Consider the following 62,007-nt stretch of genomic DNA (forward strand, 5'->3'; position numbering starts at 1 on the left):
TCCCCTACAGCAACCTATTTGGCATCACCGTGCCGCACCGTGTCCTTAAGGACAAGTAAATGAGGATCATCATATTGCCTCTCTCTGATGCGCTCATATAAAGAAGACCGAGCGACCGTGCAAGCTAGAACCTGACTGGGTTCTGAAATATCTAACCTCATGAACTGGTTAGCCAAAGTCTGAACATCTACAGCTAATGGTCTCTTACCAACCGGAATATACGCAAGACTACCCATACTCACAGCCTTTCTACTCAAGGCATCGACCACCACATTGGCCTTTCCGGGGTGATACAAAATGGTGATATCATAGTCTTTCAACAACTTCATCCGTCTTCTCTACCTCAAATTAAGATCCTTTTGTTTGAACAGATATTGGAGGCTACGATGATCAGTAAATACCTCACACGAGACACCATAGAGGTAATGCCTCCAAATTTTCAGCGCATGAACAATTGCTGCCAATTCTAAGTCATTAACAGGATAATTTTTCTCGTGAACTTTCAACTGCCGCGACGCATATGTAATTACCTTGCCATCTTGCATTAATACTGCACCAAGCCCAATGTGAGATGAGTCACAATATACCGTATACGATCCTGAACCTATGGGTAATACCAATATTGGCGTCGTAGTCAAAGCGGTCTTGAGCTTCTGAAAGCTCAACTCACACTCGTCTGACCATCTGAATGGGACACCTTTCTGTGTCAATCTGGTCAATGGTCCTGCTATAGATAAAAACCCTTCCACGAAGCGACGATAATAACTTGCTAAACCTAGGAAACTCCGGATCTCTGTAACTGAAGTAGGTCTAGGCCAATTTTGAACAGACTCAATCTTCTTAGGATCCACCTTTATGCCTTCTGCTGATACAACATGCCCCCAAAAAGGCAACTTAGTCTATCCAAAACTCACATTTTGAAAACTTGGCATATAACTGATTATTCTTCAAGGTGTGAAGCACACTTCGAAGATGTTGCTCATGTTCCTCTCAACTGCTGGAGTAAATCAAGATATCATCAATGAATACAACCACAAAAGAATCCAAATAAGGCTTGAACACCCGATTCATCAAATCCATAAATGTTGCTAGAGCATTTGTCAACCCAAATGACATTACTAGGAACTCGTAATGCCCATACCGAGTCCGAAAAGCTGTCTTAGGGACATCAGATGCCCTAATCTTCAACTGATGGTAACCAGATCTCAAATCAATCTTCGAAAATACCTTGGCACCCTGAAGCTGATCAAATAAGTCATCAATTCTTGGCAGCGGGTATTTGTTTTTGATAGTGGCCTTGTTCAACTGCCGATAATCTATACACATCCGCATAGAGCCATCTTTCTTCTTTACAAATAATAATGGTGCACCATAGGGCAAGACACTGGATCTTATGAATCCTTGATCAAGCAAGTCTTGTAACTGCTCTTTCAATTCTTTCAACTCCGGCGGGGCCATACGGTATGGTGGAATAGAAATGGGCTGAGTGCCCGGAGCCAAATCAATACAGAAGCCAATATCCCTGTCGGGTGGCATCCCCGGCAAATCTGCAGGAAATACTTTTGGAAATTCACGAACAACTGGTACTGAGTCCATAGAAGGGACATCCACACTGGGATCGCGAATATAAGCCAAATAGGCTAGACACCCTTTCTCTACCATACGCTGAGCTTTCATATAAGAAATAACCCTACTGGCAGAATGGCCAGAAGTTCCTTTCCACTCTAACCGAGGTAACCCCAGCATAGCTAGGGTCACTGTCTTGGCATGACAGTCCAATATAACATGGTAAGGAGACAGCCAATCCATACCCAAGATGACATCAAAATCTACCATATCAAGAAGTAGAAGATCCACACTAGTCTCAATATTACCAATAGTAACCACACACGAACGATAGACATGATATACTACAACAGAGTCTTCCACCGGTGTAGATACATACACAGAAGCACTTAGAGAATCACAAGACACAACCAAATATGAAGCAAAATAGGAGAACACATAGGAATAAGTAGATCCTGGATCAAATAGAACTGAAGCATCTCTATGGCAAACTGGAATAATACTTGTGATCACAGTATCAGATGACTCGGCCTCAGGCCTAGCTGGAAAAGCATAAAATCGGGGTTGGGCCCCACCACTATGAACTGCGTCCCTGGGACGGCCTCTGACTAGCTGGCCTCCACCTCTAACGGTCTGACCTCCACCTCTAATGGCCTGACCTCCACCTCTAATGGCCTGACCTCTACCTCTAGCTGCTTGACCCCTGCCTCTAGCTGGCTGAGCAGGCAGTGAAGCAACCGGTGCCGGTATGATGGCACGAGAATCTTGTTGAGATCTGTTACTCGCCAATCTAGGTCAATACCTCCTGATGTGACCAATGTTCCCACACTCATAACACCAATCCTGATGCCGTGGCTGCTGAAGCTGAAGCTGACCCAGATGGGCCGGATAACCACTGTAGTAACTCTGGAGTGGTGGTGCACTGATAGAAGCTGAATGTGCACTGAATACTGGCTGCCCAGAGTAAGGCATAATAGGACCATGACTCCCCAAAGCACCGGGAGATACATGAAGTGCTGAATGAAACGGTCTGGGAGGGTGACCTCTACCAAAATTACCCCTACCTCCAGACGAGGCACCACTGTAACCACCGAACTGACGAGGCCTCTTATCAGACCTCTGCCCTCTTTTCTGTGCAAGAACCATCTCAATTCTCCTTGCGACATTAGCAGCCGCCTGAAAAGAAATCTCACTTCCGGTCTCCTTGGCCATCTGAAGTTTGATAGGGTGAGTGAGTCCGTCAATAAATCTTCTCAGTTTCTCTCCCTCAGTAGGTAGTAAAAGGAGAGCATGACGGGCCAAATCCACTAAACGATACTCATACTGAGTAGCAGTCATACTGCCCTGCTGTAGACGCTCAAATTGCTTTCGGTAATCCTCCCTCAGTGTGATAGGAAGGAACTTCTCCAGAAATAGCTGAGAGAACTGCTACCAGGTAAGTGCAGGCAATCCAACTGGTCTAGTCAATGTATAATCTCTCCACCACCTCTTGGCGGAACCCGTCATCTGGAATACAGCAAAATCAACCCCATTAGTCTCAACTATACCCATGTTCCGCAGCGTTCAAAATAATTCTGTGGGTCTTCAGAAGGTGCACCACTGAAGTGAACTGGAAAGAGCTTAGTGAACTTATCCAATCTCAATAAGGCCTCAAAAGACATGGCGGGCCTATCACCGATCTGTGCCACAACAACTGGCTGAACTACCCCAATTGGCGGGGCTGCTGGAGTGGCTATGAACCTTCCGGGACCTGAACTGGTCCAATTGTTACATTTTGAACTGCAACCTCCTCCTGAAGATCCACCTAAGGTTCTACAACAGGTGCGGATGCTCGAGCTCTGGACTGAGCTCTACCTCTGCTTCTACTTCGGCCTCGGCCTTTGCCCCTAATTGTAGTTGTCACTGGGGGCTCTGGCTCCTGTCCAGTTGTAGACGCAGTGCGTGTTCTCGCCATTTGCGAGAGGACAAGAATAGAAGAGTTCAATCGTCAATGATAGAAATAAATCGCACGACAGAGTAGAATAGAAGTGAAACTTGTTCCTAAACTTCATAGCCTCTGGAAGATAAGCACAGACATCTCTGTACCGATCCTCCAGACTCTACTAAGCTTGCTCGTGACTCGTGAGACCTATGTAACCTAGTGCTCTGATATCAACTGTCAAGACCCGAAATTCCCACCTTCGGACCGTGATGGCGCCTAACATTTCACTTGCAAGTCAACGTTAGAATAATATTATCCATTTTTAAAATAATTTTAAATTTATTAATAATAAGGAAACAAATGCGGAAGCAAAGTTTAAAATATAGTAAAATAATGCATCAAACAACGGTGTCTAAATACCATCCCAGAATTAGTGTCACAAGTGCACGAGCTTCTAGAATAAATACAAATAAAGGTCTGAATAAAATAAAGTTATCTGGAAATAAACACACAGCCAAAGTAAAATAGACGAGGACTTCAGAACTGCGGACTCCATGCAGTTATACCTCAAGTCTCCTCTGAATAACTGAAATCCGAGCAAAACTATGGTACGCCGCTGGGACCAACTCCAAAATCTGCACAAGTGCAGAGTGTAGTATCAGTACAACCGACCCCATGTACTGGTAAGTGCTGAGCCTAACCTCGACGAAGTAGTGACGAGGCTAAGGCGGGTCACTTACATTACCTGTATGCAATATTAGTAGCAACAACAATAATAGGAATAAATCAAGTAATTCATTTATAATAATTGAAGGCAACTCAGTAGTCATAACCAATTATCATTTCCATTATTTCTGTTGCAGCGTGCAACCCGCTCTCACAATATATCCACATTCAGTTCTGTTGCGGCGTGCAACCCGCTCCTCCAACATATTCATTTTAATCAAGTCTGTTGCGGCGTGTAACCCGATCCTCCAATATTAACTTTTTAACAAGTCTGTTGTGGCGTGCAACCCGATCCTCCAATATTGACTTTTAATAAGTCGGTTGCGGCGTGCAACCCGATCCTCCAATATTGACTTTTAATAAGTCTGTTGCGGCGCGCAACCCGATCCTCCAATATATTCATTATAATCAATCTTGTTGCGGCGTGCAACCCGCTCCTCCAACATTTTCATTTACCAATTCTTATAGAAGAAATTTTTTCAATAAATGTAAGAATTAATATAGAATTTCAAGACAACAAGCATACAATAATTATGATTTAATTCTGAAGCAAACAATGACAAATAGCAAATTATTATGGAAATCAGGGAGCAAATAGGCAGTTTAATATTTAATATGCTAAATGTCAAATAACAATTAAGGCACATAATTCAAATAGCATGTAACAATTAATGCAGGAATTCAAGAATTTATATTTGCAAAGAATAAGAGAGAAACAATTATTATAATAATTAATTTATGATTAAAAATAATTTATGATTTTTTAAGTAAGCAGGCAAACAATTAATTTGACGACGTATAGACACTCGTCACCTCGCCTATATGTCGTTTACATACAATTCACATAACAAACAATTTAAGGGTTCTATTCCCTCAAGTCAAGGTTAACCTCGACACTTACCTCGCTTTGCAAATTCCAATCAATTATTCAACCATAGCTTTTTCTTTTAAATTTGCCTCCGAAAGCTTCAAATCTATTCACAAACAATTCAATATATTCAATACTAATCATAGGAATTAATTCCATATGAATTTATAAATTTTTCGGATAAAAATTCGAAATTCATTAAAATATTCGACAGTGGGACCCACATCTTAAATTCCGGAAAAACTCGCGAAATCCGAACACCCGTTCCGATACGAGTTAAACCATACCAAATTTGTCCAATTCCGATATCAAATGGATCTTCAAATCTTAAATTTTTATTTTTGGAAAATTTTGCAAAAATTCCAATTTCTTCCATCTAAATCCGAAATAAATGATGAATATAGATATGGATTTGTGAAATATAATCACTTTATGATAAAGAACACTTACCCAGTTCAAAGTCGTGAAAATTCCCCTTGAAATCGCCCAAATCCGAGACTCAAAACTCAAAAATGAGTAAAAATGGCTAAGACCCAATTTTATGTATTCTGCCTAGCATTTTCGCATCTGCGGTGCCTGGGTTCGCATATGCGAGCTCGCATCTGCGAGAAAAATCTCGCATCTGCGAAAAGGGGCTATCAGGCGAGGTTCTGCATCTTCGGACAAAATCTCGCACCTGCGACGTCCGCTTCTGCGCACAAGGGCCGCACCTCCGAAGGCCGCATCTGCGATGGATGTCTCGCTTCTGCGAGCTCGCACCTTCGGTCAAAATTCTGTAGGTGCGATTATAGCAGAACCCAAATTTCAGATTTTTGCTTAAGTCCAATTCTTGTTCCGATTTCGATCCGTTTCACTTTCGGGGTATTCGGGACCCCATTCGAATATACCAACAAGTCCTGTAACATAATACGAACTGACTCGGGGTCTAAAATCACGTCAAACAACACTGAAATTATAATTCACACTCTGATTCGAACTTTGAGTTTTAAACTTTCAAATTGCAAATCTCGTGCCAAAACATATTAAATGAATCCGGAACGACTTCAAATTTGGCACACAAGTCATAAATGACATAACGGAGCTGTTCAAATTTTCAGAATTGGATACTGACTCCGATATCAAAAAGTCAACCCCGTGGTTAAACTTGAAATATTTAGCCTTTAAATTGTTAGTTCCGTTAAATGGTCATAACTTGAGCTAGGGACCTCCAAATTAAATTTCGGGCATACGCCCAAGTCCCAAATCACGATACGGAGCTACCGGAACTGTCAAAATACTGATCCGGGTCCGTTTACTAAAAACGTTGACCAAAGTCAACTCACTTGAATTTTAAAGCTCTATTTCACATTTTAATTCATTTTTCACATGAAAACTTTCCATAAAATTTTACAGACTGCGCATGCAAGTCGAGGAAGGATAAATGGTATTTTTTGAGGTCTTAAAATACAGAATTACTTATTAAATTTAAAAGATGACAATTTGGGTCATCACACTAGAGTTGAGTATAGAAAGCCCAAGACAAAATCTCAACCTGTTACAATATATATCTTTGTTGGTTACGTGCCATATTTTTCTTGTAGTTAAAGGCGGAGATCAAATTTGGTGAATTCAAGAACGGAATTAAATTTATAATCAGGGCGCCTAATCACAGAGAATCCCAAACCCTCCATGTCTCGGATATCGATATCTCTTTCATATTCACGGAGGAATTCGTCGAAAGTGAGAGAAGAAAAATATTTCGTTGGAACCACGTATTTCAACTAAGGGTGGCAATTGGGGCGGTCTAGGCCCGGGACCCGATTTTAGTGGGCCTGGGTCGATTTCGTGGGCCGATCCTATGGTTTGGGCCCGCCAGGCCCGGGACCATTTAGCCCGCCAGGGACCGGACCAGTCCCTTAGCAGGCCAAACGGTCCCAACGGCTATATTTTTAAAAGAAAAAAAAAATCTTTTTTTAAAAAAAAAATATAGCCGTTGGCTATTTATAAAAAAGTCATTTAACCCCCCAACTTTGTTTTAACCCCAAACTTTTTATACATTTAATATATATACTATACTATACTATACTATACTATATATACATCTTATATATAGTATATAAGATGTATATATAACTTATCGAATATAGCTTATTACTTATACATTTAATATATATACTATACTATACTATACTATATATACATCTTATATACTATATATAAGATGTATATATAACTTATCGAATATAACTTTATATATATATATATATATATATATATATATATATATATATATATATATTAAATATTAAATATTAAAATTTAGGTCACAATTCTATAATAAAATTTACAAAGCATTGTCTTAAATATTTTTTTTTTAACATACTTTTGTCTCTAATATCTATTTAATTTTTATTTTATTTTTAAAATATGTTGGGCCCACTTAGCTCGTTTAGCCCGCGGGCCGGGACTGTTTAGCCCGGGTCTAAACGATCCCGGGCCGATCCTTACAAAAAGCCCGTTTAGGCCCGGACCCGTTTAATTTGGGACCGGGCCCGGGACTATTTGGACCGGCCCACTTGACCCGTTTAGGCCCGGGACCGGCCCACTTGCCAGCCCTAATTTCAACTCACGTACGCCAATGTAGAATACAAAATTAGATGATTTCTTGCATGCCTTTTTTAATAACACTAGTGAATTGATCCGCGCTTCGCGCGGTTATAATTCTTTTTATTGAATTTATAAAATAATATTTTTAGTGCTCGAATATTGAAATGTATTTAAATCTTTTGCATCTTTAAATTCAAAAAGCTTAGAGTTTAAGTTAAAAACATTTTGAGAGGATGACTTGGCACCGCTCAAAAGCTAAGAATGACATGTGTCTTTTTTCTCCTTCTATTGAATTTTTCTCCTCTTTTTTACCCGCTAACTTTAATTGTTTACCTCATTACTTAACTACAAACGCCAAACGTCTTCATCAAACGTGAGTTAGGAGAAGTGACTGATTATTATCATTTATTACTTTTGCTTAAATGTTGCTAATCAAACAGTTATAACTTTTAGTATGTGTTTTAAGTGGACAAGCGGATTCGAACAATTACAACTTTAACATCTGTTGCAGGTCTCAAAGAGTGTTGCTACTCATCAATCTTCAAACACGGTATGTTTTCTCTTCTCATTTTGCTATTTAATAGTCTTGGTTATTTTTCCCTTCCCTATTTAAAGGCCCTATTAAATGTATGTAATTTCTCAACAACAAGAAATTTAATAAGGGTCAAAATATATATCTGTATATAATTTGTATCTTATCACAATCTCATATTCAGAATTTAAGATTGGTTTTTGCCCAGCATTAGCACAATAAGAAAATGTACAAACTCTTCTTTTATATTCAGTATGTAACTATTACCTATAAGTTATTCCTTAGAGGCAAGTTATTTTATGAAATAATAACAATGTTCTTTTCACAAAATAAAACTAAACCTCTAGTATGCAAAAAAAAATGAAAGGATCAACTCATTTCTATACTATAAGATCACAAGATGGTATAAGATATAAGTGCATGAACTAAATTTAACCTCTCTATCGCAATAGGAGCTGATTGTGTTCTTTTTTTCTTTCTTAAAAAAAGTAATACATTAATTACCAACATTCAATTACCGAATGTTTATACATACATAAGTTTTGGTTTAATAGGCAACATCCACAATATAATGATACGTTCATATCGGCAGATCAGTCAACCATCTAGATGAAATTTAAATCAAAAGGGAATTGAATATGAGAATGTAATTTAATGTTAGATGCTTGAAAAGTATTAGTTGGACTTCTTTTTACCTCTCTACTGACCTCTCTACTTTAGATGTTATTAATAGTATATTTTCTCCTAGAGAACTGGTAGTCAAATCAATACTTCAAAAAATAGAAGAAAAGCATGAAATATTGTGTAATTTTTAACGTTTCATAAGATTTCAAATGCATTTTTTACTTTTTTGTAATGAGCTACATGGGACATTAATAACTGATCCGATAATAGCATAATAGCCTGGGCAAGATAGACTCTCTTATCGTAAGGGTTACCTTCCTTCCCTACCAGTAAATTAGTAATGCCGGTAAGCTTCTTGGGAAATTTTATATCAGTCATGAACTTAATCTAGTATCTAATAGTTCTGATTTCAAACTAACCTCCGCAAAAACTGAAATAACTTTTGGAATGTACTGATAGCTGGGACCAATAAGTTCTCTATCTGACCTGCAAATGAGAAAAATTTCGATAACAATTCGACCCTAAAATCCTCAAATTTATCCAAGAGGGTTTTCAAATTTTTCCAACTTAATTCACCAATTAAATGATAAAAATAACCATGGATTAGGATAATTTAACCAATATTGAGTTAAGAACACTTAACCCGTTGTTTTTCTTGAAAAACTACCGAAAATCGCCTCTTCCCGAGTTCAAATCCGTCAAAAATGTCAGAACTTAAACTCACTGCCCAATCATTTGCTCTACGCGATCGCGAAGCATAGTTTTTCACTGCCCAGATTGAACCCTACGCGATCACGGACTTTTTCACGCGATCGCGAAGCTCACTCTCACATGCCTACGCGATCGCGAACTCGTCCACGCGATCGCGAAGCACAAAACGCGTGACCTCTATTTCTGCTCCACTTACTCTACGTGAACGCGACCTTCTTCACGCGTTCGCGGATAACAAACTCGCATAGCTACGCGATCGTGTCCAATTCACGCGATCGCGAAGCACAAAATCATCACTGCCTCAATTAAGCTTACGCGATAGCGAATGAATCCATGTGATCGCGTACAAAGAAACCATAACCTGCTGAAACGAGAACTTCAGCTATCAAGCCAAGTCCAAAAATGATCTGTTAAGCATCCGAAACTCACCTGAGCCACCCGGGACCTCAACCACACATACCATTAAGTCCCAAAACATCATACGAACTTATTCATCACCTCAAACAACGCTAAAAATACGAATCCCACGTAGATTCAAGCCTAATGAACTTTGAAACCTTCAATTTCTACAAACGACGCCGGAACATATCAAATCACGTCCGATTGACCTCAAATTTTGCACACAAGTCATAACAGACTTATTAATATTTTCAGAATCGGATTTCGACCCCAATATCAAAAAGTCAACCCCCGGTCAAACTTCCCAAAAAATTTAACTTTCGCCATTTTAAGCCTAATTCCACTACGGACCTCCAAATAATTTTCCGGACACGCTCCTAAATCCAAAATCACCATACGGAGCTATTGGAATTATCAGAATTCAATTCCGAGATCGTTTACGCCTAAGTCAATATCCGGTCAACTTTTCTAACTTAAATTTTCAATTATGAAACTAAGTATCTCGTTTCACTCCGAAATCCTTCCGGATCCGAACCAACTAACTCGGTAAATCATAAAACAACTGTAAAGTATAAATTGAGCAATAAATGGGAGAACATGGTTGTAATACTCAAAACGACCGGCCGGGTCGTTACATGAATATATTTGTGCGGCGTCTTCTTAATTTAGTAGTTCACAACTTATGTGATTCAATTGTGCCACCATGGCATCCTTTATATACTTGGTCAAATGCCGAGGCATTATGTGCAAGTGCAGTGTAAGAAACTATCGTGTCGAAACCTTCAATAGTTTACAACTATCTGCATTATGCATTTTTTCATAATAATGGTTGTATCTTTTCTCTACATGTTTGCAAAAGAAGTAAACTTTGTAGATAATAAGGTTTATGTGCAATTAAAATTTATTTCTACATGTATTTTTCTATATTAATGGTAATTTTCTGTTTTGTTTTTATAGGTTCAAGAAATGGCTAAATTTGTGCACAACCTTTCAGTGAAACATTGAAGACTAAAAATTCATTAAATACTACAATCAGAAAGGCTTGTAAATGCTACAAAGATCATATACTTTATATACATCAGAAGGAAATTGGGGATCTCTTATCACGAAAGCCTACACTTGGAATTGCACATCCTAATGAAATATTTCTAAAACATATAAAATAAACATTGTTGCAATTGCACTGTCATAAACTTCCCCCACTTGTTTGGGACTGAGGCTTAGTTATTGTTGTTGTTGTTGCACTGTTGCAAACTTGTAAACTAGTTACAATGCTAAATGATACTTCAAGAGTTTGTTTGGCTAGTGATGGGTTAGATTTCCCAAGATGTGAAATCAGGAAACATGCTAGCATAACACTTGGAATTATATTTTCAAAAAATAGTTCCAATCATATGTTGCCATTTTGTAATCTTTTCTTTTCTAGTTTTCCAAAATAAATACGTAAAACAGATAACAATGAAGATTTAAAATAGTAAAGCGAAGACCAGAAAAGGATGAAAACTAGAGCAAACTAATCCAGTACCTTTCAACCATCGAACATAGCTCGCCATGAACATATTTGGCTTCAGCCAGGTCACCCTTTATAGGCAGGCAATTCAACCAAATCGGAACAATCTACCAAAGGATTTGGAATTAGAATTGTGAAGAAATTATAGCAAGATTAAATAGTACAATGGAGGAACATCACTTTATCTGTGAAGATCAAAAGCAATATGCTTTACCATATTTCAACATTTGTGCGCATGCACAATGAAACAGACTCTTATCAGAAGGTATTAACAAAAGGCACAAACAATTGCACCAACGACCATGTTAGCAATTGTTTGCAGTCTTTTTAAAATGTAAAAAAGTACTGATAATGTAAAAGTGTCTTTTGAGTATTTTCTTCTCTTTCTTTTTTAAACACTTTTGAGCTTAGTAAAGTATCTTATGGTAAAGCTAAATCAAATGCTCTCTCCAACCCAATTTATCTGAAGGACATCTTAAAATGTTTGACGCCATTTGACTAATAATATTTACCATACAACTTTCACAATTTTGTAGATTTCAAATTCATTTAAAACTAAAATTTTAAACTTTGATACGCCATACCATGTTATATCAACCAAACTAGATTTTCGACTATTAGTTGGAGTAATATTCTCTTCCACTACCATAAGTCAAATGAACATTTCAAACTCTAGACAAGTCAATTAGTGTCATATAATATGAGATAAAAGGAGTAGGTGAAAAAAGGAAATAAACTCAAAGGGATCTCCATTAGCAAGTATAACTTAAAGGAAACAGAGGAATCTCAATATACATGTATAGCAATAAATACTTTTTTTCCTTTTCATGAAAGGAAGGAAAATACGAGTGTCTTAAATAGTCCGGAGAACAACAGAAAGAGAGAAAATAAAAAAGTCTTAATAACTAGGGAAATGGCAATAATTATGCAATTTGGAACTAACTTTTAGAAAGTGTAGAAAGTACAAGCATATCAATCAATCATTAGCTTATTAATCATATTAAGTTGCATAGTATAACAATATTCTTGTTGGGTTAACTAAGACACTTTTCAAATAAAGGATGAAATAAGTAAATGAATAAGACAGGAATTACTGGAACCTCTTTTAAATCTCTTTATGTTGAATAAGAAGGTCACACTACTATATCCCATTCTAGTGCAATTCAACTTATAGAACTGAATCAGCGGCTATGAGAAAGATTAAAATGAACCATAAAAAAATAATTGCAGCTCTCAAACTATTTGATGCATGCAAGGAAGTTTGCAATAAAGACCTAAATGTACACCTTAAATATCAGAATTCCAACTCAAGCATATATGACCTGTAGGCTTAAGAATGAATAGACAAATAAATAATAAGGATTTCAAGAAGGACAAACCTGGGCTGAATTGATACTTTCCCGATGGAACTGACATATCTTACCCAGTGCAGAAACAGCATTATCATATGCACATTCATTCTCAGGTTCACGAGCACATAAATGCATTATCACAACATTGATCCTTGAAATAGCCTCTGAATCATGTCATGAGATTTAGTAGTAAGTACAAAAATGTAGTATCATTTTTCGTCAAGTTCCCATGTTGAAAAGGATCTCAATATCACATTCAACGGTATTATACCTTTAACAACAGGTTTGAAAACAGAACTACCATATTCCGCATAAAGCCCAAGTCCATAAAGAGCATTCTGGACACGTCATCGATGGTGTTTGGTTAAATGATATCGTGAGCAACTTGAATAAAGAACCTGGCAGCAACCATTAAGATAGCCAAACCTGTCTAACTCTTGGGTTCTCGTCATTGCTTGCATCCAAAAACAAAGGTAGAAATATATCACAGTACCTAGTTGACAAAGGAAATAATTTTTATCAAAATGGTGATCCCAACCATTTAAGAAAATCTCATACACACAAACCCACTTTAGAGCCACTTCAGGGCACTCCCTCACTAGGCTAGCAAAGATAACAGTTGGTGTACATCTCTCTTGAGCTGTTTTATCTTTTCCCTTCATAGAAGCAAGAAAAATTTTAAAATTTTAAATTAAAAAAAAAATTAAGACATAGATATGAATAAATAAGTAGAGTGGTAGAATAGAAGTGGCTATCATGTCCTGAACTCACCCACATAGGAATCAGATATGATGCCAGCTCGTCAATGAAAGGAAAGAATGCTGCCTTCACCATTTTGATCAATGTTTTTAATATTCGACAAAGCTGATAATAAGAAAAAGCTCAGGTTATTCGATAAGTAAAAGTATAACCAAAGTGAGGCTTGCATAAAGAGTACAACAGTGTGTCATTTATATCTGAACTTCATTCTTAGAATGGAACATACCTGCCACAAAATATGATCTTCTTGCCATTTTTCCGTCCTCAGCAATTCATCTTCCTCAGCATCAAAGTCTTCTGATTTTGCTCTCTCCTTGAATTTTCGTTTTCTGTTTGAACTTTCTGTAATGACATGCCTTACCTCAGTCACTATTCTACGAAGCTGACCTTCATTGAGAAGTGGACTGATCTGAAAGAAGAAACATAAGGACAAGAATGACAATCCTATTTTGCCATTCTAACTCACTTTCTGCCACTCTTGCTATTTCTCGCTTTTATAGTACTAAATAGAACATTTCAAGCAATAGCTAGAAGCTGGATTAACAGGGGGTTTACTAGAAAGAAGTTTCCCAATGGAGCCAATCTAATACAAAGTTACTAAGCTGTTTGTCAGACTCACTAGTCAAGATAACTTTCGTAACTTCCGTATCTCTATCATAAATTTGATTCCACATTTCAATTTTTAAGAATTTTATTAAAGTTTGACCATGTCTTTGTAGGTATAAATGCACACTTAGTAAGAATTGAATAAGGAGATCCTACTTTACTTGATCCCCTGAACATATTAGCATGCAAGTCCTTGCGCGCTCTTTGTTCCCATGTCTTCCTCTTTATAAGAGATGTACCAAGTTTTCTTTGCTTCTGGTATAATATAACTGATATGAGTTTGGATGAGTGTTTTTGTAGATTTCTATTGAAGGAGAAGAAATTGGAGTTATTTACTGTGTGGTTACGTAAAAGCCAACTTATGATCAAGTGGGAACATAAAAATTAAAAAGAAACATACCACCTCACTAGGAAAAAATGCAAACTTGGATCAAGAATATTAAGGAAATTGTCTTCGACATAACCGAACCTGCAGGTAATTGTTCAATGTACTCAACATGACTGCAGATATATCTGTCATAGGCTCCTGCATGAGATAACAAATCAAGTGTCACTTCTCTTTATCCAAATAGAGCGAAGTTAAACAATCTCCGAACCCAAAAAAAAAACATAATTACTGAGGTTAAGAACAACCTCATGCAAAGCATCTAGCAAAGACTGCATTATATGGTCTGACAACTTTGTGAAATATGCCTCACTTGCACCTTGTGCGATCCCTTTCTCAACAGCCAGTTTAGCAGAACGCAACAAAATATACATGGCTTAAACAGCAAAAATTTAGAAAATTGCTTCAGCAATTGAAAAATTAGAAAATTAAAAACCACATGAAATCACGAGAATTCTCACAATTAACAGCACATTTCCTGAGACCATTGTGGGTATAGAATTTCAGAAGTGGAATAAAGACTGAAACAACCTGTTTAATGCATTAAGCCATTGATATGACCTGTTTAATTTGACATCACTCAACTGCACATGACAAAAAGGAAAACGTGCAGATGATCGTTCATGCCAACCTGGGAAACCCATGGGTAGAAGTCTCCCTTTAATGTCTCAGCGAAGCGGCATAGCATAAAACAGGCTGCAACTTGGTTCCGCTTCACAGAGATGGTTATAGCAGGTTCAAGTTGAGCATATTGAATAATAAAGGGCATGACTTTATGGATATAAGGAAGAAAATCCTGTCCTAGGCAATCGCAAATTGCAGCACATGCCTGCAATGAAATTAAGAAAATAAAAAGAGGCCAATCTAGAAAGAAATTTGATCTTAAAATTAAGTGATCTACACATACCCTTAGCAAGTATTCAGTTGGAGAATCATCCCCCTTCGCTTGTATTCCTTGTAATGATATCATAATCACTTTGATGACCTTTAATGACAACATAAAAAAGGAAACTAATAAAAAGTAAGCTCTATATTCTGAAATGACCAAAGGAAAATAAGCTCACACCAGCACAGGCCAAGACAAGAAAAAGAATGCCAAGAGATAGCGGAGAGATATCACCGTCATACGTTTTGTTGCACATAATTGTTGAAAGAAATAGTAACTTAAACAAGAGTAATCTATATTATGGTTCGACTACGGTAAAGCCATGAAACAAAGCATAACAAATGAAACAAGAACGAAGCAACCCCAATCGATCGCATCTATATACGTGTTCAGTATTCCATGAGTAAGGAACTAAAAGAGATGTGTCCTATGAGCATGGCATCAATATATATGTGTTCAATCAATGGCATCGAAGCTCAGTACTGGGCATAGTTGGAAGAAGACCTGCTCTGCGTCTTCTCTAAATTTCTCCCTGCCAACAGCAGACCCAACACAGCTCATGCACTCTATCGCTCTGGCAAGAAGAATGAAATCGGATTTAAGATCTGCATTTCTCAAGAAAGCTTTCAACTGTGGCATAACAGTGTCATAATAGGTCCGGAAGTACTCCTGTTTACGTATAATATATCAGCCTTCATGATGATAATTTAATCAAAAATAGAACTTAGTCAGGAACAAAAGCACCAGCTAATACCTTAACAGATTCAGTTATACGAGACAATGCATATAATGCTTCTTGTTGGACCATTTGTTTGCCATTCTGCATTTCAAGCAACAAAATGCCGAAAAAGACATCATTAGTCTCTTGCACTTGTCAGAAGTAACATACCTCCGAAATTTGGTGGCCTCTATAGTTGCACACCTGTACAAGTACAAGCAGTTTGTTAACTATTCCATCTAGGTAAGGTATCAAAAAATCTGGCTTGTTGGACACACAGAAGAAGGATAGAGCTCCAGCAGCAGATGCCTATAAAAATGCCAAAAAGGTAAAAGGACCAAATTAGTTGGCATCAGCAACTGAATGGATTCACATCTACCAAATCCTTAGGCTTATGCTTATTTCCAAACTTTATTTACGGGTTCACTTTAGTTACCTTCCCTGACATTTAGTAATAATTACTTCCTCTATAATCTCATAGTATATTACAATCACTCAACGTTCTTGTAAGTTAGAAGAGAGATCTTATTGCAAATAAAATAAAGTCACAAAATAGATTTTCCACTGCCGAAGCCAATACATGTTTGTATTACAAAATTCTAGAAGGGATGTTACACAATACATCCTTAATTTGCGTCATATTGCAGAAAAGCAAAAGTGATTGTTGAGGACCAACTGGGAACAAGTGTTGCGACTAAGCAAATGAAGCAATATATAGTGAAGAGACTTCTTTGAGTAATCTCAAAATTACATCAAGAAATCAAGCAGAATGCAATAAGATGAGTGGATCGATAAAGAGCCAACTCCGACAGTTGTGGAATATTTAGTTTTAAGCCCAAGATTCTTAGGAATCAGATATACTAGAATATAAAAGGTATATTAGTTCTCAATTATTATTTTTATGGATAAAAATAAAAATTAAAGGGGTATACCTAGGCAAGGTTAAAGAACTTCAACTGTATGGTACATAAGACCACCTTGTAGAGGTGCAGTAAGAATAAAAACTTTGTTGGTTGTTTCATGTAGTAATGATAATCTAATCTTCTCTTAGCTGGCAATTGTTGTAGGGGAAACTTGCAGCATCCCTGAATAGTACATATCACATAGGACAAACCTGCACTCGTGGATGAACATGATCCATAGTTGCAGCTAATGCAGGAACTACTTGGTTATGGTATTGTTCTTGAAAATCTGGATGGTAGACAGTTGATAGCATGTCAATTGCGCAGCAAGCAGCCCATCTGACTCGAGGATGAGGATCTTGGAGACAATTTAAAACCTTTTTCACCGGTTGATCCAGATCCTTAATCATCACCTATAATAGCAAAAAGAGCCATGATTCCGAGGTACGTATTTGCCTAAGAAAAAAATCAAAGAGATAACTTTAAATGATGAAACAGTGTAAAGCATTCTGACAAGTATTTGGGGGGGGGGGGGGGGGGGGGGGGGGAATCATATACATTTAATGCTACGAGTTGAAATAATATTATATCCGTTACAATCAAAACATATAGCCATAATAAGTAAGTGCTTTTTGGTGTACCTGCTTTGAGCAGCCTTTAGCAATCTGAGCAAGTGCAAAGGGAGCTGCATGGCGCTTCTCCCACTCTGGGGCATCCCAGTAAGCAGACAGCTGCTCTTTAGCAATATGAACAAAAGACTTACCTCCTAATGCACGAGAAAACCGTTCTATGAAGTGCACACTAAAGCCGTGGTTACTTGTTGCCCCTGTACTATCATACTTGGTCTTGGCACTATGCCAATCAGGGTCATCCTTTATACCGGCTAATAAATTCACTAACACTGTTAAACATCTGCTAATAAACGAGAGCAACCTCTTCATCATCCCAGGTGTCTTCTCCCAGCTTGCCTCAACCAAAGTTACCAAAAATTCAACCGCCCCATGCCTCGTCCCCTCTTGCAATTTCTCATACTCTGCTATATCCAATATTGAACCCACAACAACCACTAGTTGTCGCCTCAAGAACCTAGGCTCATTCTTCGCCAAGTCCTTTAAAAATGCCAGCACGTACCATGATGCATCCTCGTCCCCACCGCTGCTCAATGTGTCAGCCAACGTCCTCAGCACACCTGGCAATAGATCTTGAAATTGCTCCTTTTCATTTGAGCTCGATACGCACTGAATGAAGTTGATCACAGCTTTTGTGGCCGCAATCCTCACATTGAGATCGAGGGTATCATCATTCAGTGTATTTAGGAATACTGAGTGCAGATCTTTTACCCAAAGGACAATCTTTTCGCTTCTATGCTCAGCTAGTTGCGCAAGTATTAAGAAAACTGACTTTTTTAAAAAGTTGTTTGAACTAGAATTAGTGACGCATTGGTGCAAGAAGGGCAATAACTCAGGCCAGTTATTATCCGGAAGAGGTGAAGCAGCCAGCGTATAAACAGTGTAACGAAGCTCTCCGATGATGAATTCTGATTCTTCTTGGTTCATACAATCAAGGATCATACACTTGATGCTTGATTGAGTGGAGACACTTAATTTGTGCCAAGTGCATAAGTCATCATCTTTAAGCAACTTCTTTAAGAGGAGAGCACACTCTTGACGGGTATAAAAGTCGTGGGAAGGACCAAGATAGTCAACAAGCTTAAGTGCAAGGGATTCTGGATCCTTCTGCCTCATCATGTTAAATATGGACTTAGCCTCCGAATCATTTTCCTCGGAGCTGTCTATGTGATCAGAAATAAATGTTTCAAATGGCTCTGAGTCAGGCCCAAGAATAGCCTCCATATCGGCCTTCTGTAACTGAGTAACCTTGCTATCCATTACAGTATATATTAAGATAAGAGAGAGACAGAGAGATGACTACAGAGTTGTGACAAATGAAAGAGATTCAGAGACAACTATGGAGTTGTCAGAAAACTGTAATATATTAAGGTAAAAATTACAGATACCTCCTCCAACAATTGTACTATAAATATTAAGGTCAACTCCCCTTTTTTGTTTTAAAAGATAATAAAAAGGTCCCCCCGGGCAAACCTACAAGCCAATATTTTAATAAAATATCTTAATATCAGCCTATTGTATTGTATATTGTTACTTAAAATTAAAATTTTATTATTAAATTCATTGTTATGGAACAGAAAAGTGTTATCCTATGTAACAGCTAAACGACATCGTATGAATCACAAATTCCAGAAACTCTTCACAACGCTAAACGACATCGTCTTAGTACCAAATCAGCTAGCATGACTGACCTCTGACTTCATTCTAGAAACTCGAGTCGATTGAGCTCCATATTTGACCGGATCCGACCAGTGAAGAACTCGTCGGCGTCAAGCCTTGGCCTCATCACCGCCGTCGTCCACGGCGCCGTGAAAAGTAAAAATTATAGACTCCTCCTCCGAGCTATTATATATTATCGTTAACTCCCCTTATTATTTCCAAACTTATAAATTACCCAGAACCAATTTTCTAGTAACTGTCATTTCTCTTTAAATTATTTACTTTAACTTAATTTAATAGCCCTTCAAAAATTCTGTTATTTTTAATATAGAATTAACATTTAACACCCACACGCAAAATAAAAGAAAATTTTTATGGAAGTTTCAGGGGTTAAGCAAAACGCTGAAATAAGTGCTACTTAAAAACTTCAAATTATATGTATGGGACTTGAAGGGTTATAACTTATAATTACATCATCTAATAAAAGTTAGGGGCAAATTTGTCTCTTTGTATTTTCATTTCATAAATATGAAAGGAGGATGCCTATGTAAATAAGTCCAAATTTCACTTATTTATTATTCTCTTATAAGTAGTTTCACTAAGATATAACTCAGATCAAAATTTGAGATAACTCTCTTATATCTTCACCAAAATTTATCCATTTCTTGATGAACCCTCATAGTCCAATGAATATGTAAGAATTAAGTAGTCTAAACTATTTGTATAAAAAAAAAAAAAGACCATTTGTATCAAAAGAAAAGTATATAAAGGGGGCTATTCATTTGTAATTCACCAATCAAACAATTCAAGTACGCTCTAATACAAAGCTCCTTTAACAATTCTCTTGTATATTTCTCAAAGTGCCGCAAGAAATATTTCAACAATAAACACTTTCGCTTATGTTAAATTATCGACTTTGCATGAAACTGTATTATCTTTTTGAGATAAAACGAGGTGAATTGATACAAAATTATCAGCCCTATGTCTAATAGCGTTGCTATGAATTATTATTTTATTTTTTCGGAAAACTGAATTTGAAATCATTATTTTCCAGTTCCTGCCATATAAAAAGATAAAAGTTATACACTACTCCTCCGAGATTATATATATTTAGGTCAACTCCCTTTTTGTTTCAAAAATTATGAAGTTGTCCAAGCAAGTCTGTGAACCAACTTTCTATCTTAGGCAGTCGATAATGGAAAGGGATGTCAATGATCTAACGTGATGATAGTAACATTTGATCAATCATCTGACGTGCTTTATATTAGATACATATTCTTAAGTAATTGTCATTTCTCTTTTATTTATTTAGTTGAAAGTTTCATATTATTAAAAATAAGGATCTTTACACAAATAGCCGGTCATGTTTATTTTTTTTAGCCATATACATAGATTATACATTAACTATACACATATAATACATAAATTATGCATATATTATACCTTCACCGGTTATTTTTAATTTAAGTTATTAAGTGGGCGGCTATTTGTGTTAATACTTCTTAAAAATATGCTCTTTTTTATAAAATTTAAATATGTGATTATAGTAAAAACAATCTGAACTAATAAAAGGAATATCTTAAAACTGATTATAAAGTTCGTGTTGAAAGTGAGGTGTAATCAACACTTCTATGGATTTACTTTGAGTAACTATACCTACTATAGCTAGGCTACTACGCTTTCTTTCATATCCAAAGGCGCAATTAACGGAGTGTTGAACTTGAAATCTTGGATCAAATGAGCAATTGTAAGATGTTCCACTTACAAAGCATAGTTCATTGCTGGAAAAGATCGTCTCCTAAGGTAATCTATAACACTAGAGAATTAGGCTTTTTCTCCCGCCTCAGCTTTACGGATGGAAGAAGGGCGAGAGCGCAGCACACACACTCTATATTTTTTGCTAGTTTTCTCTTTAACCCGATCACGTGAATGTAGGTATATGATCTATCAAATGCAGAATTGGTTGCCATAACGATATTCATTGTCTACGGCCTCAATAATATGTGTTTATCAATCACCCGCTTACCACTAGGCGAATACGAAAAGGAATAAATATGTTCAGAGTTCTTCCTACATCAATTGGTAAAAAAGACAAAATCGCGTACTGCTACTGAGGTCTAAAACGATCAAACAATTTCTATTTATGGTCCTTGCAGATCAGATCTAATTATAATATATACACATAGCCAAATGGGAACAACTCATAGGGTTAACCACGCAAGTGAAATTATGTCGTAAAAACTCTCCCTAAATCGAATTTATCGGAATTTGACCATATGTTAGAATCTCGATTCATAGCATTAACAAATAGTCTAGTCCCCTTATCATCACGAGCTCCACGAGGTATTATAATTGGCCCAAGTAGGTATAATCCAAATGCTTCCTTAACAATGGTCAGGGGCTGAGATAGAAGTCTAGATACGGATTCAATAAAATTTAGTAGTTTTTGCTCAAATAATATATTTATATTAAAAATTTATTAAATACGTACAATATTAAATCTAAATTAATATTTGTGTTCAGTTATTAACATTTGAAGTTATCGTTCTAAAATTCAAAACCCACAAAGTAAAAATTATGCCTCTACCTTTAACAATAGCTCGGAGGTATACCAATTTTTTTTATATCGCTCTCTTCTACCCATTTATCTATACCAACGTCCATGTCTAGTTCTTGTACTTCCTCCATGACGTGCTTATCGTTTATCAATAATGCCATTGTCCAATTTATGTGAAGAACAAGGGTACCCGTTGCATCCAAGACCATATTCAAAGAACAATAATTAATTAAACCATAGCAAATTATTTGTCAAGTCATGAACAGAAAAGAATCCAATGTACCAATTTAACCGGACAAAATGCTCGAATATATTCAAGTGAAGTGATGGGAGTATTGTTTTTTATTTCAAGTGGAGCCATGCACATAAACGATAGATTTGGACAGCCTGCTACAGCCCACAAGCATCTGTGTCTGGTAAACTGGCTCACCAAGACTCAAGCAAATGGGCTCACAAGGGGTCGTTTGGTATGAGGTATAAGTAGATATAGTGCTGGTATAAAATTTTAATACCACATTAATACTTTGTTTGGTTAGCAAACCTGGTATAAGTTATCCCGGGATTAAAATTAGTACCGGAATAACTTATACCTTGTAGGGGGTGGGATAATTAGTGTCGGGATAACTTATACCTTCTTAGAAATTATGTAATTATCATTTTTAATACAACATACCAAACAGTAAATAAAAAATAATACCAGGATAACTAATCCCAGCATAACTAATCCCAGCATAAGCCGTATTCAAACCAAACGACCCTAGTGTTGTAGCTGGGATTTAAACCAAAGATGTCCAATTACTCATATGCCTCAACCACTCAACCATCTCTTTGGGGACCTAATTTAACCATAAAGAATGAGAATGCAGCAGAGAATTACAAAACTCGAAATTGCTAATGAGGAACAATTTTGATCTTGTCCCTCTCACAAATATCTTCTCTGCAAACCAATTCACATGACTCCAGCACCCAACTCGAACCACACTAAAGTTGACACCTTGAAAGCAAACTGCGTAGCTGTTGCGCGAAAAACCACATACTAGAACTACAGTAAATGTTATAACTCATCTAGAACTGTACCTCCAAGCAGTAGGCAGCTTCCACTTTAGTAACATCAAATATCACTGCTATATAAATTGAAAAAGATTGGTAATCTTCCCACTTAGAGGCACCATCATAAATTTCACTACCGACTAATTTAAGGTGGAGGAACAAATAAATTGGTAACCAACCAAAAGAAAGATAACATAGAAGAATAACCACAATGCAATACTGAATACATACAGGACCAATCGGATCGCTGATTTTGAAAGTAAAAAGTAAGTAGTAAACAGAAACCATCAGTCACCTCTTCCTCACAGTTCAGTAGCTGCAGATCAAGGGTATATGTTCTTCAATTTTGGACTCAGTTAGGTCATGACTCATGCCTCAGAATATTAAAGAAGCGTATGAAAGCTGGAGTTTGTGAAAAGTGGATAAAAATATCAAGAAAATCTGAAAAATGAAGCTCGCAAACATTTATTGGTGTGTATGGACAAAAAGAAACCGCAGATGATTTGATGGAATCTCAACTCCAAACCACTCCTAGAAGGCTAGATTTCTACTGTTTATTTGGTGGGAGCAACTCCAAATAATGCTGATCCTTTTTTGGACTTTATTAGCTCCCTGACTTTAGTGTAGTCTCATATTTGGCTAACCCCCCCTGATTTTTTGTTTTTGTTAGCTCCCCAGTATAGCATCGAATCATGTACCAGAGCTAGCACATCTTTTTTTTGTACTTATTGCACCTTCTTGATGCCAGTAATGAAACATCTTACTTCATCAAATAAAAGTAAAAAATAACTACATTAAAGGATGACATGTCAACATATAAGGCAATTAATCAACAAATATAATAGTCAACAATATGGTTAGCACACCAACTACTTTGTGGTAACAAGAAGACGACTAATAATGTAATTACTAGCAAAGCAATAACTTGCTATCAGATTGGGTCATTGGGATTACATTTGAATGATTAAGTAGTACCGTCACATGTCAGCACAAATGAGAAATTAGAACCACAGCATAAAGCTCGTAGGTCCAGCAAAATTTACACATGAACGGACTAGAGCAAAATGATACTACAGCCTAGGGTTAAGTAAAAGTTAATTAAGGTTCAATCAACATGTCTCAGTAGATTTTGACTTCAACAAAGAATATTAAGAAACATCTCCTATATCCTCACAAAGTGATGTCCAATGCATAGTTTGTTTGTTTTTTTTTCTTTTTTGACAAGGTAAAGTTGTGATGTTAATGCATAGGAATGGTGTAACAACATCTGACCTAATACTTTTGCCTTATGCGGTTAATCTGGTACAGACGGGTGGCTGAAACCAAGACACTATTCCAGGAGCTGTGTGAAGAGCCGACTGGTTCCCCATCTGCAGCAGAACTCATAACTACAGAAAATGCTTTGCCAAGGCATTTAGCTAGAGAACTTTAGCTCATTCAAAGCTCAATTAGAATCTGTTCCGCCCTATACGTGATATGTCTAATATGCTGCTGTTAGAATTTAGAAACAAAGTAGAAAGAAGATTTGTTAAATTACCTAATTCTAGACCCACAACCCAGAGTACTGTTTTAATAGTAGCTAGTGAGACCTACATAACCAAAACCACAAAACATAGTCTTTCATACGAGTACGGAGAAACCTACATAACCAAAACCACAAAACATAGTCTTTCATACGAGTACGGAGAATTGTTGGCATGTGTGAAAGCAGATCTAAGAAAGCATAACGAATTTCAGCAAGCTCAGATCTACTCTAATCACATTAAACTACAAACCAGTGAAACAGCATTTAGTAAAAACCAAACATTATCAGCTTACACAGAAGCAATTATAAAACTTTTATGTCTCCATTTTCTATTAAACAACCTAATTTCTACATGTAACAGCAGTAACACCAAAATTAAAGTAAAACAACATACAAAAGGATCAAGCATCAGCACCCTCTTCAGACTTCCCTCCAAACGGATCGTGAGATGGACCGGTATCCTGACCAATATGGCGTTGCACAAGGCGCTGCAAATCAGCCATAACCTTCTGTTCACGCTTAGCCTTCTCCTCATAGTTAAACATGGCCAAGGCTCGCTTGTCTTCAGCGCTGTAAACTTGGTTTTCTTTTCTAATACGAATAGCATTCATCCTTTGATGCCTACTACCACTCATCACATACCCAAGACCCTCAAATTTCGAAATCTCATCAGCTGAAAGACCCACTTCACCTCTACGCGGAATACGCTTCCCTTGCTGAACATATTGGGCAATAGCATCACCTTCACCAGGCCTAAGTGCCCCACCATAGCTTATATGCCCTTCAGCCCTGGGTAATGGCATTGGACCAACTTGCGGCTCATTATCCAAATTACTCTTTTTTCTTGCCTCAATCAGTTCTTTGAATTCAAGCAACTCACTATCAACTTCATCTATCGTTGTTTCATCGGCCTTCTCATTAATTCTAGCATCCCCATCCAATTCCAAGCTCTTTTCTGGTATGTCACTATCCCCATCATCCTTCTTTTTCTTACTCTTCAAATCGCGCTTTTGCTTCTTACTAGCATCAGAATCATCACTATCACTCTCTTGGCTTTGGCTCTTACTCTCACTCTCATCTGAATAGCTTTTTCTTTTGCTTCTTTTCTTCTTACCCCTTTTATCTCTCCTTCTACTACTTTGTTTTCTCCACGACTTCTTCCTTCGTATTCTCCTCTCTTCTTCTTCTGAATCATCGCTCGACTCTTCCTCCGATTCACTCTGACTCTCACTCTCCCTTCTCGATCTCCTACTTCTACGTCTAGACCTCAATTTCTTCCTCTTCCTAGATTTCCTGGATTCCAAATCCTCCGAGGATTCGGAATCTGAAGCCTCTGAATCAGAATCTGAGGCCTCCGATTCAGATTTGCTAAATTTCAAATCTTTTTTGGATTCATCAGTTTTCTTTACCTTCTCATCTACACTTTTTTCTACAATTTCATCAGGTTCATCGTACTCTGGTTCATTTTCATTCCTAGGTGGACTAGGTGTGCAATTCCAAATACAATTCTTCAACTGTTTCCTCAATTTCTGACGCTTTAGCCTTCGGTACTCTTCAAAATTCAAGCCTTTAGCTTTAAGCTCTTCATCCGAATCTGAATCTGCAATTTTTCCATTCCTATAATCTCTATCGAGGTCGGGTTTCTTACCACGTCCGAATCTTCTAGGCGGCTCATTTGTAGAACTCGGTCTACGGTACGAACGATCAGGAGAATATGATCGCCGACCATTTCGGCCGTTAGGTTGCTGGCCTCTATAGGGACTATATGCCGGACTACGACTGCGGCAACGGCTCCCTCTGAGACTTCGGCTTCGGCTACGATTTCGGTTTCTGATAGGGCTACGGCTACGGCTTCGATAGCGGTGGCGTTGAGGGGAGTAACGGCCGTCGTCACCGTTCCCGTAGCTGCGATGCCTTTCGTCGGAGATTTCAACGGCGGAGGCGAGTCTACCCATGGGAATTAGGGTTTCGAAAATTGCAAGTCGAAGAAGGTGACGCAGTTAACAAGCGTTCTAGCAAAAATAAAAGTTTTGACAAGTCGGTTTTTCTTGTAGCACAACCTATACTTTTTAGCTTTCGTTTTTAAAAAAAAACAAAAAACAAAATCCAACCAAACCGAAAAGTAGAAATTTAAATTTATTATATATATATATTTTATTTTTTTATATATATATAAAGTTTCTAAAATTTTATGATACATATTAGTCATTTGTATTTTTAATCTAATTTTTTTTGCTATTATAATAATCTAATTCACATTTATATTCTAGTTTGATTGGTAGTTTTCATTTGCTAAGTACAAGAATTTATTTCATATTAAAAATAATTAATTTTTAATTAAGTACTTAAATTATTCATCATTATCTGATTCAATTATTATCAATATATCTTGGTAAATAATAGATTTCTCAAAGAGCAATTGATTTGATAGTGTTACGTTGAAAATGTAGTCGCCGCAACATGCGTTTGGTAGTGTGTCTCATATTTAAGGGGAAAAAATCATAAATAACCGAAAAAACCGAAAATCCGATAAAACTGAATCGATAAAAAAATGACTTAATTGGTTTGGTTTCGTTCCAATATTTAAAAAATCAACTTACTTGGTTTGGTTTCTTTTTTGGGAAAAACCGACCCAAACCGAACCATGAACGCTCCTACTTACCTCCCCTTGAGCTCTAAAATTATCACAGATATTCATGGTTTTAAAATTTAACGAATATTGCTTAACTTTTTTTACTTATTTTAATGCTTTAGTGTTTTGTTTACCAAAATAATCCTTTAATTAAATCTTCTCTGGACATATTTTACACATCATACCTTAATTTTATTCTTTTGCATAACAAAAATATAGTATAAAATCTAATTTTTCCATTCAAATTATTCAAATAAAAATAAAGATTAAAAGTAAAGTAAAAGAAAGACAAGCTTAAAACAAATAGACAAATACACCTTATTTCTTTTGTAGTTCATGGCTTAGTTTCAGCAAAGAATCTATATCTATATATCTATCTATATCTATATCTATATTATATTAAAAAGCACGAAGGCCCTTACCAAAATGTCATTTGCCTTTTTTACCCTTTAAAAATTGTCACGACCCAAAATCCCACCACATGCGTCGTGATGGCACCTAGTCTCTAAGACTAAGTAAGCCAATTACAATTACATTTCAAGCCATTTTTTTATATATATACGGAAATAATTACAAATATAACAACCTCCCAAGACTGGTAGTACTGAGTCACGAACTCTAACTGAATACATGAAATGATCACGAGAACCGAATATACAATAATGTTTGATTAAAAATTAACAGTACGATGAAATGAAAAGACTCCAAGGGACTGTTACGACCAAACAGCTCTACCTTAAATCCTTACGGTCCCGCTTTAACTCTGCTCAAGTCCGATACCTCCAATACCTGGCTCTGCACAAAAATGTGCAGAAGTATAGTATGAGTACACCATGGTCGGTACCCAGTAAGTATCAAGACTAACCTTAGTGGAGTAGAGACGAGGTACAGTCAAGACACTCAGTAGTCTAATAATCAGTGCAATATAGTATAGAAAATAATACTGGAAAATAACTAGCAATGATAACAAGAACAACATAATTATTGCTCAGACGAATAATAAATACAAATACACCCAATTAAATCAAATTCTTCAAATAAATATCCTTCACATATAATTCTACCAAATAACTCTCTTTCAAATATAATTTTTCCTCAAATAAATATCTTTCAAATACAATTCTTTCATATAATACTTTCTAAATAAAAATCCTTCCAAATAAATATTTTGAATATAATGCTTCAATTTAAAAGTCACCATGTGACACCTTATCTCATAATCATAAAAATACGGGTCTCAACCCATTTTCATATTTTTCATAAACACGGGTCTCAGCCTATTTTTCATATCTCCACGGCACTTCATGCCCATAATTAAATCATCATATTTTTCCGGCACCTCGTGCCCTCATTTCATATCTCAACTGCACGGACAACTCACGTACCAATATCCTCAATGTATATAAGATCCACACGATCAATTTATTATTCAATAAAGTAAGGTTAAAATCTTAAATCAAGTAAGAAATTAATAAATGAATGAATTTATTTTAGGATCATTTGGGTGGAGAAAATAATATTTCACTTAAAATAAAATATCAGATAAACTACTGATTTGGATATAAAATTTATTAAATTAAAACATACTAGAATTTTTCTTTTATTTAAAACAACTCAATCATCAAAAACAAGTACAACCTAAAAATACAAATCCTCAAAGTCTCGTACGAAAAAGTCGAAGTCAACACAATACATCAAGAAATACAAAATACTTAATATTAAGTGAAATAATACATCACAGAAAATACAAGAATTTATAAATTTCGGAAAAATAAAATAACCAAAGGCAAGTGTAACCATAGAGAAATATCAACAAAAGGGCACTCCCTAGGTATCGCCTCATAGTCTCAACTCATAAATAAATTCACAATATCTCATTTCCTTATATCACCGCGGGAGCCTTCACATTTAATTTTAAAGAAATTATTTATTTTTTTTCAAAATAGCATCCCGCATTTTTAGCCACCTTTATCACACCGCATGACTTCTAGTAGTTACCCTACTAGCCACGCGTTTCAAGCCACCCTTTTCTCACCGCATGCGTTTCAACACCCTGATCTTATATCACTGCATGACTTCTAGTAGTTCCCCTACTAGCCACGCGTTTCAAGCTACCCTTATCTCACCGCATGCGTATCAATATCACAATATTTCACAAATCGCACCTCAAGTGCCCAAATATTATAACATATCATAAATTGCACATCAAGTACTCAAATATTATAACATATCACAAATTGCACATCAAATGTTCAAATCTTACAATATATCACAAATTGTACATCAAGTGCTCAAATCTTACAACATATCACAAATTACACATTAAGTGCTCAAATATTACAACATATCACAAATTGCAGATCAAATGCTCAAATCTTACAACATATCACAAATTGCACATCAAGTGCTCAAATATTATAACTTTCCACATAAATCAATAATACATTATTTTTCCACAATAAGGAACCCACGACTCGATCATAATGTGTACAACATCTTAACAAAATGTTCGGGAGTGAACAACTCAACCGAATAATATTTTACAATTTGGCACTTTGCCTCAATATGATTCGCGGCCTTTTTAATTCAATACCAAATTTTTAACAACGTGAATTGAAAAGTAATTCATCAAGGAACAATACCTCTTTTAAATCACAACTTCAAGAAATAAATAGATTTATTCATCTTATTAACTAAATTTTCTATTTAAATTATCTATACATAAAATTAATAATGAAAGTATTTTTCATAAAATTGGCAACTCAAACAAACACAGAGTTCACATAAAAGTCAAGTGACAATTCAAATTATTATATAAAAATAATCTCGGCAAACAAGGAATGAGGCATGACAAATAAGGGATTTAATAAGTTACAATAATTTTCCAATTTAATACTTAAGGGCGTCTATGAATTTCAACCGATATAATATGCACATATAAACCAAGTACGTACTCGTCACCTCGCGTACATGGTTTTCAATTATACAATTTTCACATAAGACTCAATGTCTAAGGGGTAATTTTTCCCACTCAAGGTTAGGCAAGATACCTACCCTTTTTAAGTTATGCCGATATTTCAAAATAGTCGTCTTGCTTTAATAAATCCTCCGGACAGCTCAAATCTATTCAAATTAATTCAATTTAGTCAATACTAATTATATGAATTAATTCCATATGAAAATACTAATTTTCCAACAAAATCCGAAATTTAACTCAAAAATCGCCTGTGGGGCCCACATCTCGGAATCCGGCGAAACTCACAAAATTCGATAACCCATTCAATTACGAGTCCACCATACCAATTTTATCAAAATTCGATAACAACTCGACCTCAAAATCTTAAATTTTTATTTTTGGATGATTTTACAAAAATCTTGATTTTTCTTCCATAAATCCATAGATTCATGATGTAAATGAGTATGGAATCATGAAATATAATCGATATAGGATAAGGAACAATTACCGCAATGTTTTCCCATGAAAATCATCCAAAAATCACCCAAGAACCGTGCTCCAAAAATTCAAAACGAAATGAAGGAAATGATCATTTTTGGTCCTTAAGTTTCTACCCATCCGTCACTAAAAGTCCATTTTCCGTCACTAAAAGTCCAGAACTTGCTTGTACTAGCCTTTATTCAATCGATCATAACTTTATGTACAAATATCCAAATGATGAATGGTTTAACTTTCTGGAAAATAGAATCATAAGACTACAACTTTCATGTTTTGATACTTTTCTGATTCCTTATGAATTGTGAGATATAAGCTTCTAAATTCGGCTCCACGCATCAGAAATTTCTGGCGAAACTGCCCTACCAGCCTTCATTCAATCTATCATAACTTTCTGTACAAATGTCCAATTGATGTGTGGTTTAAAATTCTGGAAACTAGAATCAAAGGTATACAACTTTCATGTTTTGGAAATTTTCATATTCCTTATACATTTCGAGATATAAGCTTCCAAAATCGTCTCCACGCATCAGAAATTTCTGGCGAAACTGCTCTACCAGCCTTCATTCAATCCATCATAACTTTCTTTATAAATGTCCAAGTGATGTGTGGTTTAATATTCTGGAAACTAGAATCAAAGGGCTACAACTTTCATGTTTTGAAAATTTTCATATTCCTTATACATTTCGAGATATAAGCTTCCAAATTTGACTTTGCGATTGTACCAGTTGCTGTCCAAAAACAGCTTCTGTAGCAGAAAAATTCCAGCAGCTCCTTTTTGTCCGAATCCATTCCGTTAACCTTCCGAAATCCACCCGAGGCCCTCGGGACCTTAACCAATTATACCAACATGTCTCAAAATATAATACGAACTTAGTCGAGGCTTCAAACCACATCAAACAATATCAAAACGAAGAATCGCACCTCAAATCAAAATCTATGAACTTTGAACTTTCAAATTCTATATCTTGTGCCGAAACACATCAAATCAATTCGGAATGACTTCAAATTTTGTACACAAGTCATAAATGACATAACGGACCTATTTAAATTTCCAGAATCGGATTCCGACCTCGATATCAAAAAATCAACCCCCCGATCAAACTTCCCAAAAATTCAACTTTCGGCATTTCAAGCCTAATTCCACTACGGACCTCCAAATAATTTTTCGGACACGCTCCTAAGTCCAAAATCACCATACAGATCTATTGACATCATCAAAATTCCATTCCGGAGTCGTTTGCTCAAAAGTCAACTCTCTGATCAACTCTTTCCATTTAAGCTTCTAATTAAGGATTGCTTATTTTAATAATTCCGAATCTTCCGAAAAATCAAACTCGACCATACCCGCGAGTCATAATACTTATTACGAAATTGCTCGAGACCTTAAGTCGCTGAACGAGGCATTAATTCTTAAAACGACAAGTCGGATCGTTACAAAAATAGAGTTTACATTAGATAAAATAGTAATTTGGTTATTTTTTAATATGCAGGAATACTCATTTAATTATTTTTCTAATATGTAGGAATACTCATTTAATTATTTTTCTAATATTAGGACTACAAAATAAACTAAATTTTATATATTACATTCTTCCTTATTTGGATTACGTATAAAAATTTAATATTTAGAACTTCAAAAATATTAACATTTTATTTTATATAAATTTTTATACTTAAATTATATGTAAATGGCAGGAAAAGGAAAGAATTAAAAATACTAACCAAATAGGACATAACCACTTGGTATTTAGAAGTTTATCCTTTGGACGGATACCAAGAAAAGAAAGAGGACGTACGACGTTCTTGGAAGATGACGGAGTAACTTTTTTATATTTTGATTTATGTGAAATTCTTTTATATACTTAAATACTTTAAAATATACAAAACTATTTCCCACTCATTTGATTTTCTTACAATTTGACAAAAGAATTTTTATTCGATAAAATATAATTAAAATCGAATATTTAAAATTTGGTATGAGCTAATATTAATAACTTAAATAAATAAATAAAATTTATATATTTTATTTCTGAAAATAAATAATTAAGTATTTGGAATAACTAATTAGCAAAAAAAAATTATTTTTATTATTTTTCAAATTCATCATACAAGTAAAACTATCTTCAAGTTGACAAAAGTCTTGGCTTAAATAGATATATTTCAATAAAAAAGACCACTGATGATGAAAGAAATAAGAAAATAAAGTCAAATCAATTATAATATAGTATTAAAAATTAACTTAGTTAAAATTCAAAATAGAAGAAATAAGAATGAAATAATAAGTATTCAAAATAAAGTTGACATTTATTATTATTTTTTATTTTTCATCTATTCCAATAAATGGCCCTCTATAGTTTTTTGGCGTAATAAGTTATTGGTTGTAAAATACACATTCAGTATTAGTCAGTTTTAGACCTTACATTGTTACTTAATCATTCATTTTTTTTTTCCTAGAAACTATATGACCTAACGGTTCATTCCAATAGCTCTAAAAGAAAGAATACAATTTTTTTAATTAGTGTTAATTTGATGAATGTTTGAAGAATTATACTAAAAATATATAACGATTTCGATCATGTTAGATTTATTATTATGCACAAAAATGACTACAATTTTTTTAAGCTTACCCCAAAGGATATGCCTTTCAAATTAATATAAAATATATGTGCTCAAATATTTTACGTGTGAACCAGTTTCTTCTAAAAACTATATGACGACCCTCTCTATTCCAAATCTCTAAAATATATAAAAAAAAATTATTGATGGCCTTTTGAAGAATCATAATAAAATTATATAATAAATATCGCTAATTACCAAAAAGCACATATATCAATCATTTTAGATTCAATATCATGTTACAAGAATTACTACAATTTCGTAAGATATTTTCCAAAGATATGCCCTTCAAATTAAGAAGAAATACGTTTTCTCCAATCGAAATGTGTATCAATCATTTTACTTTTTAAAAATAAATTTTAGAATTGTTATAAAACTAAATATTTTCAAATATAACGTCAAATGGGGTTAATGAATATTATAATTATTTAAATACTAATTCCACTTGAATAATGATATATCGAAACTAAATATACTCTTTGAAATATAATTCTGAGTCATTCTCCGTTGTATTTTACTAGCTTACTTTAATATTCTTTTTGAATGTCTTTTTCTCATTTTCAGGGTACTTAGATTTTGTGTTCATCTGAAATTCATGGATTATTAGTTGTTTTCTATGTGTGTGAAGTTTTATCCACTATTTATATTTTCAATGACTATGTGTACTACTGAAAATGAAAATGAAGCATGCTAACTTTATTTATTAAAAATGTGGCATAAATTTTAAGTTGATTTATTAACTAAATGATTGAGGATTTCTATGAGACGTTTTTTCTTAATTGAGTTAGTTATACGTACAATGTCAATATTAATGACTATTGTCATGAACTTATACTTTTATTTCATAACTCAAACACTCATTGAGATAGGATACATGCGCGATGCGTGTACCCTGAACAAATTTTTTATTATATTGAACGTAAAATTCTTATTGGATAAAAATTATAATTATAATTAAATATTTAAAACTTGGGATGAGTTATTAATAAGATTTGAATCAACAACAAAAATATCTTTAACGTTAAGAAAAATCCTAATTAACCAAAGAAGTCTTTGATTTAACAAATTTGCGAAAAATTCAAGTCATTCTTTTCAAAATTTATAATAAAATATATTATAATATAGTAGTAAGAGTCAAACTGTTAAAAATGCAAACGTTAAAAACAATACGAATGAAACATTAAAAGACAAAATATATTCTAAGTTAGTTGCCATTAATTAATTTTCTTTCTGGTATTCGTTCAAATAAATGACAACTCCCTATACTTTTCTCTGTACAAAGTTCTTATTTTAAAATATTAACTTAACGTAGACATTTTTAAAACTTATCGTTTGATAACTTGATTTACATGTTCTTCATTTACTCATATTTTACTGATTGACGCTAACCACACGTGCAACACATGTACACTAAAGCTAGTTTTAGAAAATGATGCATATGTGTTTTTTGTACTAAAATAGGACAAAATAAGATTTAATACATAAATAACAAACTTATTCATTTAAATATTGCAATATTGTTTAGCTACACAAAAGATGAAAGAAGCAAGATTTGAACTAGACAAAAAGAAATATCATGCTTGGCATTAGATAAAACAACAATAACAATAACAACACTCAATGTAATCCAACAAGTAGGGTGTCACGACCCAAATTCACCTATAGGTCGTGATAACGCCCAACATCCCAGCTAGGCAAACCAACTAATGATTTAAACATATATTCATTTCTTTAAAAATTATTTGAGTAATCAAACTCTTCGAAATTTCAAAAATTAAGAAAGATATGAGAAAATAAGATAAATTAAAACCCAAGTAAAAGAATTAAATCCAAAAATTCTACTAGAGTGTGCCAAGACCTGGTGTCACAAGTGTATGAGCATCTAGCAGATTATACAAAATTCTAAATATTGTCTAAAATAAAATAGACAGAATACAAATACAAAAAGAGGCACTAGTTGCTGCAGAACGACTCAGAAAAGCAGCTTACCACTAAGCCTCTAGATAACGTGGGTGTGCACCGATAAGTCCTCCGATAGTACATGTCTCAGGTCCTGCACAAAATGTGCAGCAAGTATAGCATGAGTACGTAAACAACGTGTACCCGGTAAGTATCAAGCCTAATCTCGAAGAAGTAGTGACGAGAGATCGACTTTGACACTCACTATGAGTCAATAATATTGCAATAGAAATATTTAATTAAACATGATTTTTAGGTGAACAACAATAATTTTCTTAACAAGCAGAAAAAATAATTACTTATCTTTCAACAATTTCTAATTTATCAATTAACTTCACAAGCAACAATTAAAATATCAAGGTATCGTGTAATTATTATTATTAGGCACGATTTCTGCCGAGGTCGTATGACCCGATCCAGAGTATCGTATACACTGGCGAGGGACGTGCGACGCGATCCATAGATGCATCTATACTGTCGAGGTATTCGGCCTACTCCACAAGAAAGGAGGACATTCTCTTATGAACCTCCGGAATGAGAAGTTATTATAATATTAACACATAGGATGTTCAAATTCTATTAACAATTAAATAATTTACACACAATTCAAGCATATGAAGTTTCAATCTTTTACTAATTCCTCTAACAATTTACAATATAATTTCAGTAATTTAATTAAATAAAGTATGCAATTATCACAAGTAATTTATGATTTGAATCCTAAACTACCCGAACATAGCATAATTAGTAGCTACGCACGGACTCTCGTCACCTCGTGCGTACGTAGCCCCTACAATTAGCAACAATTATTAATGTAAGTCACTGATGGGGTAAATTTCCTCTTACAAGGATAGACAAGAGACTTACCTTGTTTCAAAGCCCACTTTTCGATCACAATGTCGCGTAAAATCTCAATTTGGTGCCGAAAAATCCAAAACAATCCAAAAGTTATATAAAATAATTAATACATGCTCAATAATTCAAAATTAGACTATTAAATAAATTACTCTATCCAAAATGATAAATTTCTAAAATTCACCCCGGGCCCACGTACCATGATTCCAGAAATTTTCGGAGGAAATCGTTACCCATAATCTCAAGAACTCAAATATACAATTTTTATCCAATTCCATAACCATTTTCGTGGTTAAAATCTCATTTTTATAAAAAAAAAATCTAGGTTTTTCAACTAAACCCTTGATTTCCTAAATTTACAAGTTATAATCTACCCATAAGTTATGTATTTAACTCAAAGTGTGTAGAATTAACTTACCTTCAAGTTGCTAGTCGAAATCCCTTCTCAAAAAGCTCCTAAATCGCCCCAAAATGGAGGAATTAAGGGCTAAAATGGCTGAGTCTCGCCCCTTTAAAACGTTCTGCCCAGCAGTGTTCTCGCACATACGGACGAAGGGACCGCTTCTGCGCAACCGCAGATGCGCCCAAGCTTTCGCACCTGCGCATTTCTCGCTTCCACGCGCCTTGCCTCGTACCTGCGCGCTCGCAGGTGCGCCCCAAAATTTCGCATATGTGGTTGATGGCATGCCCTCCCCTTTTCGCTTCTGCGAGCACCATGTCGCATCTGCGATGGTCGCATCTACGATGGTCGCACCTGCGACTGTCCAAGCGCAGGTGCGATTGCAGTAGAATCTGGAAGCTTCAGCTGCTGTTCCAAATTCCAAAATTGGTCTGAGCGTCGTCCGGTTGACACCCGAAGCCCCTAAGGCCCCACCCGAACATACCAATAAGTTTGAAATCATAAAACGGACTCGCTCGAACCCTCGGAACGTGTAAAACAATATCAAAACTAAGAATCATACCTCAAACCAAATTGATTCAACTTAGAATTTTCAAATTCTACAAACTTACTTCGGACGTGTCGAAATATACTTATACTACTCGGAATGACACCAAATTTTGCGTGCAAGTTTTAAATCACCATACGGAGCTATTCTCAGGCTCGGAATTCCAAACGGACTTCAATTACTCTAAAACCTACTTCAAATCAAATTTAAAAACATTAAACCTTCAAATAGTTGATTTTCACTATTAAGCTCTGAAACGCTCTCGGGCTGTCCAAACCCCGATTCGAACATACGCCCAAGTCCAAAATCATCATACGAACCTATTGGAACCGTCAAATCCCGATTCCGGGGTCATTTACTAAAAATATTGACCAAAGTCAAGCTTGGCATTTTAAGGCCAACTTAAGGAACCAAGTGTTCTGATTTCAACCCGAACGCTTCCAAATCCCGAACCAACCATCCCCGCAAGTCATAAATTAATAAAGTACATACGGAGAGTTTTATTTAGGGGAATGGGGTTCTAAAAGTTAAAATGACCGGTTGGGTCATTACATGGGGTATGTGGGTAATATGTACGCATGCCTTACTCCTACCCCTTCAAGAAGACAGAGAGGTTATTTCGGAAGACCCTCGGTTTAGGAAATATAAAAGAAGGCAACAACAAACACACCAATTAAAAAACCGAAGCAAAAATACAAAGATACAAAACTAAAGCTGAGTATTGTAATCAAAAGGGCAGAACGAAAGCAACGACAAGTAAACCTAGAAGTCAAGAAATACATTAAAAAAAAAAACTTTCAAAATATTGGAAACAACATTTGGAGATTATTTCAAACAGAGAATTAACATATTGCAAAATGGGCCTGAGGAGTATTTCAAGTCCACTGACAAAACTTAAACCTTTTTCTAGTGAAATTTAATAAAAGAAGAGTATTTGAAGCTATAAAAAAAAGTTTATGATAAAAAATAAACGATGTTTTGAATGTCTTCAAAACCTTTTGTTTCATACTTTAGAACAAAAGAAGTTTGTAAACTTATTAAAAAGTATTTTTGGACCAAACACAATGGAGTTTAGTGAAAATAACGAAAAATTAATTTCTAATAATGACGGTTGGATGATTAACATTAAGTAGAGAACTCTATTTAACGACTATTTATCAAAACTGTCCTAACTCAAAATACTCAGCTAACGAAGTATATTATAAAGAAGGTGGTCTTAAGTATTGCTTGATACCTTTCTTTGAAAGAAAATTTGGTAACTTTTTTTTTTACCTATGCTTTTCGTTGGTCAAACCAACTAAAGTGCTATGTACTTTTCTATTACTCGTGCATGCAATTAAAAGAAACGAGACTAAAAGTTCAAATCGAGCCCGATAAAAGAATGATTATAGTTTCGCTCGTCATGGTACAACAAAATGTGAACTAACAGAAATTGAATGGTTTTTACCAAAAACTCTACTTTAACACCTCATAAAGAAGCAAGTCCTCCATTGATGAAGGATGAATGTGTTTATCCTTCATTAAATTATGAAACATTGTGAAATAATACTCAAAGTACAAATATTGAAATATGTAGACAAAAAAGGTAGATAGAAAGGACAAGAGCTTTCTTATTGTCTTCAAGTATGTCCTTCATAAACTAAGAAACATCCTATTTATAGATTTACAAATCTAAACTTAGAGTTACAAAAATTGAAGAGTTATAACAATTAATAATTAATTTAATAGATACATGTATAAAGAAAGGTCAACTGAATGGATATCCATATTAAGTGAATTTATAACATGAAAAAAAAAACATGGCTCTTGTTGGAAGGAATATTTGCTCAAAGACCTCAACCAAGAAACTCTCAGATTATCGAAACGCCGTCTGTGGGGATCGAACCCACGACCACGTGGTTAAAAGCCACGCGCTCTACCACTGAGCTAAGAAGGCTGTCTTGTCAACTGGTTGATTTATTACACTATAATTCAAAACTTATACTTGCCTTTAAGTTTTATATATTGATAATATTAAATAAATGTACACCATTAGTTTAATTGTTTTAACATATTAGTTACCTTTTATCATATTCTCAGTTAATATTTATTATAGAGTTTATTTACAAGTGACTTGATTATTTAGATGTTTAAAAATTGAACTTCTTTTCTTTATACGGGAAAGTACCACTTGTATTTCTTTACAACACCCTTACTCATGTCCAATACGAGTACAGTGTAAACAGTTAAATTTTATTGGATTTAAATCCAATAAAATAATTTGGACTATATATTAAGTATATTAGTTTCAATAAATAGTATGGGCTTATATAACCGGATTAATGATATAAGTCCAATATATATATTAAATAAATAAGTCTTAATCCATTAGGGTAGTCCATTTAATTGCCTAAAGTGATGAGTCAACTTCATTAGACCCAATATATCATCCTCCTAGAGGCCCAGTTTGGTGTTACGTGTCAAATGGAGTGGCACGCCAAGTCAAATGGAAGATCCAATAGGATCGTGTCACGTGTCAAATGACAAGGCATACCAAGTCAAATTAAATGGCCGATAAAATGGCGCCACATGTGCAAGTGACATGTTCTGGCCATCAAATGTGGCCTTGTCACTCTTCAATCTGATTGGTCGGAAAGAGTTTGTTCTCATCACAACTCTTCCCTTCCACAACTATAAATAGGAGTCTTCATAACTCATAAATGACAACAGAAGTTATAACAAGAAGCAAGAAAGAGCTTGTGGATCAAACACTGCAAATTCCTCCACAAATTTCAAGCTTCAAGCAATCAAGTTCAAGTTCAAGCTCAAGGACGAAGAACGAATCAACATTCAAAGAGTACGAGTTCAAATCAAAGTCCGTGCTAGCTGAATTCAAGATCATCATTCGTGGCAACAAATATAGATTCAAGATCAAGCTCAAAGACCTTTGAATTCATTTACTGTTGGAAAGAAGAATCAGAAGAATCATAGAGATTGTTCAAACTATTTGAAATAAAATACTACGATTGTTGCAATATTTTTCGGTCTCGATTATTTTTTTGACGCAATTTATTGTGTACACACTGTATTTAATGTTATTTAAGGTTTGTCTTACGTAAGTACTGATACCCAAATTATTCGAATATGCATCAAGAAACTAATTTGATAAGAGAATTATCATATTAATATTCTGTTAACATGTAGTAATAGAATATGTTACTCGATCTGCGTGATTGATCAAGGAAAAATATATAACCTGAGACATGGGAGGTTTGAAGGAGAAGGATATTCAAATGAAAGTTCTCTATAAATGATTGTCCACTTATAGAAACTCAATTTGTGCTGGATCGTCAATAGTAATCTTATAATTGTTAAACAATGACATGTAACTACAACATCTGGGATCAAAGATATACACACTTAGGTTTTAAAATAAATATGACTACTAATTCTACTGTCCCTGATCAAACTAATTTAATTAACAATTCTGTGATTACCAATTCAAATAACCCCAAAATGGATAATACCATCTCCACTAATAACCAACATCTAAACTCCTCACCACTTGTCCTTTAAAGATTATATTACTAAACATTTGCCCACTTCCAGTGACCTAGTGCCCACTACACCCATCCATGAACAATTATATGGGTCAACAATACTCTAAATCAACTGAGTCCAACAATAAATACCAACCCAACAGAAACCATGCAACGACAATGAAACCTTCCAATTCACTTCAACCCAATGCTACTAGGAATGGATCTACCGGTCTTTTCTCCGGAGAGGATCACCAATTTGAACCCTATCTTGATGCCATAGAATACTCAGAGGAACAATGCACAACCTCAGGCATAGAACAACTACCTAGCACCAAAGAATGCTTAATAACCTCCACCATGCAAAGTTCAAGAACCAGAAGGAAATCCAATGCGGGGGATAAAGAAAATAATTCCTCCAAACATGGGGTCGAAAACAGAGCTTTTAAATCTAAACGAGGTCATAATCTTACTCTTCAAGGAGAGGTAAGAAAAGAGGCATGTATTCAACTGTCCAATTACACTGTACAAGTTCAACATGGACATAAGGCCGCCACAAAATCTGACAGTAGGAAAGCCCACAATGATCCTAGTGATATCCCTAAGGAAGGACGTAGTTTTTCCTTCGGAGGAGAAGTGGAATGTGAATCACCAAATAACAAACATGATCATGAATAGAGCCACCAATTTCATCATCTGGAATACCGGGGGGCTAATAATGATAATTTTCGAAGGAACTTTAGGGAAATGGTTGTCACTCATAGGCCATGCATGGTAGCTCTTCTTGAAACTAAGATGGCTAATCACCACTCCTTCCTAAATGAGTTTAATTTTACGAAGTTGATAGAAGTGCCCGCAGAGGGAAGATCTGGTGGAATGGTGATCCTTTGGGACCATAACGTTATCGCAATTCATAACTTTATTAGGCGGGATCAGGAAATTCATGCAATGGTTGAGGTTCTTCCTAAACGATATTCTTGGCTCTTTATGACTATTTATGCTAGTAATAGTAAGTCTATTAGAAACACTCTTTGGAAAAAATTGGAGAATGTCTATGATAATTATAAAGGCTCTTAGCTAGTAGGAGGGGATTTCAATGATGTTATGATGGCAGATGATAAGTTTGGAGGAAAACCTGTTAATTTAAATAGGTCTTGCAAACTTTGGTCTAGCTTAAATTATTGTAATCTTTTTTATTTAGGTTTCAAAGGGTGTAAATTCACGTGGTCTAATCATAGAAAGAAGAACAAGGGCTTAATCATGGAAAGATTAGACAAGATTTTCTCAAATGAAGACCGTGTTACGATTATTTCCCGAAGCCTCAGTTACTCATCTTCCTAAAACCCACTCGGACCATAGACCTCTACTTGTGAAACTTAGTGTTATGCCTAATATTACTATAGAGAAGCCATTTAAGCTAGAATCTAATTGGTGCACGCATCCAGACTTCATTAATGTCGATAACTCTAGCTGGAAAGATAAAGATTTATGTGATGCTACTTGGTCTTTTAAGCGTAATATTAATGTTTGGAAAAGGAACACTTTTGGAGATCTCTTTAATTAAAAAAAAAGGAGACTGTTTGCTAGGCTTAATAGTATTCAAAATTCCCCTAGATACCCCACTAGTACTTTTCTTCAGCAACTTGAAGAATCCTTAAAACTAGACTACAACACCATTCTTAAGCTAGAAGAGGACTATTGGAAGCTTAGATCTAGAATCTCTTGGTTAGACGAGGGTGATGCGAATACTAGATTTTTTCATATTAATTACTGCAACCAACAGGAGACGAAGGAACCATATTACTTTGTTTACCCGAAAATCGAATAACGTTGAATTTGTGTATGGTTCTAAGGATAGGTAGATTCCTTTGACCTGAACATAACAATACACGTATTTGTTATACGAAATAGAAATGATGAACGAAAATACTTAGTGCGCTTAGAAAGGTAAACACAATAAATTCTTAATATGCCAGAACCTGACTTTTTATTACAATCTATCTTCCTTTTATAGCCAAAGATCACTACTTTATCTATAATAATATAGTAGAATAATATTACTAGTGGAGGACCCATGATGGTGTGTCTCCTCCTTAATTCCTGCTAAGATTCTCTCCCTTGGTACGGTTGTAACAGTTTTCTGTCTGTGAGCTCGATACTGACTCGAGCTCCGTGTCGGATCGGAACCTCGGCCTTGGTTTCGAGCTTGGTGATCACTTTCGGGCATCAATATTCGGGACCTGTGTTGGTCGATGTTTGCCCCGACGCTTGACGCCCCCATCTCAGAATTCGTTCGAGCCCTCCATATAGATACCTTTTGACTGAGATGCCATCGTCGATCGATCTTCATGATCGAGGACCTGTTCTAACCATATACAGATAGCCCTCTCGTTTCTTGGAAAGGTGATAACGAGAAACGATATAATTTTCCTAAGGCTCGACCGAATCAATGCTGACGTTTCTATCGACTTCGACTATGATGTATGTGATAGCTGTCCCATCGGTTTGGTTTTATCGAGGCATTTAATGTGTGTCAGTCGGTGGTCGGCCACCGCTAAAAACGAACCGCCATGCCTTATAAATAGTTTCCCATATAATGTTTTCCATTTTTGCGCTTCCTCTTTTCCCAGATTCTCTTTGATTATCTTCTCTATTTTGTTGCTTTAGTGTCGCTTATACCAGAGTTTTGGTGCTGTCCCCTCTTTCACCTTCCTTTGTGACTTTTTCTTCTTATATCGATGGCGAAAACTTCAAAAATCGAACCTCAGAAGGAGAAAGCTTCCTCCTCACGGCCGTTTGACGATAAGGCGCCGATGGAGCCGTCCGTTCATGATTATGTTCCCGGCCCGTGTATTTTAAAAACTGATTTTAGGGTGGAGAACCCTTCGTCCGTTCCGGGTCGGTGTGAGCACGTATCGATGTATACGTGCTCTATAATGGAGGATCACCTCGATGCCGTCAGAAAAGACTGTAGCTGGGGTTCTGAGGTTGTGTTACAAATCCCATCCTCCGATGAGAGCATCACTACCTATGTGGAGGGATTTTTGAGTGTTTACACCTATCCCTTCACGTTGGGAGCTGTCGATCCCATGATTTTTGATTTCTGCAAAAGATATCAGGTCACCCTCGGCCAAATTCATCCTTCCTTATCGCGTATAGTCATTTTATTGCGCTTCTTCTCTATCAAAGCCGGTGGGTTGGATTTTTCTCTGAACTACCTTATACGACTGTATCAGCCTCAGATTTTTTGTGGGCTAATTAGGCTACAACGTCGAGCATCGAAGGCTTTGATGTCGAGCATCGATGAAGATAAGGATCGATGTTGGATGAGTCGATATATTCGAGTGAGGACTCGTGATCTTATCCCGGAGGAGAAGATGCCGTTCCCTGAAAAATGGAATTTCGATCGTAAGTGATTCATGTTTGCTTTTCGTGTCCTTTTCTACTATTTTCTGATATTATTTTCTGATGTCCAGCTGCCCCTTGGATGCCACATGCGGTGCCTGACCTCGAGGATTGGGTTCGAAAGTTAGCCTCGACTTCATCATATGCCGAGCGCGCTTGGCGTGATTTGGCAAAAGGTAGATGGGAGGCCAAGAATCATGGTGAGGTTTGGTTCCTGTTTCCCTCGAGGTATATTCTGCGTTCTTTTCGTTATCGACTTTTCCTTTGTATATAGGTGTAACTAGGGATGCCGTTTTGAGGCCTTCGAGCGGTGATGAAGGAAACAAGTCCCTGGTCCTAGAACAGGGAAAAGAAAAGAAGCGGAGGGCTTCCTCTCGGCCGGAGGGCCCCAAGCCCAAAACTCGAAAGATGAGGAGAAAAATCATTGCCCTTTCGATCGACTCGGTCCAATGCCTAAGGGAGGAAGAAGAAGAAGATAGCTCCTCGGCTTTGGTAGTCCGACCAACGAAAGCAGTCGAGGTTGCTAGAGCTGGTGAGCCGATGGCGGCCGTGCCCGTCGGGGTTGGTTTCGAAGACCTAAGTCTCGATCGGAGTACTCCGAGTGATTTGCTCGGGGTAATGGCAATGGGTTATTCGCCTTCTCTTCCGTCTTTTTCTGAGGAGGCATTGAAAGAAGCTCGAGAGCTGAAAACTCCCGATAATTGTGCTGGCTCAGGTGCAGCAGATCCTTTTAAGGATTGTTTTACTGGTGTTGATGACAGTTCCGATATCGGTGATGCTTCTCTTTTGTTAGAGGAGGCTCAACGTTTTATTACTCGGGTAATGATTCTTCCATACTTGGTTTCTTTGTTCTTTTCCAAACATGACTCATGTTTCTAACTGTGCAGGCCATCGGTAGGTTTCGAGTTGATCTTAGCCAGTGTGAGGCCGAACTCCGGAAGGTCCTAGGTGAAAGAAATGCCCTTTGGCTTCTTTGCAGCAAAAAGGACGAGGCTATAAAGGATCTTCAAGCGAATTTGGCTAAGGTCCGTGAAGAAGAGGTCGAGCTCGATTAGCAGGTGAGCCTCGTTCTGTTAAAGTATGGATTCGACTCGACCGTGGAAGTTAACCCTTCGTTGTCTTAGTTGCAGCAAAAAATCGAGAAGATCGGGTTACTTCGAGAGGAGGTCGATCAAATCCGAGCCGAATGCAACCAGTGGAAGGAGACCATTGACCGCCTGGCCGCGGAGAAAGAAACCATCTTAACAAAGCTATTATCAGCTGACGTTCAACTTCGAAACGTCAAGCAAAAGGTGTCGGTTCAGGCTAAAAAAATCGATGAGCTTGAGACACGACTTGCTGAGGCTAAGGCAGAGGTTGAGTCGTCGAAAGTTTTGGCGGATAAGTCTATTGCTGTATATCGAACTGATGCTGAGGCCGCTCAGGTGGAGGCCCGAGAAACGGCGAAGACTGCCGATGCTCGAGCTCATTGGGTTGCCGAACTTACTAAGTGTAGATCTCGGAGGGAGACCCTCGAAGAGATACACGCTCGAGGTTTCGACATTACCGAAGAGGTAAGAAAGGTAAATTAGCTTGAAGCGGAAGCTGAAGCTTTGGCTTCTGATGATGATGACGATGATGATGATGATAACGATGATGGTAGCAAAAGCGGGTCCGAGGATGGGGAAGACCCCGACCCAGAAGCTTAGAATTTAATTATTCATATCTGTAAATTAATTACGTAGGCAATTTTGTATATATATAACAAGGTCGATTTTGATCGATCAGATTTGGAGTGACATTTTGCTTGTTGAGTTGATGATAATGTGATGGTTAACGTAAACTCTGAGTAAACGTAGCTTTTTCAACGTTTCAAACTCGATTGGGTCTTTTGTTCGAACTCGGCAGCCCATAGGCTTAATATTCGAGTGTTTATTTTGAACTTGAGATGATGTGGCCCGTAGGCTCAATGGTTGAGTGAGTGTTTCGAACTTGGCATAGAGGTAGCCCGTAGGCTTAATATTCGAGTGTTTATTTTGAACTCGAGATAATGTGGCCCGTAGGCTCAATGGTCGAGTGAGTGTTTCGAACTCGGCATAGAGGTAGCCCGTAGGCTTAATATTCGAGTGGTTATTTCAAACTCGAGATAATGTGGCCCGTAGGCTCAATGGTCGAGTGAGTGTTTCGAACTCGGCATAGAGGTAGCCCGTAGGCTTAATATTCGAGTGGTTATTTCAAACTCGAGATAATGTGGCCCGTAGGCTCAATGGTCGAGTGAGTGTTTCGAACTCGGCATAGAGGTAGCCCGTAGGCTTAATATTTGAGTGGTTATTTCGAACTCGAGATAATGTGGCCCGTAGGCTCAATGGTCGAGTGAGTATTTCGAACTCGGCATAGAGGTAGCCTGTAGGCTTAATATTCGAGTGGTTATTTTGAACTCGAGATAATGTGGCCCGTAGGCTCAATGGTCGAGTGAGTGTTTCGAACTCGGCATAGAGGTAGCCCGTAGGCTTAATATTCGAGTGATTATTTCGAACTCGAGATAATATGGCCCATAGGCTCAATGGTCGAGTGACTGTTAATCCCGGTTGCATAATAAATCTCAAGTCATTGTACATATGTTTTGGGCCAATTTATATGAGCATGGTTCATTTTGACTATTTTGGCTCTTACAATTTTTCCTCTATTGTTGTGAGAAGACTTTCATGCATTTGAACTCGATGTATTCGAGGGCCTGGTGCCCCCCCGGTATTCGAGGCTGATTGGGCTAAGGGTCGAAAGCCTCGGATACTGTTTAAAAGCACAGCACGATCGATGGTTGCCTCATTAAAAACCTTGCCGCAAAAACCCATTTGCTTAAAAAGATCTACTTCTGTTCTTTGTTCGAACTTCTGTACGGGACAGTTGAATAAATATGGGAAGGTCTGACCTTAGCAGTAGTATCGTTTTAGATGTGATACATTCCAACTGCTTGATAGCTGTTTGCCGTTTATGATGCCGAGCCTGTACGATCCTTTCCCAAAGTTCTCGAGCACCTGGTACAATCCTTCCCAATTTGGTCCTAGTTTTCCTTCGTTTGGATTCCGAGTATTGATGGTGACTTTCCTTAACACCAAGTCCCCTGGCTTGAAGTGGCGAAGTTTAGTTCTTCGATTATAATACCTTTCGATTCGTTGCTTTTGTGCGGCCAACCGAATGAGGGCGGCTTCTCGTCCTTCGTCCAATAACTCAAGGCTGGTGTTCATAGCCTCGTTATTTGATTCTTCTGTCATGAATCGAAATCTGGGACTAGGCTCTCCGACTTCGATTGGTATCAATGCCTCGGAGCCATACACTAAGGAGAATGGGGTCGCCCCTGTACTGGATTTTGATGTTGTTCGGTATGCCCAAAGGACTTCAGGCAATATTTCTCTCCATTTTCCCTTAGCATCATCCAATCTCTTCTTCAGGTTTTGAAGAATAGTTTTGTTTGTCGATTCGGCTTGTCCGTTTCCGCTGGGGTGGTACGGGATTGATAGTATCCTTCTTAATTTGTGGTCTTCGAAGAATTTTGTGATTTTGTTGCCAAGAATTGCTTCCCATTAGCACATACTATTTCGGATGGTATCCCGAATCGGCATATGATATGATCCCATACAAAGTCAATAACCTCTTTTTCTCTTACTTTCTCGAATGCCTGCGCTTCAACCCATTTAAAAAAATAGTCAGTCATAAACAAAATAAATCTGACTTTACCTGGGGTCGATGGTAGGGGGCCGACGATGTCCATTCCCCATTTCATGAATGGCCATAGGGATAGGACCGAGTGAAGTTGCTCTCCGGGTTGATGGATCATTGGCGCAAACCTTTGACATTTATCACATTTACGAATAAATTCTTTTGCGTCTTTGCCCATATCGATCCAATAATACCCTGCTCTGATCACTTTTCGAACTAACATGTCGGCACTGGAGTGATTGCCAGAAGTGCCCTCGTGTACTTCCCGGAGGATGTAATTGGGATCTCCCGGACCTATGCATACCGCCATCGGTCCATCGAATGTTCTTCGATATAATGTTCCGTCCGCAGTCAAAGTAAATCGAGCAGCTTTAGTCCGAAGGGTCCTGGATTCTTTGTGGTCTGAATGGAGCTTTCCGTTTTTTAAGTATTCAATATACTTGTTTCTCCAATCCCAGGTTAAGATAATAGAATTTATTTCGGCGTGCCCTTCTTCGATTACAGATCTTGAAAGTTGAACGACAGTTTCCGAGTTCAAATCATTCACCTCGACCGATGATCCCAAATTAGCAAGCACATCAGCCTCATTATTCTGTTCCCGTGGAACATGTCGTAGGCTCCATTGTTTGAAATGGTGCAAAGTGATAAGCAGTTTGTCCAAATACCTTTGCATTCTGCCTTCTCGGATTTCGAAGGTTTTGTTTACTTGACTCACCACCAGCAAAGAGTCGCAATTGGCCTCAACGACCTCCGCTCCCAAATTTCTAGCTAGCTCGAGACCTGCAATTATGGCTTCATACTCGGCCTCGTTGTTAGTTAACCTGATAGTTTTAATAGCTTGCCTAATAATGTTACCCGTGGGAGATTTCAAAACTATGCCTAGCCCGGACCCCTTTACGTTCTAAGCTCCGTCCGTAAAGAGGATCCATGCCCTCGTCGATATATTTGATTTTAACAGTAGTTCTTTTTCGACTTCGGGTACGAGGGTAGGCGTGAAATCGGCCACGAATTCTGCTAAAATTTGAGACTTGATGGCCGTTCGAGTTCGATATTCGATATCATACCCACTGAGTTCGATGGCCCATTTGGCCAATCGGCCTGATAGTTCGGGCCTATGTAAAATATTACGAAGTGGGCAGGTGGTTAATACGCTTATGGGGTGGCACTGAAAGTACGGTCGTAACTTTCTAGAGGCGCTAATCAGCGCAAGTGCCAATTTTTCCAAGTGCGGATATCTAGTTTCTGCTTTTCCTAAGGTCCGACTTACGTAGTAAACATGAAATTACGTACCTTCCTCTTCTCGAACCAGGACACTGCTTATGGCAACTTCTGATACTGCCAAGTACAGGTAAAGTTTTTCGTCGATTTTTGGAGTGTGCAGCAGTGGTGGGTTTGATAGATATCGTTTCAGTTCTTGTAACGCTAGTTGGCATTCCGGTGTCCAGGCAAAATCATTCTTCTTTTTTAGTAAAGAAAAAAATTTGTGGCTTCGATCTGATGATCTTGAAATGAATAGGCCTAAGGCTGCTATTCTTCCTGTTAACCTTTGTTCAGCTTTCACGCTGTCCACGATGGTGATGTCTTCAATGGCCTTGATTTTGTCGGGGTTAATCTCGATTCCCCGATTTGATACCATGAAGCCGAGGAACTTACCCGAGCTGACTCCGAAAGCACATTTTTCAGGGTTGAGCCTTATGTTGTATTTCCTCAGAATATCGAATGTTTCCTGCAAATGGGTCAAATGGTCCTCTGCGCGCAGGGACTTAACTAGCATGTCATCAATATAGACTTCCATTGATTTACCTATTTATTCTTCGAACATTCCATTTACTAGGCGTTGATAAGTAGCTCCTGTATTTTTTAGCCCGAAGGGCATTACATTATAACAATATGTTCCATATTTGGTTACAAATGAAGTTTTTTCCCAGTCTTCCGGGTTCATCTGGATTTGATTATACCCGAAATAGGCATCGAGAAAAGTAAGGATCTCGTGGCCGACCGTGGCATCGATTAAGTGATCGATGTTGGGCAGTGGATAAGAATCTTTGGGGCATGCTTTGTTCAAGTCCTTGTAGTCTATACACATTCTAAGTTTGTTTCCCTTTTTAGGCACTACGACCACATTGGACAACCATTCGGGGTATTTCACCTCTCGAATGGATCCTATTTTGAGCAGTTTAGTTACCTCATCCTTTATGAATGCGTGCTTCACCTCCGATTGGGGTCTTCTTTTTTGCTTCACCGATCTGAATCTAGGGGACACACTTAGTCGATGTGTTGTTATGTCCGGCGGGATTCCTGTTATATCTAAATGGGACCAGGCAAAGCAGTCGATGTTATCAATAAGAAATTGAATGAGTTTCTTCCTGAGTTCGGGGCTCAAACCCCTTCCCAGGTATACCTTTCGTTCGGGCCAATGTTCGATCAAAATGATTTGCTCCAATTCCTCAATCATTGACTTGGTGGCATCGGAGGCATCGGGGGTCACGAAGGATCGAGGGATCCGCTGATCATTGTCTTCTTCGATGTTCTGCTTACCTGGCTGGGTCGAGGCTGATGTCTTTGATTGCTATTTGGTATTCCGGTCTTCGACTGTGCCTCCTTTTGAACCCGATCCTTTCACCGGCGAAGACGAAGATGTTGGTTTTGCTTCCTCGACAGAGAACATTTCCTTTGCGGCTGGTTGTTCTCCGTACACTACTTTGACACCTGTTGGTGTTGGGAATTTGAGGACCTAGTGTAGGGTCGAAGGTACAGCTCTTATGTTGTGTATCCACGGCCTTCCGAAGAGGGCGTTATATCTCATATCGCCTTCGATCACGTGAAACTTTGTTTCCTGAATTGTTCCGGCAACGTTTAACGGTAGGGTTATCTCGCCTTTGGTGGTTTCGCATGCCATATTGAATCCGTTTAAAACTAAAGTTGCGGGTACGATCCGGTTTTGTAGGCCGAGCTGTTTTACGACCTTCGATCTGATGATATTGGCCGAGCTACCTGGATCAATTAACACACGCTTAATTTTAATTTTATTCATGAGTACGGATATTACCAGTGCATCGTTATGGGGTTGGATGATTCCCTCTGCATCTTCATCATTGAACGGTAAAATCTCTAAGGGAGTGTAATCTTGAATTTGAGATCGCTTTTCCCTCACAATCGACGTTTTAGTGCATTTAAGCATAGGTCCCTGAGGGGTATCGACGCCGCCGATGATCATGTGAATGATGTGCTGTGGTTCTTCTACTTCATTTTGCTTGCCGAAGTCCTTGTTTTTAAAATGGTTCTTCGCCCTATCACTCAAAAATTCCCTAAGGTGTCCTTTGTTAAACAAGCGGGCCACTTCCTCTCTTAACTGTCTGCATTCTTCCGTTTTGTGACCATGGGTGCCATGATATTCACATATTTGATTGAGGTTCCTTTGGGCCGGATCGGTCTGCATGGGTCGAGGCCATCTGGTATCTTTGATGCGTCCGATAGCCGATACAATGGCGGATGGATCGATGTTGAAGTTATATTCTAATAATCGAGGAACTTCTATAGGATCGACATATTTATCAAAGCCTCTCTTGCTCATAAGTCCCCGAGAATTTTGCCCCCGATCATACCTTCGGTTATTCCGAACTGTCTCATGTGCCGAACTGTGATTCATCTGATCTGCGACGTACGGCTGGTGTCGGTCTCTGTTTGGCCTTTGTTCTCTGTTGGTTTCCTTCAGAATTTTAGTGGTTGCGTGGTTCTGACGCGTGGGTTCATACGGAGATCCCAATTGATCATCTTCGACCCTGATTTTCGATTGATACCGATTGTGTACATCCGCCCAAGTTATTGCAGGGTATTCGATCAAGCTTTGTTTCAGCCGACGTGATGTTGTCGAACTCAGTCCGTCCAACCCTTGGGTGAAAGCTTGTACGGCCCAGTCGTCTGTGACTGGTGGCAAATCCATGCGTTCCATTTGAAACCGGGATACGAATTCCCTCAGTATTTCGTCACCCCTTTGTTTTACTTTGAATAGATCTGATTTCCTCGTTGCGACCTTTATGGCACCAGCATGTGCCTTTACGAACGAATCTGCTAACATGGCAAAAGAATCGATAGAATTTGGTGGCAAGTTGTGATACCAGATCATCGCTCCTTTTGCGAGGGTCTCTCCGAACTTTTTCAACAATACGGACTCGATCTCATCGTCTTCCAAATCGTTGCCTTTGATGGCACATGTATAGGAGGTGAGATGCTCGTTAGGATCGGTCGTACCGTTATATTTGGGAATTAGGGGCATACGGAATTTTTTTTGGGATTGGTTTTGGTGCCGCGCTCGATGGAAAAGGCTTTTGTATGAATTTCTTCGAATCCAGCCCTTTCATCATTGGCGGAGCCCCCGGGATCTGATCGATCCTAGCATCATATGTTTCGAATTTTTTGTCGTTGGCTTCGACTCATTTTGTGAGTTTCTCGATCAATTTAGCAATTTCAGGAGTGGTTCCTGATTCTCGCTCGTTTGATTTCACTGTTTCGGGCTCCGTTCTGGGGGTTACTTCTCGAAGAAGTGGATTGGAGTTTGGCTTACTTTGCATGTGAGTTTGGCTCTGCAACTGAGCTATCGCTACTTGTTGGGCTTGTAGCATTTCGAAAATCATATGCAAGCTGACCCCGATTTCCCCCGTGTTGTGGGTGTCTCGGGCTATGGGTCGAGCGCCGCCCTGAACGCTTCTCTCCTGCTCAGAATGCTGATTCGCTTCTAGAGCTATTCGTGAATTGATATCTACTGGTACTTCGGCTCGAATTTCGGGTTCCTCGATTCGAGCCTCGTTGCTGTTGTTGGGTAGCCTTTCGGCCCCGGACACTAAGTTGTTGGTTTCATCCTAAAGGCCGGCTTCGAGGTCGATTGGCTGAGCCATTGCTGGTATGAAGTTGTAAGCTGGAGTGTACTGTATATTTGTATTAAATAATCACTTATTATCCTTAGCCCCACGATGGGCGCCAAACTGTTTACCCAAAAATCGGATAACATTGAATTTGTGTATGGTTCTAAGGATAGGTAGATTCCTTTGACCTGAAGATAACAATACACGTATTTGTTATGCGAAATAGAAATGATGAACGAAGATACTTAGTGAGCTTAGAAAGGTAAACACAATGAATTCTTAATATGCTAGAACCTGACTTCTTATTACAATCTATCTTCCTTTTATAGCCAAAGATTACTACTTTATCTATAACAATATAGTAGAATAATATTACTAGTGGAGGACCCAAGATGGTGTGTCTCCTCCTTAATTTCTGCTAAGATTCTCTCCCTTGGTGCGGTTGTAACAGTTTTTTGTCTGTGAGCTCGATACTGACTCGAGCTCGGTGTCGGATCGGAACCTCGGCCTTGGTTTCGAGCTTGGTAATCACTTTCGGGCATCGATGTTCGGGACCAGTGTTGGTCGATGTTTGCCCCGACGCTTGACGCCCCCATCTCGGAATTCGTTCGATCCCTCCATGTAGATACCTTTTGACTGAGATGCCATCATCGATCGATCTTCATGATCGAAGACCTGTTCTAACCATATACATACTTGTTTAAAAGATGAGAATGGGAACTGGATTGATGATCATCAATCCATAATGGCTCATGCACAAAACATTTTCCAGGATATGTTCCGTACCTCACATCTTGATACCAACTGAAAAAGCATTTTAAATGATCCTACTCCGTTTAATAATATCGACCTCTCTTCACTAGATAGACCTCTACTAGGTAGTGAAGTTATAAGGGCGATTTTTTCATTTAAACCCTTTAAAGCCCCAGGACCGGACGTCACCCTTTTTTTCTTCCAAAAAAACTGGAAAGTGGTGGGTCAATTAGTTGTAGATTTTTGCCATAATGTATTTTCATCACAAACTATTCATTCAGCCACCAATAATACGTATTTATGCCTCATCCCCAAAATCCCAAATGCGAACAATCTTAATAACTTTAGACCGATAGGTCTATGTAATACTACTTATAAGATTATCACTAAGATCATTTCTAATCGACTCAAGCCTTTCCTGGATAATCTTATTAGTCCCTTTGAATCTAGTTTTCTTAAAAATAGAAGAGCTAGTGATAATGCTATTGTTATCCAAGAAATCCTTTCTAAGTTTAACTGTTTCAAATATTTTAATGCGTATATAATCCTCAAAATTGATCTAGAAAAAGCATTTGATAGACTAGAATAGTCCTTTATCTACCGAACCTTGAGATACTTCCACTTTCCTCCAAAAATTACTAAGCTTATTATGACTTGTATTTCCACCAGTAACATCTCGATCCTAGTAAATGGTTCTAGAACAAACTATTTTAGTCCTAGCCTAGGTATTAGACAAGGTGATCCTATGTCACCATATATATATTTATACTTTATATGAAAATTTTATCTAGGCTTATAAATCACTAGGTAGACATTAGAAATTGGGACCCTATTAAGCTTAATAACAGAAGCCCCCCGCTTTCTCATCTATTCTTTACCGACGACCTCACACTCATGGCAAAGGTTAAAGACAAATCTAGCAATACAATCCTTTATTGTCTGGATATGTTTTGTGTTTTATCAGGACATAAAATTAATCATATAAAATCTAAGATCATTTTCTCCAAGAACTGTCCAAAACCACACCCACTCATATTTCCACTCTGCTTAATATCAAAATCAGTAGCAACTTTGGAAAATATTTGAGCTTTCCAATTCTTCGTCACAAGCCTGTAACGAGCCGGCCAGTCGTTTTGAGTATTACAATCCCGTTTACTGCTCAATTTATATTTCACAGTTGTTATGTGAATTACCGGGGTAAATGGTTCACGTCCGGTGAGATTTTGGAATGAATCGGACCATTTAGTGTCAAGGTTTAAAGCTTAAATAAAAATAGTGACCGGATATTGACTTATGTGTAAATGACCCCGTAATAGAGTTTTGATAATTCCAATAGCTCTGTAAGGTAATTTTGGACATAGGAGCATGTCCGAAAAATTATTTGGAGGTCTGTAGTGGAATTGGGCTTGAAATGCCGAAAGATGAATTTTTGGAAAGTTTGATCGGGGGGTTGATTTTTTGATATCGAGGTCGGAATTCGATTCTGAAAATTCGAATAGGTCCATAATGTAAAATGTGACTTGTGTGCAAAATTTTAGGTCAATCGGACGTGATTTGATAGGTTTCAGCGTCGTTTGTAGAATTTAGAAATTTCAAAATTTATTAGGCTTGAATCCGTGTGTAGTTCGTATTTTTGAGGTTGTTTGATGTGATTTGAGGCCTTGAGTAGGTCAATGGTGTGTGTTAGGACTTGTTGGTGTATTTGGACTGGGTCTCGAGTGGCTCGGGTGAGTTTCGGATGATTAACGGATCAAATTTAACTTGAAATATTTCTGGAACTGCTGCCTACTGGTGTGATCGCACCTGCGAAGCTTTTGATCGCAGGTGCGAAGCCGCATGTGCGCGAAATCAGCCGCAGAAGTGGCCAAGTGTGGAACTGGGAAGTGCTCACAGGTGCGAGGAATTTGCCGCATCTGCAAGGCCACAGGTGCGAAGGTGTTGGCGCAGATGCGGACTGGGGCTGGCGTGGGGGCGAACGCAGGTGCGAAGGGGAATGCGCATCTGCGAGCCCACAGATGCGAGAAGGCGCCGCAGATGCGAGATTTGAGAAGGCCGGTTGTTTCCGCAGGCACGCAATTTTGTCCGCAGAAGCGAGGGTCACAGGTGTGACCCCTTTTCCGCAGATGCGGAAATCGCTGGGATAGAACCTTAAATTCGAGGGTTCGACATTTTCACCCATTTTCGAATTTTGGAGCTCGAGTTGGGCGAGTTTGGAGAGGAAATTTTTCACACAACTTGGGGTAAGTGTTCTTAACTCCCTTGCGATTATAATCCATGAATTAATCTTTATTTTTTGTATAAGATTATTGAATCTTCAAGAGAAATAGGAGGAAAATTCTATAATGTCACAAAATGAATTTTTCAAGTTTGAATACTGATTTAGAATCGGATTTGAGTGAAATTAGTATGGTTGAACTTGTAATTGGATGAGTTGTCGTATTTTGTGAGTTTCGTCGGATTTCGAGACGTGAGCTCCACGGATAATTTTTGGGGCGTCATTTCGGATTTTGTGGAAAATATTAGCATTTTGATATGGAATTAATTCCTATAAATTGTGTGGACTGAATCAAATTAATTATGGTAGATTCGAGCTGTTCGGGAGTTGATACGCGCATAATGGGATTTTTGGAGCATTGTTTAGCTTGCTCGACATTGGATTCGGCTTGTTCGAGGTAAGTAACTCTTATAATCTTGGAGTTGAGGGTATGAACCCTGAATATATGTATTTCGTGAATTATTGGGAGGTGATGCACATGCTAGGTGACGGACATAATTATTTCTGTGGAATTTTGTAGTTAAATGATCTTGGCATTTTTCATGCGGTTTTATGAGTTAAAGAAATTGAGCTGAAAAGCATATTAAAAATCATGTTGATGCTATGTGCCAGTATTATTAGGACCCACAGAGGTCATATTGCTGTGAATTATTTATTTTAAATTAAAAATTCATATTCAGTCATATTCATTTCATTGCATATCATATCTCAGTCTCTGTTGTTATTTATTGATACATCATATCATCATTTTTGGGCTATTTTCATGATATTGTGAGTCCGAGAGTCTGGAGAGATTGATGATCGAGTAAGGCTGAGGGCCTGATTGTGAGGATTATTATGTGGATCGGGGCTGCCTGCCTGCAGCATGCTTTATATACTTTATTATTAAAGCACGTGAGTTGTCCGTGCAGATTTTAGCGCTTGGGCTGAAGGAGCCCCTCCGGAATCTGTACACACTCATAGTGACCGCATGTACCTACTGAGTGTGAGTGCCGAGTGACTAGGAGGCATGAGTGATTGTGAGGTATGCCCGAGTGGCATGAGTGATGGTGAGGTATGCCCGAGAGGCATGAGTGACTGTGATGTTTGCCCGAGGGGCTGTATATGAGTGATGTTCTGCCCGAGGGGCTGTTTATGATTTTATCACTGAGTTGCATCTCATTGGCATGCACACATGACATACATGCATAGAAATGTATTTTTCTCATGCTGTACAATATCACACCATTCATGATTTCTCACACATTTTTACAGATGGGCATAGTGATGCATTTGTTTTACACGGGTTATCCGGAAGGAAAATGAAACATCTTATTTATTATTGAAAAGATTTTGGGAGAAATTATTATTTTCAAACTATTCATATTTTTGGCAACTTCGGCAAACGATTTGGGTTTTCACTGATGTATTTGAAAGGAAGAACTATTATTTTTGAAATCATGATTTGGCTGAGCATTTTATTTCTGAGTTACTTCTGGTATTATTTGCTTTATATTGTTATGGACTGTTGTGGACTATTGGTTATGGATCTGACCTTGGTAGAAGCTCGTCACTACTTTCAATCTATGACTAGGTTTGTTACTTACTCAGTACATGGGGTTGGTTGTACTGATACTACACTTCTGCACATTGTGTGCAGATGTTGGCTGCTGTTTTTGCTGTGCTCGATGGTTGCGGGACTTGAAGATGTACCTGTGTTCCTGTTGTAGCTGCCTCTTATTCAGGGTAGCCTTAGATTTATAAAAGCTCTGTTTATGTATTATTCAAACAGACTATGTATTTATTTTATTTCCGCTTTGTACACTCTATTCTTAGAAGCTCATGATTTGTACTAATAGTTCTTGGGGATTGTATAAGATTAAGATCTTTATTCACTTAAATTGCTTTAATAATTATTATTGAAATTGGATAATTGAAAGTTGGCTTACCTAACGGGTTGGGTTATGTGCCATCACTACTAGTTAGATTTTGGATCGTGACAAAGCCAAAGGCTACTGACTTCCAGTTCATTATTGACAACATGCATTCTATACTATCAAAGTGGAAAACAAACTGTCTGACTGTAGCTGGTAGAACTACCCTTGTTTCTTCTGCCCTCAATACTATTCCAAATCATGCAATGCAATTTACTCTTCTACCTCAAAAAATTCTAAAGGTTATTGATAAAATCTAAAGAAACTTTATTTGGGGCAGTACCGAGGATCATAAGAGATTGAACTTGCTAGGTTGGAATGATATTACTAGGAATAAGTCAGTGGGGGTCTTAGTATTAAAAAAGCTAAGTCTAAAAATCTGGCTCTACTCACAGGGCTCACTTGGAGATTGCTAAACAACTCGTATGCTCCTTGGTCTAATCTTCTTATTGCTAACTACGCCACACGTACCAGAAAAATTAATACTTCTTTTATTTTGAGTGCGATTATTAAGGGTTGGAATTACTGTAGCAAAGGAATTTTATGGTCCATTTGCTCTAAGTCAACACTAGACATATAGAACTCTCGATGGATCCCAAATAGCGAATCTCTTAGCTAGGAATTCAATCCATGGACCCCTTAATATCAGTGACTATAATCTAAAAATCAAAGACCTGTTACAGGATAAAACCTGAATTTTTTTCAAGTTATCCTTTGTGTTTCTAGTAGTATTACTGACCAAATTTATATTATCCCAACCCCTTTGTATGATACCAACCATGATGTCCCCATATGGTCTCTCAATAGTAGTGGTAAATTTAGTACTAGCTCATGCTATAAGCTTATTGATGATCAAAGCATTACCAATAAGGACTTCTCCAGGATCTGGGATATTCACACACCCACAAAGATCAAATTTCTTCTTTGGAAATGCTACCATGATCGACTCCCTTGCAGATCCTATATAAACCATATAGGAATAAATATCGATGAAATTTGTCCTATGTGTAGAAATGATCGCGAAACTATCTTCCATATGTTCATACTTTGTCCTATAGTTAAAGCTTTTTGGGAAAGCCTAGGTATCTCTAACCCTCTAGCTAGTGGAGACACTCATTGGTTGCTCGCAATTAAAGACCTTAAGATCAATCTCCATCACAAATATATCTACTGGGCGGATCTTTTTCCTTTTGCACTATGGAACATCTGGAATAACATAAACAAGAATAATCAGGAAAATACTAACCACATTTTATGTCCTAAGCTCGTATTTTAACAGGCAATGGAATACAAACTCCTCGCAGCCAAAGAGCAAAGTTTTGATAAGAAAAAGCCTATCAGAGTCAGTTGGCACAAACCCCCTTCAGGGTGGTTTAAATTCAACACTGATGGAGCTTTTCAGAATAATAAGCTACACAGTGGTCTAGGCGGGGTCATCAGAAACAATGCCCGGTTTCTACGATTATACCTATGCATCATCTCCTATCCAAGCTGAGCTACTCGCCCTAAAAGCAGGCCTCCAGTTGGCATGCGAGCTTCAGCTCATTCAAAATAGAGATTGAGACAGACTCGTCAGAAGTAATCAAGAGCCTTGAACAAGGTTACCCTTCATATGACGCTATTATTCGTGATTGCAGGTTTTTAATGCTCCGGTTAGAGACAGTGGTGGTCAGGCATAATTTCAGGCAGGGAAATCAAAAGGCGCACTTTTTGGCTAAGGAAGCTTCTAAGCAGTCCAACCTACATCAACTGATGTATTTTGCAGCTCCACCTCCATTTGTTGAATCCCAGTATCTGGCGGATAGAGAAGGAACATATTTTATTAGACTTACTACAGATAATACCTGTATTAAGCTAGCGGAACTTGGCAATCAAAATGCCCTAAGAGGCATTTCTATGGGATGTAACACTATTAACCAACTTTAGTATTAATATATAAGTAGTTCCATTTCCTCAACAAAAAAAAAAAACAATGATACAAATATTTTAAGATGTCCAGAGAAAAATGTGATATATTTTAATATATATCAAATAATATAGAAGATACTTGTGGGAAATTAAGCTTCAAAAAGTGTTTCGCTAATCGTGTACTAAATTTTTTGTCTTTGCGTAATTTTTAAGTCCTCGACACCTAGAACATCTGAAAAATCACTAAGCCCTCTTTTTAGCAACTTCGTGTGAAGAAGAGCGTTGATATGTAAATGTGCCTGTAATTTATCTTCTTTTTTTTTTTTGGGTAGGAGGAATGAAATTTTATGTAGGTACATTTACTAATTAAATTGATAAATCCAGATGAAAGGAAAGCGAGGAAAGAAGTGTATCTAACTTATTATACTTAGAAAAAAAAGGAGTGATAAAGTCAGTAGGAAAATTCATATTTCATTTACATGTTCTTAATCTTATAATAACGTAGAAAATCATTGAAGTTTATGAAAAAAACTATCATAAAAATTAATAAACATGTCTTTTTATCTAGTTTATAACTCAAATAACAAGAATATTTGGGTTTATCGCAAAAAATATAACAATTTCTTTCCTTAATCAATCCACAATAAAACCAAAAAAGAAAACATTGCTATTATACATCTTTTTCCTCCCTTTCTACAAGCTCATTTTCCATTGGTTTCTATCAGTTCAAAAATGGTTATTGAGTTGGATATTACCAAAACTCAAGAATTAGGAAAATCTGGATTGGTTCTTGAAAAAGAAACGCCGTCTGTGGGGATCGAACCCACGACCACGTGGTTAAAAGCCACGCGCTCTACCACTGAGCTAAGAAGGCTGGCTACTGAAGTGTTGGATATTATAGAACAAATAGTCAGAAAGAAACAAATAGCAAGTAGTATTTCCATCGTGTCATCTCCTTCTATCTTTTTATTTTTACTAGTTTTAGTATTGCGTTGCACATATGTATAATGTCTATCAATTAAAAATATATATAATAATATTGAAATAAAATATAATATTTATTTAAATTATAAAAATAATTTTCTCTTACACTAACATAGTAATTGTATTCAATATCTTCTAAATATGCATAGATGGTAAATTTAGTTAAATTAGTTGTATATTATTTTGTAATTATACATATCTTATAATATGATATACAAATATGTTAAATTGTGTCTCACCTGAAATCTCTTTATGAATACATTTTGTCTTCTACTATTTCATCCTTGTTTCTTAAAGTTTACATTTTAACAATTTAATTTTTAATATTATAATTGATTTTGTTTTATATTTTGATTTATTTTAATTCAAATATTTAATTATCTTTTTAAATTATTAAACGAAATAATTTATTATTTGGGGATTTAAATTATTAATTTTAGCTCATATCATATATAAATGTTTAATTATAACTATATTTTTATCTACAAAAATTCTTTTTACAAATGATAAAATCCAAACTTTTGCGCTTTATGTTTGTCGTAGTGTTAATTATAAATAAAAGTATCAGTTTTTGAAAATAAAAATATTACTTCTATAATCATTGATATATATATATATATATATATAATAAATAATACCATAACTCGCAAAAAAAAAAAATACACCTAAAGAGCACCTTTCTTTCAAAGCTAGGAAGAACAAGCCTCTGACATATCATCTAGTTACAAAGTAGTCTATGTATCAAACTATGACAACCTCAAGCTTTCCTGGAATTCTGGAGTAGCTCTATTCTATCTACAATCTCTCTTTTGATTTGTGACAGCACTACATCGGTATTTACATTAATTACTCTAAAATATTTCCAGTTGCTAGCTCTCCATACATGATAGATCACTGCTCCCCAGATGACTGCAATTAACTCCTTTTGAAATTGTTGCAATTTCCTTCTCTTTACTCCTAGCACCCTGTGAACTTCTCCTTTTCGTATAGGAATTCCTGTCCATTGTTGAATGCCTTCTTACACCTCTCATATCCAGTCAAAATTTGTAAACATATGCAATGAAGTCTCCACATCTTGGCTGGAATAAAGACAGCGGGTATCATCTTCTACTGGGAAATGAAAATGTCTCAATCTTGCCTTAGTCAGCAGCCTACTCTGCACAACTTACCAAACGACAAATCTGTGTTTTGGTTGGGCAAGTGCAATACATATTAATTCAGCTATATTTAGTCAACCTTGTTGTCCCACCAGTGCATTGTAGCTGCTAGTTATTGAGTATTGCCCATTCTCTTTCAAATTATATTTTCCCTGAGTATACCATCTTTGCATGATATCTTTCAGTGCATTTACCTTCTTTTAATACAAACTGCAATCTTGAGGTGGTTTATGTGTCCAAATATTAGTATATGTTCTTGTTAGGATCGAAAACCCGGGTAGTGCGGAATTTAGCCAAACAACGATATAATGACAATAACAAAGACAATGGAAGTTGATAATAACGGCAATTAAAGAATATAAAGAAGACACAAATTTAACGTGATTCGGTCAAGGTGACCTACATCCACAAGCGGAGAGGAGCAATTTCACTATACCAACAAGAGTACAAAAGAGAATACAGAATTAGAGTAAATACTCTAATTAATCCCAAATACCCCAAGAGAATAACCTCACAAGATTACTCCAAAGAAAGGGTTCACACAAGTGTTTTCCAACACTCACTCTTTTATAAAATACTCTATAATGAAATAAATGGGGAGA

At 37.0% G+C, this 62,007-nt stretch overlaps 2 protein-coding genes, 2 long non-coding RNA genes and 2 other non-coding genes across 10 annotated transcripts; 2 read left to right on the forward strand and 4 right to left on the reverse strand.

Annotated features, from left to right (window-relative positions):
- Positions 1-3,868: 3,868 nt before the first annotated feature.
- LOC104092190 (uncharacterized) lies at positions 3,869-19,534 on the reverse strand. Of its 4 annotated transcripts, XR_011412467.1 has the most exons (20): positions 17,693-19,532; positions 17,264-17,464; positions 16,354-16,458; positions 16,186-16,251; positions 15,936-16,100; positions 15,453-15,530; positions 15,177-15,374; positions 15,007-15,076; positions 14,794-14,921; positions 14,630-14,686; positions 13,781-13,963; positions 13,567-13,659; positions 13,366-13,451; positions 13,222-13,288; positions 13,067-13,133; positions 12,823-12,959; positions 11,459-11,550; positions 9,243-9,309; positions 5,115-5,187; positions 3,869-4,122 (listed from the first exon to the last, which is right to left on the reverse strand). XR_011412467.1 is itself a non-coding variant. In XM_070189971.1 (19 exons), the coding sequence occupies exons 1-19, from the start codon at positions 18,938-18,940 to the stop codon at positions 4,048-4,050; spliced, it is 3,183 nt and encodes a 1,060-aa protein (XP_070046072.1). In that variant the 5' UTR covers positions 18,941-19,533; the 3' UTR covers positions 3,869-4,047. The 4 variants fall into 4 exon arrangements, 3 of the variants coding, with proteins under 3 accessions (XP_070046072.1, XP_033510986.1, XP_009596016.1); XM_070189971.1 differs by lacking the exon at positions 5,115-5,187 and having other exon boundaries at positions 17,693-19,533; XM_033655095.2 differs by lacking the exons at positions 3,869-4,122; positions 5,115-5,187 and adding an exon at positions 5,852-5,977 and having other exon boundaries at positions 17,693-19,534.
- Positions 19,535-22,292: 2,758 nt separating this feature from the next.
- On the forward strand, positions 22,293-22,825 carry LOC138900693 (uncharacterized). Its single transcript, XR_011411846.1, has 2 exons — positions 22,293-22,355; positions 22,658-22,825. It is a non-coding gene; the product is annotated as an uncharacterized lncRNA (long non-coding RNA).
- Positions 22,826-24,677: 1,852 nt separating this feature from the next.
- On the reverse strand, positions 24,678-26,522 carry LOC104092192 (uncharacterized). The gene has a single exon (XM_009597724.4). It carries the CDS (start codon positions 26,424-26,426, stop codon positions 24,873-24,875), a length of 1,554 nt encoding a protein of 517 aa, XP_009596019.1. The 5' UTR covers positions 26,427-26,522; the 3' UTR covers positions 24,678-24,872.
- A 12,276-nt stretch (positions 26,523-38,798) lies between these two features.
- On the reverse strand, positions 38,799-38,870 carry TRNAK-UUU (transfer RNA lysine (anticodon UUU)). Its single transcript has one exon. It is a non-coding gene; the product is annotated as a tRNA-Lys (tRNA).
- A 1,657-nt stretch (positions 38,871-40,527) lies between these two features.
- On the forward strand, positions 40,528-59,338 carry LOC138900943 (uncharacterized). Of its 2 annotated transcripts, none has more exons than XR_011412308.1 (2): positions 40,528-41,409; positions 58,621-59,338. It is a non-coding gene; the product is annotated as an uncharacterized lncRNA (long non-coding RNA). The 2 variants fall into 2 exon arrangements; XR_011412309.1 differs by having other exon boundaries at positions 58,636-59,338.
- A 728-nt stretch (positions 59,339-60,066) lies between these two features.
- Positions 60,067-60,138, reverse strand: TRNAK-UUU (transfer RNA lysine (anticodon UUU)). The gene has a single exon. It is a non-coding gene; the product is annotated as a tRNA-Lys (tRNA).
- Between the last annotated feature and the right edge of the window lie 1,869 nt (positions 60,139-62,007).

This window comes from Nicotiana tomentosiformis, chromosome 11 (assembly GCF_000390325.3).
Source record: "Nicotiana tomentosiformis chromosome 11, ASM39032v3, whole genome shotgun sequence".
NCBI classification, from domain to species: Eukaryota; Viridiplantae; Streptophyta; class Magnoliopsida; order Solanales; family Solanaceae; genus Nicotiana; species Nicotiana tomentosiformis.

What these genes read in the sequence shown, in the direction of transcription:
- LOC104092190 (XM_033655095.2), bottom strand. Translation starts at nt 18,940, where the DNA reads ATGGATAGCAAGGTTACTCAGTTACAGAAGGCCGATATGGAGGCTATT. An exon ending in AAGATCATATTTTGTGGCAG is followed by an intron (nt 13,660 to 13,780) that starts GTATGTTCCATT and finishes TCTTATTATCAG; the next exon opens with CTTTGTCGAATATTAAAAAC. An exon ending in AAAGTATCAATTCAGCCCAG is followed by an intron (nt 11,551 to 12,822) that starts GTTTGTCCTTCT and finishes ATCCTTTGGTAG; the next exon opens with ATTGTTCCGATTTGGTTGAA.
- LOC104092192 (XM_009597724.4), bottom strand. Translation starts at nt 26,426, where the DNA reads ATGGGTAGACTCGCCTCCGCCGTTGAAATCTCCGACGAAAGGCATCGC.